Source organism: Pinus tabuliformis, chromosome 1_2 (assembly GCF_031772625.1).
Source record: "Pinus tabuliformis cultivar Carrire ecotype Pingquan chromosome 1_2, CPIR1, whole genome shotgun sequence".
Taxonomy (NCBI): Eukaryota; Viridiplantae; Streptophyta; class Pinopsida; order Pinales; family Pinaceae; genus Pinus; species Pinus tabuliformis.
This window is the reverse complement of record NC_142298.1, coordinates 91154779-91226867: the sequence shown is the minus strand read 5'-3', so window position 1 is coordinate 91226867 and position 72089 is coordinate 91154779.

Sequence of the window (72089 nt, the reverse complement as noted above, 5' to 3'; positions counted from 1 at the left end):
CCATGCTCCCCCTGAGCACATGAAAGGTCTGCAAAAGCATAACATGACTCTATACATACATCAATCTCGCAACCAAATGGGAATACACCCTTTTAAACTCATCCACCCATCTAAGTGGGGATATAAAAATTGTTTACACATGAAAACCAAGTACATATACATGACTCAACAACAAGAACCATTACATCATCCATCCCATGCATAGTGGGGTAACCAATACATCATATGACTCACAAAGACCAAGGACCATAACACAACCATGATAGTTATCAGCAACTATCATACACCATATGATCTGCACTCTGTCATTAGCATCCGACCTATAACCTCCAATACCATTCTTTTGACCAACCAACAATAAGTAGCAAGATGTATCATTTAGCTACATAAGCATCATCACCAAAGACTTCTCATCAAAATGCCAACAATGCATTATTTAAGTATATGCTCCCCCTGAGCCTGTGCCATGTCATCATCAGACACTGACTAAACCATATCAGACTTCTGTACTGCTACTTTTCTTCAGAACATCATATATGCGACTGTGCAGCATCTAACTCACATATATACGTGACTTGTCTTCATCAAATAGGTGTATGAGATTTAGAACACAGAGGTTCCACATTTTCAGCTTCCTCTGAGTTTGTCATGTCTGTGTACTCTGTTATGCCACCTCTTTCTGGCTGTACTTCCTTTTTCCTCCATATCTTCAACTGTGATGATGTTTTCTCCTTTTGGTATGGTGTCCAAAATCTTTTCCTGCATTCCTTTGATATGTGTCCAAGATTGTTACATGCATAACATCTTACATGTTTCATATTCCTTCTGTAGCAATCAACAGCTTTGTGACCAAACATATTGCAAGAAAAACAATATCCCTTCAAGTACTTGGAACGTGATGATCTTTCTGTGTGATGGTCTTGAACCATTCTACTTCTGCATCTGGCTGCAACATGTCCACGATTATGACATACATAACATTCAACATTATTCATTGGAGGAGATAATTGTCTATCACTTCCAAAGTTAGGAGCAAAAGATTTTTTTGAGGAATTTCTTTCCTTGGTTGTTGATGGGATTATCCTTTCATCTCCTTGTTGAGCATTTCAGATTTTGCATTAGAGTTTCTTGTCTTACTTTGTGAACTAGATTCACCTTCAATAGATTCATGAAAACCAAGATCAGTTTTGATAGCAGCAGACCTTTGACTACTAAGAATACCATCCAAGATCTTAGTACTATCTTGAAATCGTAATAGTTTACCCTTTTCTTCTAATTTACCTTTCAAGATATTTACCTCAACCTGATGTTGTTCTTCCTTTTCCAGAGATTGTTTCTTCAAGGTTTCTTTAGAATTTCTTCCTTCTTCCATTTGTTGCCTTAGTTTGAGAATCTCCTTTTGTTGTTCTTCATTCAGCACCTGCAGCATTTGACGAACTCTAGAGGCACATTCCAGCTGAGCTTTTAAGCTCATAATTTCTTCTTTGAGGGCACTCTCCCTTTTGCTAGATAGATCTTGTTGATCTATGATTTTATCTGATGCTTCATTCGATTGTCCATATTCAATCTGAGGTGATTTAGGATCTAAATACTTGCTTCCACTCAACGGCAGGTTGTCATTGTTCCTTTGAGCTATCTTCTTCTTTTGCCGCGCTTTCTTTCCCATTGTTCTACGGATCTCCTTCAAGCGATCAAGCTTTTACCAAAGGACCTGCTCTAAAACCAATTGTTGGAAATAATACTGAGAGGGGGGGGTGAATCAGTATTAGCAGATCAGACACTTTTTCATTTTCATACTCAGATTCAGATACGCTACTTCAGTTAAGGATATCCATGTATATACGTGACTGTGTTAAATGCAACTAGCGTACATCCAGTAACTTATGATTCAGTTAATTGATCTTCAATGAGTGCATCAGAACATTATTAATCATATGAACAATAAACAGGTGCAGTAAAACAGAACAAATCATCACACATAAGAAGCACACATGAACACCATGATATAAGGTGGAAACCCAATGTGGGTGAAAACCACCTACTGCAATTCATCTCTATCTTTCTTTAATAAGAAACTTCTTTTACAATGTACTGGTGTAGTCTTATACCAGTACGCAGGCTTCTACCTACTGAAGGCTAAAACCTTCTCTCGTTTTACAGTTTCTCCTGGAAGGGAGCTACAACCCCCTTAGCTCTTGTACTAGCCGATCCATTTACTAGTATGTAGGCGCCAGCCTACAATCTTCTCTCATCCTCCAGGGACCACATTTCATACATTTTCAGACTGGATACTCCTGAAGCACAACACCATAATATGAAGGCCAAGTTTCATCCAATTTTCATACTGGACCCATCAACAACATTGAAGCACAAATTAATCATCACTGCAATACACCCATCAACTACACTTGCATCATCATTCTCTGAATCACCCTGTCAACAATACAGTTACCAAAACATAGAACCGACAACAGAACTCTGCAACAATGACCAGATCCAAATGCAACTTCAAATATCATATCTCATCCTGTATATGCTACTTTGATGAACCAAACCTACGTACATACGTGCTTTCACCAAAGACAACCCGCGTGCAAACATTCACTCATAACATTGCAGCTGTTCCAGACATCAGTCATACCCAGATCATAACATTCATACAATAAACATGCGTCAATAGAGCTAGTCTATCCATAATCAAACCATATAATGATAAACATTCCAAGCCTTAAGATCCCGATCCATCGTTCAACCTCCTCCACATGAGTGCATCCTTGGTTCAGATCAAGCAAAGCATCACCAACCCATGTCCAACATCTATATCTTACTCTTCATCATATATTCATCACTTGCACACACACTCTCTTAGCCTAATGATCTTCTCCTTATATAGGTTTAGGCTTCTCTCAATACCATGGTCCAAAACCACGTAGAACCAAAACCTTGGACCCAATACCTGGGGTCATCACTTCAGACCAAATACCATGGACCAAATACCACGGACCAAAACCATGGTTTCAAACATGTACGCGCCTCTACTTCTGTGAACCTGTGTGTGTACGTATACGCATCTTCTGTTCTGCTCATCCACGTGTATATGCACTTTCATCAAGGCTAACCTGTGTATATCTCTCTCTTGACCTGCTATACTAAGATTTGTCCTCTGATTGAGTTGCCACCAAGGACAACACCTGTATAATACCTCTGAGTGGGTTGCCATCAAAGAAAACACCTGTATCATAATGCCAACAAAGTTATGTTTAATTTAGGGTTTTTTTCCCTAGAAGGCAACCCCTCGCTATATATGAGGGAATTGTATTATGTATATGCATATCTATATTCTGAATGAGGAAGAGAGAGGAGATTGAGAGCGAAGAGGGAATTACAGCAGATTTGTTGTAGGTTGTATCTCTTCAATTTGCTGGATAATACAAAAAGAAGGACTGGCTATTTCTCCGTGGACGTAGCCCAAACTGAGTGAACCATGTATATCTGTGTCTGTCTTGTTTTATGCATTTTCTATGTTTATATTTCTGCAATATTTTATGTGTTCCATTGCTCTATAATATATAACTCTCTAACAAATGATATCATAGCCGAAGGTCTATTTCGCTGATAAACTCACGGGAGAGAAGGGTTCTTGGTTCAAGTGGGAGCAATGGCGGAAGATGGTAGGTTTAGGGTCGAAAAATTTAACGGCCAAAACTACCAGCTGTGGAAGATGCGGATGGAATATTATCCATATCGGAGAGATTTGTACCAACCATTGAGCGAAAAGACAAAGAAGCTGATGAGTATGACAGACACAGAATGGGATATTCTCGAGAGAAAGGCACTTGGAACAATACATCTGTGCCTAGCAGCGTCGGTAGCATTTAATATTTCAAAGGAAACGACAATAGAGAGTCTAATGTCAACATTGGAAAAACTATATGAAAAACCCTCGGCCTAAAATAAGGTATTTCTTATGAAGCATTTATTTAATATGAAGATGTCAGAAGGTGGATCCGTTGCTGATTATTTAAATGAGTTTAATACAGTTACCACTCAATTAAGTTCTGTAGGGGTAACTTTTGATGATGAAGTTATGGCTCTGTTATTTCTATGCTCATTTCCAGAAAGTTGGAATGGTTTAGTTATGGCCATTAGTAACTCTGTCTCTGGATCTAATACTTTAGAGTTTGATGATGTTGTCGATGCAATCCTTAGCGAGGAAATGCGATGGAAAAGATCCGATGAGACATTAGGGAATGCTTTGACTACAGAGACTAGGGGAAGAAAAATGGAAAGAGGAAAGAGCCTTGGATATCGCAGTAAGTCAAGAAAAGGTAGATCCAGGTCTAGATCAGGGATAGTGTGCTGGAAATGCTGGAAGAAAGGACACCTGAAGAAAGACTGCAAGTCTTGAAAGGGAAAAGAAGGAGATGCGCAACAAGAAACTAATCATGAAGCGAATGTAACAGGCGATGTGTTGCAAGATGATTTGATTCTTTCATTAGAAAATATTATTGATGCATGGGTGGTAGATTCAAGGGCCTCATTCCATGCCACACCTGATAGGAAACATTTTTATGATTATGTTCAAGGAGATTTTGGACAGGTTCGATTGGGTGATGATAAACCCTGTAAAATCATTGGAATGGGTACAGTTTTCGTAAAACAACAAAATGGAAATAAGTGGCTATTGAAGGAGGTAAGGCATGTTCCAGATCTGAAGAAAAATACGATTTCAACAAGGCAGTTGGGAGGTGAAGGTTGTGTAACTATTTTCACAGATAAAACCTAGAAGGTCACTAAAGGATCCCTGGTAATAGCGAAAGGAGGAAAGGTTGGTACATTGTATTTATGCAATGGTATTTCTAATTTTGTTAATGCTTTAACCTCTATAGGAGAAGATACAAAATTGTGGCATCATAGGCTCAGGCACATGAGTGAGAAGGGGATGTAGATTCTTCACTCAAGAAATTTGTTGCCAGGTTTGAAGCATGTTGATTTAAAATTCTGTGAGAATTGTGTTTATGGAAAATAGAAGAGAGTCAGATTCTTTCGAGTTGGGAAAGAAAAGAAGAGCAAAAAATTAGATCTTGTGCATAGAGATGTATGGGCACCTGCTTAGGTATCATCTCTTGTTAGCCCTAATTATTATATTACTTTTATTGATGATGCAACCAAAAAAACCTGGATTTATTGTATTCGAAATAAATCTGATGTATTTGATACTTTCAAGAAATGGAAATCTTTGGTTGAAAATGAGACAGGAAAAAGGTTGAAGTGTCTCAGATTAGACAATGGAGGTTAATATTGCAGAAAATAGTTTGATAGGTACTACTCAGAGAATGGAATTCATAGAGAGAAGACAGTTCTAGGAACACCACAAGAAAATGGTGTGTCAAAAAGGATGAACAGGACAATCATGGAGCATGCAAGGCGCATGAGATTGCATGCAAAATTGCCTTTACAATTTTGGACAGATGCTGTAGATACTATTGTTTATCTAATAAACAGAGGGCCTTCAAGTTCCTTGGATGGTGGTATTCCAGAGGAGGCATGGATAGGTAAAAGGGTAAACTACTCTTTTTTAAAAACTTTTAGTTGTGAAGCCTTTGTCCACATTAATAAAGAAAATAGAACAAAGCTTGAGGCAAAATCAAAGAAATATACCTTTATTGGATATGGTGTTAATGATTTTGGTTATTGCTTTTATGATTATGAAAAACACAAAATCATTAGGAGCAAAGATGTCATATTCAATGAAAAGGTTTTGTATAAGGATCAGCTGCAGGAAAAGAAGTAGGAAAAAGAAAACAGAGAATACACAGTGCTTGACGAGATCACAGGAAAAGTGATGGTGCCTAAAAATCATAATGATCAATAGCCAGAGCAGCAACCAGAACAGTAACAAGCACATCAAACACGTTAAAGTGGTGTTAGAAGATCTACTAGGATAAGTAGACCCCCTGAACGATACTCTCCTTCATTATATTATGTATTGTTGATTGAATTTGGTGAACCAGAATGTTATGAAGAAGCAGTGTAGGTAGAAACTAGGAAGAAGTGGGAGCAAGCCATGAAAGAAGAGATGGACTCCTGAGCATATAACCAGTCTTGGGACTTAGTCAGGTTGCTTGTAGGTAGAACAACATTACAGAATAAATGGGTTTACAAGTTGAAGGAAGAAGATGGAGGTAGAAAAAGGTATAAAGCTAGACTTGTGGTGAAAGGGTTTGCACAGAAAAAGGGTATAGACTTTGATGAGATATTTTCTCCTGTTGTTAAAATGAATTTAATCAAAACTATTTGAAGTCTAGTAGCAGCTAAAGATTTGCATCTTGAGGAGTTAGATGTAAAGATAGCCTTTCTCCATGAGGATTTGGAGGAAGAGATATATATGCAGTAGCCACAAGGATATGAGGTAAAAGGGAAGGAGAAACTAGTGTGCAGGTTGAAGAAGAGCTTGTATGGCTTAAAACAGGCTCCAAGGCAGTGGTATCTAAAATTTGACAAGTTTATGTCTGAACAAGGTTATACTAGATGTCACTCTGATCATTGTGTTTATCTCAAAAGGCAAAATGATGGCAGCTATATTATATTGTTATGGTATGTATATGACATGCTTGTTGCAGGTTCTAACATGCAGGAAATGAATGTGATCAAAAGAAAATTGGAAAACTCATTTGCAATGAAGGATTTGGGTGCTGCAAAACAAATCCTTGGTATGAGAATAACTAGAGACGGGAAAAATTGCAAACTAACATTGTCTCAAAGTCAGTACATAGAAAAGGTGTTGAAAAGGTTTAATATGCAGAATGAAAAACTAGTTAGTATAACTTTGGCTAGCCATTTAAAATTAAGTAAAGAGGAGTGTCCCAAGACTCAGGAAGAAATGACTCATATGTCTAAAGTTCCATATGCATCAGTAGTTGGAAGCTTATGTTGGAAATAATACTGAGAGGGGGGGTGAATCAGTATTATCAAGTCAATTATTTTTCATTTGACACCCAGATCATATACGCTACTTCAGTTAGTAAAAATGGCGTATATACGCAACTACAGGTAATAAAACTAGCGTATACCATGCAGACTTGTAATTTAATACATTCTATAGATGTTGATCATTAATCTGTGCATCAGAACCATATAAACAGTAACCAGGAACAGTAAAACAGAGCATAAGACAACCACACACAAGAACACAAGATATAAGGTGGAAACCCAATGTGGGTGAAAACCACCTACTGCAATTCGTCTCTATCTTCTTTTAATTAGAAACTTCCTTTTACAATGTTTCTGTACTGGAGCAGACTTATACCAGTACACAGGCTTCTACCTGCAGAAGGCTACAACCTTCTCTCGTTCTCCAGTTTCTCCTGGAAGGTAGCTACAAACCCCTTAGCTCTTGTACTAGCTGAGGTACTAGTACGTAGGTGTTGACCTACAGAAGGCTACAACCTTCTCTTTCTTCCAGGGACCTCATTTCATAAATCTTCAAACTGGATCCATGAATAACATCAATCAAACATGAAGAATTTCTGCATCCAACAATCTCCATTTCACCAATCAAAACTGAATCAAATAGACACTTCTATGACAGCTGTACCCAGAACACAATAACAGTAACCACACACCAATTCTGAACCCAGAACATAGTAGCAATAAACAGAAGCAGCTAGAACATAATTCAAGAGATGTACGCTACTTCAATATTCAGAAACCTGCATGCATACGCTTTTGTTTTAAGACCAACCTGCGTATATGCACTTTTCAGTTACAAAAAGAGCATGTATACGCGCCTTTGCTTCACTGAACCTGCGTATAGATCTATAAAAGATAATTCACTCTTTCAAATATTCAGATATTAGTTAACCCAGATTATCAGATTTATAGATCAAGCGTATGCCACATATAACAGATCAAAATCATACAAAGATACTATTATTCAAGCCTTAAGATTTTGATCCATCAATAGAACTTATCCTTCTCCTTGCGCTTAGGTTCCTCCTTCATTCAGATTCAGCTCTGCACCATAACCCAATCACCAGTATTCTAGATCTCGCACTTTATCAGATATTTCATTATTCAGATGATCCCTTGCCTAATGGTCTCCTTCCTCTTTTATAGTCTTAGGCCTTTCACAATACCACGGTCCAAAACCATAACAAATCAATACCAAGGACCCAATACTTGGGATCAACACTTCGGACATGATACCATGGTCCAAAACCATAGGTTCAAATACCAAGGACTAAATATCACGGACCAAAAATAAGTTCTCCCACATGTACACACTTTTCCTTGCATGAAAGTGCGTGTATACGTATACGTGTCTTTTCCTCATCTAACCCACGTGTATACGTGACTTGGTCAAAGGGATCCTGTGTATATATCTTTTTCTTTCATTTTGAGAGCCTGAACTGTGATCTGTCACGAGAGTGAGTTGGCATCAAGGATAACACATGTGCCATAGCGCAAAACCTGTGTCATAATGCCAACAATCTCCCCCTTTGGACTTGATGGCAAACCCAAGATCCTCAAAGTCATTCTCCCCCTTTGTCATCAAGGGCAAAGGGTTATGCTCCCCCTGAGTACATGGTGAAATCTCTTCTCTGTTGTGCTAACCATGCTCCCCCTGACTGTAGGCAAGATCTGCAGAAAGATGTTCTTCAAGAAAAACCATGACTTATACATCATAAATGACCTTCCTATCACCAAAAGACTCTAGACATACATTCATCACCCAACCAAGTGGGGATACATAAAAGATTTACATATGACAACCAAGTACATTACATCATCCATCCGAGGCATAGTGGGGAAACCAAAATAGGCTGTTATAGGACCTTGATAATAAAAGATATACATGACATAGAGACGAAATATCTAGAGAAAGACTATGAAAGTCACCAATAACTAATATCAGTAGCATCTGTCAATCACTATTCAGATCAGTAACCATGTTCTCCTTCTGTTCTCCTTCTGCAAGTGATCCATCTGAAACCAAAAACAGCTTGTGTACTCGAACCAAGAGCTTCTAAGGTAATGCCAACAATGCATTATTTAGAAGTTTATCTGCTCCCCCTGAACCTGTGCCAGATGGTCTTTGTTAGACCCATATCAGACTCTCTTCAATCAGAGTCTGTCCCCACTGATTTCCTTCAAACCAACATATATGCGACTGTATCCACATAAACCGGTGTATGTACATGGATCCTCCTTATGGAACGCGCGTACAACCACTTTTCTCTGAAACAGATAGGTATCAACAGCAAGATGATGCATCAACTACTCCCAGCTTCTGTCTGGGGTATTCAAATGTTTCTTTGGGCAGTGGTTTGGTGAGTATATCAGCAACTTGTTCCTTAGAGGGAACATACTCCAACTTGACCTTTTGTTCAAGCACTTGTTCCCGAAGAAAATGATATTTGATAAGTATGTGCTTGGTCTTTGAATGCATGACTGGATTCTTTGAAATGTTGATTGCACTTGTATTGTCACATAAGATGGAGATAGGTGGAGTACAAGTGATTTGAAAATCCTACAAAGTTTGCATCATCCAAAGGAGTTGAGTGCAGCAAGATGTAGTAGCCACATATTCTACTTCAGCAGTAGATAATGCAATTGAACTTTGTTTCTTGCTGAACCAAGATACTAATCTAGAACCCATAAAGAATGCACCACCACTAGTGTTTTTTCTGTCATCCACGCTTCCAGCCCAATCTACATTTGTATAACCATGAAGTGTGAGATCTGTATCTCTAGGATACCATAAGCCATAGTTTTGAGTTCCTTGAAGATACTTGAAAATTCTCTTCACTGCCTGAAGATGAGTTTCCTTTGGATTTGCCTAAAATCTTCCAACCATTCCCACTGCATGCATGATGTCTGGTCGGGTACCTGTTAAATAGAGCAGACTTCCAATCATGGATCTATAGGTTGGTTGATGCACTGCTGTTGATTCATCATTTGCACTAAGGCTGCATCCTGTAACCATAGGGGTACATACTGGTTTCGAATCTTCCATGCCATATTTATTCAAGATCTGCTTGAGGTACTTGGTTTGAGATAAAAATATACCGTCTTCATTTTGTTGGATTTGTAAACCAAGAAAATATGTCAGCTCACCAAGCAAGGACATTTCAAATTCTTTCTGCATCACCAAAGCAAATTTTTGACTCATGGGTTCTTCATTGCTTCCAAAGATGATATCATCAACATACACAACAAGTATTAGCAATTTGTCATTTTCAATTTTTATATAAAGATTGCTATCTGCCGATCCTTTTGAAAAACCTTGTTAATGAAGGTATTTGTCCAGACGATAATACCAAGCCCTTGGAGCCAGTTTAAGACCATAGAGAGCCTTCTCAAGTTTGCATACAAGTTTTGGATCATTTCCAAGGATGAATCCATCTAGTTGCTCAATATACACTTCTTCTTCTAAGTCTCCATTCAGAAAGGCAGATTTCATGTCCATTTGAAATACTTTGAACTTCTGAAAGCTAGAGAGAGCAAGGAACATTCTGATGGCCTCAAGTCTAGCAACGGCAACAAAATTTTCTTCAAAGTCTATTCCTTCTTGTTGAGCATACCCTTTACAAACAAGTCTGGCCTTGTTTCTAATAACTTCCCCATTTTCATTCAACTTGTTTTTGAATATCCATTTTGTCCCTATGACATTCTTATATTTTGGTCTAGGAACCAACTCCCAAGTGTTATTCTTTTCGATCTACTCAAGTTCTTCATCCATTGCCTTGACCCAGAATTCATCTTTGCATGCCTCTCTTACATTTTGTGGTTCAGTGGAGGAGACTAATGCCAAATAGCTTGAAGCTTCTGAAATTGTTCTTCTTGTTTGTATACCTGCCTCTTTCTGCCCCAGAATTTGAGTTTCTGGATGATTCTTTTGAACGTACTTGGATGGAGTCTTCTCTTCTATCCTTATCTTTTCTTCTGGTGCCTCTTGAGCTTCTTCTTCATCACAAGTCTGATTTGATGTTGAAGGATAGTCCTCATCAACTTCAAAAATTTCGAAATTTACTTGCCTAGGAATGTTTCCTTCTTCATCAACCACTACATCAATTATGTCAACAATTCTTCCAAGTATTTTATTGTAACACTTGTATGCTTTGCTGTGGGGAGAGTACCCAAGGAGAATGCCTTCATCTGCTCTAGGTTCAAACTTGCCAAAATTTTCATCATTCTTTTTTATATAGCATTTGCTTCCAAAAATTTTGAAATATTTTACCGTAGGAGTCTTACCATACCAAAGCTCATGAGGAGTTTGAGTGTTGTTCACCCAGACGTTTGTCTTGTTGAGAATAGTAACTACAGCAAATGCAGCTTCACCCCAGAAAGTTGCAGGAGTTCCAGACTCATCCATCATAGCGCGAGCCATTTGTTGAACCGTTCTGTTCATCCTTTCCACTACTCCATTTTGTTGAGGAGTCCTTGCATTAGAGAATTCTCTTCTTATTCCATGTTCTTCACAAAAATTGAAAAATTCATTTGAGGTAAACTCCCCACCTCTATCAGACCTGAGACATTTGATTTTGTGATTTGATTCGTTTTCAACCAACGCTTTGAAAGATTTGAATTTTTCGAAGGCTTCGTCTTTGTGCTTCATAAGTCCTATCCAACACATCCTAGAAAAATCGTCAATGAATAATATAAAGTATTCTTCTCCTCGAGGTGAGCTTTTCCTAGATGGACCACATACATCAGTATGGACAAGTTCAAGTGGCCTACTAGCTAATCCTTCCTTTTCAGGGAAGTTAGTTTTGGTTTGCTTACCAAACTGACATGATTTGCATATTGTATTGTCTGGGATTCTAATGTCTAGAAGACCACGAACTGCCTGGTATTTGCATGCCTTCCTTATCTGAGAGAAGCTTAGATGCCCCAATCTTTTGTGCCATAGCCAGTGTTCATGATTCTTGCTCAGGTAGCATTGTTGTTGTCCTCCCTTGAGAATGTATAGATTATTTGGAGTCCTTATGCCTTTGATCACTGTTTCTCTTGTATCAAGCTCACGAACAATACATCCATTTGATCGAAATATCACCTCATTTCCTTGATCACACATTTGACTGACACTCAATAGATTATGCTTTAAGCCATCAACATACATAACATTTCCCGCTTTGACTTTTTCTTTTAAAAGAACAGAACCTTTACCTTTTATGAGTGCAGGGGTGTCATTTCGAAATGAGACCTTCTTCTCCTTTTCTAAGGCACTGTATGACTGAAGTTTTTCTTTATCACCTGTCATATGTTTCAAACATCCACTATCGATGTACCATTGATTTTCTTGCCTTTCCGCATATAAGGCTATACCACACCTTTCTGGTTGTGGTTCTTTCATTCTCCATGTTTTGGCACTTGAGGCTTGCTTCTTCTGAGTTGTCTGCTGAAACCTGCTCCTGCATTCAGAATCTTCATGACTGAAGTTGTTACAAATAGAACACTCTATTTCATTTTCAAGAGAAGAAAAGTTATTGTAGGTCCCTTTCATGATCCCAGTCATACTACTCTGTTTTTGAGCTTCTCTAGTCATGATAGTTTTGTAGGCAACACATTGAGCTGCTTTATGTCCAAAGTTATGACAAGAGAAACATTGGCCATTGAAGAAATTCCTACGATTATCAACCCTATGAACCAAATGATTGTAGTTTTCATTGACATCCATTCTTGAGACAGATTGAGAATGATTTACCTGCAGTTTGTTGTAGCTTCTATTTATCCTTGAAGTAGATTTCTCCTGATTTACTTGGTGATCTTTTTTCATTCTTGAAGTTAAATGTCCCTGATTTACCTGGTGAGCAGCATTGTGCCTTTGCTGTCGATTGTCAACCTGTTCACTTCTCCTTGCTGCATCAAGATAACTTTTGGAGGTGGATGGCTTCTGCACTTGAGATGCTTCTTCATTATATCCCAGACCTATCTTGATTAGTGGAGAACGCTGCACTTTGATAATCTCATCTAAAGTTTTAGATCCTTTAACAAATCTAAGATTAAGAGCTTTTGTTTTCTCAATCTCTTTTCTAAGTCCCACAATTTCACATTCTAGCTTTTCATGATGTTTTTCCCTTTCATCAAGTTGGAATTGTAGGGTATCTATAATCATATTCTTTTCTTCTAAACAAACCTTGAGTTTATAAATCTCTTCATAAATACCTTCTTCATCTATAGCATCCAAGAAATCATCATCTTCAAAAGCCATTAAAAGTCTATAATTATTACCTTGTTCATCTTCATCACTATTTGAAAGTCCATCACTGTCTTCATGAGTGTAATAGCTTTTCTTATTTACATTCTGTTTTCTGTTCCATCTAACTGGTTCCTTACCTTTGTCAATCGTATCTTTATGAGGACACTTGGCAGCATAGTGACCGACTCTTCCACAAGCAAAACATTTGAAAGGTAACTTACCTCTTAATCTTCCAGAACCCCGTTGAAGATTCTTGACGAAATTTGATTCTTCCTCTTCTTTTAACATATGTCCTGAGTCATTGGAATCTCCTTTTCTTGAGGCCTTGAATGTGGCTTCTCTCCTGTCTAATGGTCCCCCTTTCCTCATTTCGTAAGCGGTTAGAATTCCATGTAGCTGTGACATGGTAATGCTCTATAGATCTTGTTTTTCTTCTATGGCAGAAACTTTTGATTCAAACTTAGAAGACAAAGATCTTAGAACCTTTTCAACCAAAACCACCTCTTTTATTTCTTCACCCAAGTTTTTCATACAATTGACAATCTCATCTATACGTAGAAAATAGTTAGCCACACTTTCATCACTGTGCATTCTGAGATTTTCATATTGAATTATGAGAGTTTGAAGTTTTTCTTGTTTTACCTATTCATCTCCTTCATAGCTCAGAACGATCTTGTCCCATATTCCTTTTGCAGTTTTGAGCTGCATAACCTTGACGAATTCTGATTGAGATAAACTCCCTAATAGAGTATTGACAGCCTTTGCATTTGTTTCACACTGCTTCTTGCCAGCCGGATCTGTAGGTGTTGCTGCTGGAAATGTGTACCCTATTTCTATGATATCCCAGACTTCTGTACCAAGAGATTGAAGATAAGTTGTGATTCTTACCTTCCAATAGACGAAATTTGTCCCATCAAAAATTGGTGGCCTGATCGATGCTTCTCTCTCGTAGTTGCTCATGATGATAGATCTTCCTTCAAGCGATCAAGCTTCTTTTGAAGGACCTGCTCTGATACCAAATGTTGGAAAGAATACTGAGAGGGGGGTGAATCAGTATTATCAAGTCAATTATTTTTCATTTCACACCCAGAACATATACGCTACTTCAATTAGTAAAAACCATGTATATATGCAACTATAGATAAGCAAACCAGTGTATACCATACAGACTTGTAATTTAATTCATTCTACAGATGTTGATCATTAATCTGTGCATCAGAACCATATAAATAGTAACCAGGAATAGTAAAACAGAGCAGAAGACAATCACACACGAGAACACAAGATATAAGGTGGAAACCCAATGTGGGTGAAAACCACCTGTTGCAATTCGTCTCTATCTTCTTTTAATTAGAAACTTCTTTTTACAATGTTTCTGCACTAGAGCAGACTTATACCAGTACGCAGGCTTCTACCTGCAGAAGGCTACAACCTTCTCTCGTTCTCCAGTTTCTCCTGGAAGGGAGCTACAACCCCCTTAGCTCTTGTACTAGCTGAGGTACTAGTACATAGGTGTTGACCTACAGAAGGCTACAACCTTCTCTTTCTTCCAGGGACCTCGTTTCATAAATTTTCAAACTGGATCCATGAATAAGATCAACCAAACATCAAGAATTTCTGCATCCAACAATCTCCTTTTCACCAATCAAAACTGAATCAAATAGACACTTCTCTGACAGCTATACCCAGAACACAGTAATAGTAACCACACACCAATTCTGAACCCAGAACACAGCAGCAATAAACAGAAGTAGCTAGAACATAATTCAAGAGACGTATGCTACTTCAATATTCAAAAACCTGCGTGCATACGCTTTTGCTTTAAGATGAACCTGCGTATTCGCACTTTTCAGTTACAGAAACAACGTGTATATGCGCCTTCGCTTCACTGAACCTGCATACAGATCTATAAAAGATAATTCACTCTTTCAAATATTCAGACATTAGTTAACCTAGATTATCAGATTTATAGATCAAGCGTGCGCCACATATAACAGATCAAAATCATACAAAGATAACTATTATTCAAGCCTTAAGATTTTGATCCATCAATAGAACTTATCCTTCTCCTTGCGCTTAGGTTCCTCCTTCATTCAGATCCAACTCTGCACCATAACGCAATCACCAGTATTCCAGATCTAGCACTTTAATAGATATTTCATTATTCAGATGATCCCTTGCCTAATGATCTCCTTCCTTTTTTATAGTCTTAGGCCTTTCATAATACCACGGTCCAAAACCATAACAAATCAATACCAAGGACCCAATACTTAGGGTCAACACTTCGGACGTGATACCATGGTCCAAAACCATAGGTTCAAATACCAAGGACTAAATACCACGGACCAAAAATAAGTTCTCCCACATGTACACGATTTTCCTTGCATGAAAGTGTGTGTATACGTATACGCGTCTTTGCCTCGTCTAACCCACGTGTATACGCTACTTGGTCAAAGGGATCCTGCGTATATATATTTTTCTTTGATTTTGAGAGCCTGAACTGTGATCTGTCACCAAAGTGAGTTGCCATCAAGGATAACACCTGTGCCATAGCGCAAAACCTGTGTCATAATGCCAACAGCTTAATGTATGTAATGGTCTGCACAAGGTCTGATATTTCACATGTAGTGGGAGTTGTAAGTAGGTACATGAACAATCCGGGAAAAAAAAATTGGATGGCGGTGAAGTGGATTATCAAGTATTTGAGAGTTACCACAAATCAAGCATTATGCTTTGGTGGTTCAAACATTGCTCTACAGGGATATGTTGGTGCAGATATGGCAGGAGATAGAGATAACAGGAGGAGCACAGTAGGGTATGTGTTTACTGTGGGTGAAACAGCTGTCAGCTGGGTCTCAAAACTGCAAAGTGTTGTTGCACTCTCAACAACAAAAGTAGAGTATGTTGCTGCTATAGAGGCTAGTCAAGAAATGATTTGGTTACGAAGGTTTCTAGATGAATTGGTTAAGAAGTAGGAGTTGGGAAAGTTATACAGTGACAACCAGAGTGCCATAAATCTTGCAAAGAACTCTGCATTTCATTCTAAGACTCAGCATATACAACTCAAGTACCATTTCATACGGTCAGCGTTGGAAGATGGACAATTGAAGCTGGAAAAGATACACACTAGCCAGAATCCTGCAGATATGTTAACAAAAGTTGTAACCAGGGAGAAACTAAGAATCTTCTCAGTTCAATTGGTCTTCAAGTATGATGAAGAATATGAGAAACAACCAAGTCTAAAGTGGAGTCACTGTCCAGCAAATGAAGCAGCGGTGGAGTTGCTATAATCAGTCTCCAAGTGGGAGATTGTTGGGTGTGGAGCCTGATTGTCTTCTGTATTCAAAGGTATCGTTGCATTGGACCCTAGTTCGTAATGTGGCGACAACGCCACCCATAAAATATTCACTACAGGGGGGTCCAGGGGGGGCGGCTGCAATCTTTTGGAGCCCCCGCCTGGCGGGGGGATCGGGGGCAGTGCCCTTGAAGCTAAGGATAGATGTAAATTTTCCTTGTAAAATGTTGTAATTTCATAGTCAATCTAGGCCATTCATTAGGCCGAGATCTGATGGTAGAAGTTATATTTAATTTAGGGTTTTTTTCCCTAGAAGGAAACCCCTCGCTATATATGAGGGAATTGTATTGTGTCTATGCATATTTGTATTCTGAGTGAGGAAGAGAGAGGAGATTTAGAGCGAAGAGGGAATTACAACAGATTTGTTGTAGGTTGCATCTCTTCAGTTTGATAGATAATACAAAAATAAGGACTGGCTGTTTCTCCGTGGACGTAGCCCAAATTGGGTGAACCACGTATATCTGTGTCTCTCTTGTTTATGCATTTTTTTGTTTATATTTCTGTAATATTTTATGTGTTCCATTGCTCTATAATATATAATTCTCTAACAAGTGCTTCTTCAAATATAATGCCATATTTAGTTTGTCTCAAACTAAACATAACACCTGAAAATTATGTTGTGCAAATTGTGCAATTATATAGTACCAAAGTTAAGGTATTAGGAAAATTAAATTTTTTTTTAATAATATTATCTTCAAATCAAAGGTTTGTCAGATTATTGATATTCCTGAATCTTACGGTCTTATCTTAAGCAGGGACTGGTCTGATAAATTACATGGTTATTTCGCCACAAATTGATCGCATATATGGCTTCCTTATAACGAAAAACCAAATCGGATTCAGGTAGACAGAGAAAAGCATATGAAATATTTGGAAACTAATTTTGAGGAAGAGAAAGATCATATAGTTTTTACAAATAACATCCTTGGCAATTATTCTTTAGAATCTTTCTTTGGAAGCTTTACAACTCAGGAATCTCCCTTTTTAGCAAACTTTGTTTCTTCTCAAATTCAAAATTATTCACAAACAGATTTGACTCGATGTATTAATGTTGTAGATACTATTGCAAAAAAATATGACTCTTTATTTTGATGGTTCTAAATCTAGTGAAGGCGCATGAGATGGATGTATATTAATAAGCCCTGCTAGTGAAAAAAAAATGCTAGCATGTAGACTAGAATTTGAATGTTCTAATAATATAGTAGATTATGAAGCATTAGTACAAGTATTGTATAAAGTGATAGTGTTGAATATCTTCAAGTCTTTGGTGATTCTGAAATTGTTATAAAACAAGTCAAAAAAAATATTCATTGTGTTTCAAACCACCTTAGACATTATCAATCCTTAATTCAAAAACTTACCTCACATTTTATAGCATTCGATATTTATCCAATACCAAGAATACAGAGTGCCAGTGCTGATGTTTTGGCCAACATTGCATCCAAATTAATCCCATCTAAAGATTTTAGTCCAAACAGATTTTCTATAGAATTGATTGCCCATCCATTCGTGATAATGTCACCAATTGGTGAGTATTCAATGATGATAGAGATATCCTAGATTTTTTAACATCCGAAAAATCTATCTTGACCAAGTAATTGATGAGGATGAACATGATTCTCAGTTGAATAAATCGAAAGACAAAACTTCTCTACCGAAACCTGTAGTTAAGCTTGAGGATCTTTATGATCTTAAAGGCATATTTAAAAAGGTCAACAACTGCAAACTTCAAATCTCAACTTTGAGATTTAAATTAGTTAACCTAGGGTCTGATACAAAATCCCAAAATATTAACTTTGGTCTTGGCCTCTTATCTGAAGAAAGAAATGCATTTATTCATGTGTTAAATAAAAAAAAGATATCTTTGCTTGGAATTATCAAGATTTGAAAACATATGATGCCTCCATCATTCAACATATCATCCCAATGGTACTAGATGTTAAACCCATTCAGCAAAAAGTTAGGAAGATACATCCGAATTTGGAAACTCAGATTTAGAGCGAGTTGAATAAATTTTTAAAAGCTAAAATCATCTTTCTAGTAAGACATTCTAAATGGTGATATTCGCATTTGTATTGATTTAAGGAATCTAAATAAGGCATGTCAAAAGGATAATTTTCCTCTCCCATCAATGGAACAAGTTTTGCAATCAGTTGTTGGTTCTGAATTAATGTCCTTTTTAGATGGATTTTCAGGATACAATCAAATCCTTGTTCATCCAGAAGACTCATTAAGAACTACATTCAGAACGAAGTGGGGAACATATGCATATTACAAAATGCATTTTGGATTAATGAATGCAAGAGCTACATTTCAGAGAGTTATGGACATTGGCTTCAAAAGGGTTGATTAATAAAACTATTGTGGTATATCTTGATGATATTACCATATATTCAAAGAAGAGAAATAATTATTTGCATGATTTAAGGCAGATATTTGAAAGGTGCAGAAGGTATGGAATTTCTCTAAACCCCAAGAAATCATTTTTGGCTCTGAGTGAAGGTAAACTCCTTGGTTTTATTGTATCCAAACATGGAATTTATATTCATCCAGAAATAATTAAAACCATTTCTTATATTCCATTACCACATACCAAAAAATTGATACAATATTTTCCTGGCCAAAACAATTTTGTTAAGAGATTTGTCCCCAAATTTTCTCAAATTTTCCTACCATTGCAAACAATGATAAAAAAAGATTTAGTGTTTAAATGGGGTGATCATGAAAGAGTTGCATTTAAAGCAATCAAACAAGTTGTTATTGATGCTCCTTCTCTTTCAACCCCAAATTTTTCTGATCAATTTATTTTGTATACTTTTTCCTCTGAGTTATCATATGCAGCAGTCTTAGCGCGACCAAATGAACAGAAACTTGAAGCTCCCATAGCGTTTTTTAGCTCAAATTTTCAAGGAACTAAATTAAATTATTTAGGAGTAGAAAAGAAAGCCCTTGTAGTTTACAAAGCTATAAAATATTTTAGAAATTTTATTCTAAAAACTCATGTTAAATTTATTGTTCCTTTCTCAGGAGTCAGCAAATTACATATTCAAATGGAGTTAGGAGAAAATAGAGACAACTGGGTCACTGCATTACAAGAATATGATCTAGAAATCAACCCCGCTAAAATTGTAAAAGGTCAACAATTTTCTAGGTTAGTCATAGGAATTAATGATACATCAATAGATGAGTTAACAAGTAATATTGAACAAATCACAAAGGTACTCCCTATTAATACTCAGTCTCAATATGCTGACTTAATATTTTATTTGAAAAATGTTTATGCTCCACTTGAAATGGATGTTAAGAAAAAGAGAGACTTCAGATTAAGAGCCAATCAATATCAACTCATCAACGATGTATTGTTTAGAAAAAGGTTATGATTCTGTTTTATTAATATGCTTGGAAAAAACTGATGTAGAAAAGGTCTTACAGGAAATGCCTGATGGACTAGCAGGTGGACATTATAGTGGAGATACAATGGCTCACAAAATTCTGCATGTTGGATATTACTGGCCAACTTTATTCAAAGATACCCACATGTATGTAAGAAGATGATAAATTTGGAAAACCGCTTCAGGTAGACAGAGGAAACATTCCATGCCATTTCAACCAGTCAACATCAAACAACTTATTGAGGAATGGGGTTTGGATATAATAGGTGAGATCATTCCTCGCTCTTCCAAACAACATAGGTACATTTTGACTGCAATAGATTATTTTACGAAATTGCTAGAGGAAATACCCCTGAAGATAGCCAATTTTGAGAACATCATTGAATTCATTGATCAATTTATTATTACCAAGTTTGGTATCCCTCATGCTCTTATTTTTTATAATGCTTCTTACTTTTTTGGAAATGCAATGACTAAATTTTCTTTAAATAGAGGATTTAAACTTAAGTATTCTGCAAATTATTACCCTCAAGGAAATGGCTTAGCAGAATCCACTAATAAAAATATTATAAAGATCATCAAATGAACTATTGACCAAAATTGAAAGAACTGGAACAAAGCCTTAATATTTGCTTTATGGGCTGATAGAATAACTGATAAAAACTCAATAGGTACTTCTCCTTTTCATTTGGTATATGGGAAATAAGTTATTCTACCTCCAAATCTGGTTATCCCCTCATTAGCTCTAGTTTAATTTATTGAAGAACAACCTTCTTCCACTTTGCAATTACGAATGTCTCAAATCCTAAAGCTAGAAGAAGAAAGAAATAAATCTAAGCTAGTCCATGCTCACCATCAACAATTGGTCAATTATTCATTTGATGTCAATTCAGTCGAAGATAAAAATTTTGAAATCAGAGACTTAGTTTTTAAATGGGATAAAATGCATGAAGACAAAGGAAAACATACAAAATTTCAAAAAATATGGCTTGGTCCCTTTCATATTTTTGAGAAGATAGGTCCATCCACCTTCATTTTGCAAGATTTACAAGGGAAGAAGGAAATTGTTCCTGTTAACGGACTTATACTCAAAAAATATTTTTCTTGAAGGAACACAAGTTCTTTTGTACACTATGTAAATATTTTTATATATCATTTCCTTTTTTTATTAAAAGTACTATACTTTTGAAAAACACATTGGAAGTTTCTCTTTATTTTTGAATTGTTAAACTTATTTAAGGGACAATTTAGAAAGAAAAACTTTAAATTGGAATCTATTGTAAATCTTTGAAATAATATAATCATTTAGTTATGAAATCTTTTGGTTTGAAACTCTTTAAAAAAAAATATTTTTTGTGAATTGGTTTTGAAAAGTAATCTTTATAAAAGTAGAAATTACTATGAAGTCATTATCATCTTTTACTTAAAGAGTTCATCCAAGACTCATAAAGTGTAAATGAAACCTCCCATCCATTTATTTTAATTTTTTTTAGAGTGTAATTCAAAAATATAAAAAACTTAAAAGTTGATAGGTCTCATCACGAGCCTACTTGCCATGATCATAGGAAACTAATAAAATTGACATTATCGCTATTGAAAACCAAACCAAGAGTCACCAAACTTTGAGACAAGAGATCTCATCACGAGTCGGCTTGTTCAACTTTATTACAACTTGTGAATGGCATTATCATTTTTTGACTACCAAACAAGGATAATGACTTGAAAGCAAAAAATAATAAAAAATAAAAATAAAAAATGATCTTCATTGCCTCTAAAGAATGTTATTATAACATGGATGGGATACTGGTTCATTTTGGTTAAATGGTAAGCCTATCGAGGCTATGAATGCCTACTAGCAACAGTGGCTCTACCAATGACTTATTAGTTTATTCAATACGCTAAGCTTCTAATATTTTTTACTTTATCTTTTCAACCTCTTAGCTACTCATTTACACAAAAAATATTTTCATCTATCACAAACCTTGAGAAGCTTTACGATGAGACAAATTATTTCATTTCAAAGTTATCTATATCAATCTAGATTTCAATCATTTTTAAACTTTCTAAAGAAATTTCTTCATTGTTTAGATAATCTTCGGCGAAATCACATAACCAATATTTTGTTGACGCGTTTCGAACCAACCAATGTGGTTCATCGTCAGGACAAGTTGAAGAACCAATCCGGCTTAGCTTGTTTAAATAGAGTGTGCAGAGACTCCAACGGCTATATTGCCAACGGCTAATTTTGACCTAATGACCCTAGTCAAACCACTAATATTCTTGTTATATTAAATTATTATTATTCTTAGAAAATAGCTAAATCAGGTAAATATATTAAAAGAATTCAATTGCTAATTTAAATAAATGTATATGTATATCTAAAAGAAAATAATATATAATATATTATTTTTAGAAATTAGCTAAATCGGGTAACTTATATATTAAAAGAATTCATTAGTTAATTTAACTAAATGTATTCGTTTAATAATAAAGGTATATGTATATCTAAAAATGAATAATATATAATATCTATATAATCCATATTTATTATTTAAATATAATGGTCATTGAAATTAAATCAATAAATTATAATAATTCATATTTATTGAATAATCGCTATTTATTATTATTCCAATCCTAAGGAGAGGGAAGACAGAAACCCTAAGACCTAACAAAAGGGGAATGAGGAGGCTAGGAAGACAAGGCTGGGACCCAGCAACTGCTAATCTTCCAGCCATCATCCCTATTAAGATTGTTCGGCCTTTTCTCAATCTCCAGGGCCTCTCTAAATTTGCGATGGTGAAACTGCGCAACTTTGGCAATGACTTGAGCCTCTTCTATACATACATGATGCATAGTCTTCCCCGCATGCTCAGCCAGGGCTAAGGACTTGGTCCTACCATGTCTTAAGTCAGCCGAATGCTCGCTAATCTGTTGATTGATAGAGCGACCAGTCTCACCAATATAAGGGGTCCCACAGGAACAAGGAATGATATAGATGCCCTTCATGTCCTTAGGGTCAATAGGGTCTTTCACAGACCTGAGGGATCCACGGATAGTGTTGAGAGGTCTAAAAGTTGCGGGCACATCGTACTTCCTCAGAATCCTCGCAATCCTATCCGTGGTCCCTTGGATGTGAGGAAGGTTCACACCCAAGATATGATCTTTAGGAACCCTTCGGATTGAAGGCTTCTTCTTGGCCTTGAGGAAGGCTTTTTGACCGAGGTGCCTATTGTAACCATTCTTCTCAAAGACATCAAGGAGATGAGCTTTCTCCGTTTCCAGGCTCTCCTCATCAGAAATTCTTACAGCACGGGTGGCAAGCGTGCTAAGAACCCCTACTGTAAGAATTTCTGATGAGGAGAGCCTCGAAACAGAGAAAGCTCATCTCCTTGATGTCTTTGAGAAGAATGGTTACAATAGGCACCTCGGTCAAAAAGCCTTCCTCAAGGCCAAGAAGGAACCTTCAATCCGAAGGGTTCCTAAAGATCATATCTTGGGTGTGAACCTTCCTTACATCCAAGGGACCACGGATAGGATTGTGAGGATTCTGAGGAAGTACGATGTGCCCGCAACTTTTAGACCTCTCAACACTATCCGTGGATCCCTCAGGTCTGTGAAAGACCCTATTGACCCTAAGGACATGAAGGGCGTCTATATCATTCCTTGTTCCTATGGGACCCCTTATATTGGTGAGACTGGTCGCTCTATCAATCAACGGATTAGCGAGCATTCAGCTGACTTAAGACATGGTAGGACCAAGTCCTCAGCCCTGGCTGAGCATGCGGGGAAGACTATGCATCATGTATGTATAGAAGAGGCTCAAGTCATTGCCAAAGTTGCGCAGTTTCACCATCGCAAATTTAGAGAGGCCCTGGAGATTGAGAAAAGGCCGAACAATCTTAATAGGGATGATGGCTAGAAGATTAGCAGTTGCTGGGTCCCAGCCTTGTCTTCCTAGCCTCCTCATTCCCCTTTTGTTAGGTCTTAGGGTTTCTGTCTTCCCTCTCCTTAGGATTGGAATAATAATAAATAGCGATTATTCAATAAATATGAATTATTATAATTTATTGATTTAATTTCAATGACCATTATATTTAAATAATAAATATGGATTATATAGATATTATATATTATTCATTTTTAGATATACATATACCTTTATTATTAAATGAATACATTTAGTTAAATTAACTAATGAATTCTTTTAATATATAAGTTACCCGATTTAGCTAATTTCTAAAAATAATATATTATATATTATTTGTTTTTAGATATACATATACATTTATTTAAATTAGAAATTGAATTCTTTTAATATATTTACCTGATTTAGCTATTTTCTAAGAATAATAATAATTTAATATAACAAGAATATTAGTGGTTTGACTAGGGTCATTAGGTCAAAATTAGCCGTTGGCAATATAGCCGTTGGAGTCTCTGCACACTCTATTTAAACAAGCTAAGCCGGATTGGTTCTTCAACTTGTCCTGACGATGAACCACACTGGTTGGTTCGAAACATGTCGACAAAAGATTGGTTATGTGATTTCGCCGAAGATTATCTAAACAATGTTATGGATCACAGAAGTCTAAATTCCTTAAAAATTTCTTCATAATGATTAACATTTTACTTAGATTAACTATTTCTTCCAGTGTGTTGCCAATTGTTGTGGTACTCAACAATTCCCCATTATCTTTAGACTTAGGAAAAATATTAATGGGGAACCTTTCAAATTTTTAGGATAAAATCCTTCTTTGTTTAAATAAAATAGGATACATTTTATTTTTACTCTTTGATTTTTGAATAAAACAAAAATGTTTATGAATAATGTCATAAAACCTTTAAGAATCCTTTTGTAGTTATAAAAGATGAATTAGAAGACTAAATGAATCCCGAAATTAATGAAAAAGCTATAAAAGAGTGTGTCTTATTAAATAAGATGCATAGCATATGCAATTTCAAAGGACAACCGCAAAGCTAAAACTGTGAAAATCCGAAATGCGAACTTGCAAAATTGTGATAAGCCGATAAGCCAAATACAAATGTGAAATGCGAAATTGCGAAATGCGAAATTGTGAAATTGTGAAATTGTGAAATTGTGAAATTGTGAAATATGAAATTACGATAAGTTGAATTGCGAAATGCTAAGATAATATCACATTCCTTCAAGAGCTGATATCACATTCCATCAATTGACGGATGCAGGTCATATCATGTTCTGTTAAATTCCAGCCTTTCACTAATATGGATTTCACACCTATATACTTTTCAGAAATCACAAAATTGCTAAGTTATGTAATGTCACCTGATAGAACACGCCGATAAAACCTTTTCCAGTATAATGACAAGTTTCAGTATCACGTGAAGAAACATTTAGAAATTTAATGAACACTCTATGTAGTTCTGATTTTGAGGTTTTTATTGATTGGTAATAATTTTTAGTTAATGTGAAGGGATTTCCATATAACTCTCATTGAATTCATATGGTCATTTGCATCCTTCGAAGCTCTTGATCCTATCTTGGTTTGTTTCTTTATATGTAAATTCTAATAAAGAGCAGTTCATGGAAATGTCAAGAATAATCAATGCAAGGAGGAAGTTTGTAACACAACAGAACCAATATTGCCACTTGAAGAAGTGTCTCAAATGTCTCCATTGTTTACAGATACTATTCTGCCTCCTAAGAGGTGATATACAAACCATTCGAGGATGAAAATCTGAGGGTAATTGTGAAACATACTGCTACTGTTGATGATTCTCCTCCAAGTAAAGGTGATGCATGGAATGATGTGGTGAATTCATTACTTCACAGAATTGTTTCTCGCCCTAAAATCCTAGCATATAGAGATATGGTGAGATGGGTTGTCGACTAGTTGGAAATTATAGACATAACATTTATAAGGCTGAGGAAGCCATTTATTGGGTCTTTTAAAGCTGAGGATTTAAGGAAAATGTATCATCTACCTCCACCTCAGAAGATGTATGATACACAATTCATCCAGAAATTCATGTAAGAGAATCTGAACCCTATGGACATGATAAGAGAATAGATAAGGGACCCAAGCAAACATAAGGGAGAGGACAGGGGTATGTGTTCATTAGCCTCCATTGTTGGCCCTTTCTATCATATTCTTGCTATGTTATGTCGCCTCTATGGTTATCTAAATACGCAAAAATGCTCTAAAGAATGGGTGCCATTGATATAGGCCTGTGTTGGTTGCTATATCATGTGTTGGGTGACTATATTATCCAAGAATTTGACCACCCAAATCCAAAATTACAGACAAAAGTGCAATGTTCTTGAAAGAACCACTCCTCCTTTATTTATGATTGCCTATGTCATGGACACAATTTATTTTTCTTATGATTTTCCATCTCTTGGATGGAAATGGACAGACCAATTTCCTAGCCCTATTTATGTTTATCTTGATATCCTTTGGGAATTGAAATACTATGCTTACTTCTACAAAATATGTCATGAATTCATGCTCCCCATCCACCAAGAAGCCTTTGGCATAAAATCCTCTAGACTTACTTAATAAGCCAATAAATACCTAAAGCCTATAGGAAACTAGTTTGGGAATAATCATTACCTACATTTGTGTTTTTGTTAGCCTTTCCCATCCTCATGTTTTTCCCCTTTTTGTCCCAGATAAGTTCCTGGCCAAAGAAGTCACTTATCAAATAGTTGGTAAGGGCTTAACTTAAGTAATTGAAGATTCATAGAAATTCGCCTAGCCAGGTTTTCCTATTTCTTGTGGTACCTATGCCTTAGAAAATTTCAAGCATTCCTCAATTGAGTTTGACCAATTAAGAGCCTTTAATTTTCCAATGATATTAAATATACCATATGACCTACATGGTGCAGCGAAAGATATTACAATATAGGCTAAGCTCAAACCATTTTTAAATGAGCCTAACAAATTTGATGATTTGTTTGAAATGGTTCTGAAATATTATATGGTAGAGAAATTAGAAGTAGATCATTCAAGTCCTGACGAATTGATTAGAGTAATTCAACATCATCAGTGAAGAATAACCCATTTGGTTGAATCCCTGCTAACGAAATGCTAGGAGAGTTCAAAAACTTCAGATGCATCAACCTCCTCCTCAAAAGCTCCAATCACTTCCGAAGTCTCTGAAAAAACTACTAGAGTTGTTGAGCACACAAGAGAAATCAAACAGGATAACAAATTACATGAAGTATGGGAGTTGTTCAACCACATTTTGAGAATAGAGAAGCTTTGGTTACAGATGTCTCAGCCAATATACCAGTAGAACAAGTTGCAGCTAGCAGAGAGACAAAGCAGTTTCTAGAGACTACAGGGATAACCTCGTTTACTGTTGAGGCTTCCCAAGAGGATACTATTCCTAAAAATCTTGAGAATAATATTAATGTTGAGATTTTTAATCAATCAAATGTTGTTGATGATATGGAGATAATTCATGCATTTCCTGCAACCGAGATAGTCCTCAAAATTTAAGAAATCTCGCCTTTGGATGTATTTTAGAATCCAAAGCATAAAGAATTAATGAGAATGTCAAGGAAGAAAAGAAAGCTATAACATTTGCAAGCACTAGTTACAAATGAGACTCCTTTTCAAGTTCTTTGGAAAGGAACTCAAACAACCCTATATGAATAATTGAACAGATTATCTTAGTTTGCAAGAGCTTACGCTAGTGCTACCATCGAAAAAGCTATAGAAATACAATTGCCAATGAAGGAAAAGGATCACAGGATTGTCCAGTTGGAACAAACGTTTCAAATAGAAAAGAAAGAAGTTGAGAAAAAAATAGAAAAATATATTACCGAGCTACAAAAGAGATTTAATGATTTACTAATACAATTTTAAGTTGAAGTAAATGACAAGGATGAACACATATTGCAGTTGCAACAAAGAATAGACTAGCTGAGAGAAAATCCAGATATAAATGAAGTCCACAAGGGAGCATCAGAATTGGATATACTCTTAATAAAGAAGGAGGTCATTTTCTATCACAAATTGGCCTTAATTCATGAATTATCAAACACCAGTCATTCTTTAGTAAATCAATTGTCCAACTTGAGGACATTATATGAAGATGTCAACAAGAAAATATCTTTGTATATAGATTGGAAAGACAGTGCTCATGGAAGATCATCTAATCTTCCTTGAATTGAAGAATCACAAAAGGATATCGTATTTGGTGACCAGTATATCAAAATGAAATAGGTAGAGATGGCTATTATTAGAGCCAGAAATCTTGCCTCAAATTTCACTGAATACACCACAAATACCTTATTGTAAGCCAATCTAATTCAGGAATGCCCAAAGGACACCTTCCCAGATGTCACAGCTTTGAAACAATCTTGGAAAGAAACATCTAAAAATAAGGTTCAAGACATTTAGAGTTTATCGCAAGCGAACCTTGAAGGTTATTTGCATTTTCTGGTGAAGCCCCATAGTCAGTGGCTCATGCTGAGTTGTCTCTCAAATGCAACAATACAGTTTCTTCCAACACTTAATGATGCGATGTTTTAGGATAAATGTGCATGCAACTGATACATCCCCCTAGCAGAAGCCACTCACAGACATATATAATCTCAAAGAGCAGATGAAGAATTAATCTAGAGCACAGTCATGAGTTCTTTTTTCAATAGATCACAAACTAGTTGTCATTTATCTTAGCTTTGTTTGTTAAAGCTTTTTTGAAGACTTTTATTTTAAATTCACTATTTTTGTAATATTAATAGGTTATTTAAACCCCTTTCATGCATTTAGAAAGGGGTCCAGAATTTTGAGAAGACAACTTTTGAACTTGCACTGTTGTTTGATTAAGAGTTATCTAATTAAGAAGTTGAGCCTAAAAGCTTTACTTTTCATAAGTAGAGCAATAATGCATCAAGTACTATTATCTTTGTGATATCATTATGTAGGGTTGATTTAGATCGTGAATCTATCATGCGTTATTTCATTATATAAATGCTTTGAAAATGATCATTCATTATCATTATTGATGTTCAAGATTGGATGATTTGTGATTATGTATGAGATAACGAGATCTTTTTATGTGATTGAGTTTTATTCAACTAAATTAATTAACTATTTAATTAATTTAGTTTATCATATATGCTTTCTATTCATTAAAGTATTGAATTATCTATATCGTTATTTACTTTGTGAAATCTTTCTTTGAATCACATGTGAAGATGTATTATCCCTAGAAATAAGTAGAATAAGTTTATTAAGTAATTTTACCATTAGATATAAAATAATTTCATTAGTTTTTCATTCTGTTACTATATTAAATCTCCTTAAACTGGGAAACTTGTCCCCTATATCTAGTCGGACCCTCAAATTTCAACAGAAATGGAGTTGCTTTAAGCTCCCAACTGGGTGGTGTTCCCTGATGTTGAGGCAGTCAAGTTCCAGCCTTCAACGTAACCTTATTACATGAAATTTTGACTAAGGGCTATTACAAGCTTTGGATAAATATGGGCTATTTTTCAAATTAGAAAAAAATACATGTCTTTATTAGGGCTCTTCGGGTCATTAGGTTCAATGATCTAGCATGGGCTCACTTTGAAAAATTGTACCTAAAGTAAGGCAAAAGGGATTTAGTCAGGAAGGCTTTTGATAACGCTAGAAGTGTAGATCCTATTTTTACAATATCATGGGCTAAAATTTCATTTCATGATGAGCGTGAAGGGAATAAGGTTCTTCTAGAGGAATTTGTTCATTACCTATATGTTATCTAGTTGATTTCAATTGCAGAATTCTAGTTTGGTCTGGGAAATCTTTCTATATCGATAGGTCAATTGCATTCATAAAAGGTATTGGTGACTCTAGAGTAGGCTTTACAACATGCCTCACACTTCCTAGAGTCACATAACCTTAGTGGTATGGTGTGGAGATAAAGGAATTACTTTCTATATGTGATTATCTCAAATGAGCATGCTATGAAATGCAACATTTTCGAGGAAAGTCCAAAATTTTATCTTCCATGATGCGTCACTTAATCGAGCTCAAGTCATTTTCTAGGTAGGCAAAGTAAAATATGTTTTTGATGAGTGTTAAAACTTAGAAAAGTTGGTATGTTGGGCAGTGAGGGTCTAAAAATATATGCAGTAGCACTATGGAAAGTTGACAAGAATGATTTATCCCTTTAGATGGTTCAAAAAGTACTGACCATTTCAAAGGAGAATACAAAGGCTTCCATTCTTGGGTTGGTGTATAACTTAGTTTATTAAATTTTGGGGTGTATCCTTAAAGACTCAAATTTTAGTTTAAATACTATTTTCCATTTCCATTATTGATTCCAATGCTAGAAAACAATTTTGAGAGAATGCAAATATAAGATCTAGTGTTCAAAATGGAGAGGTTGTCCTGCAAAAAGCTTTACGTATGCACACACAAAGTACTCTTATCCAGAACCAAGCTAGATTTCATATTATTTTTATGAGGGAGAAGAGCTCCCATATTATTCCAAGGTGCTCCTGTAGAGATTTAGATATATCTCCTAGTGTAAAAGGATCAACTTCAACACCTACAATGCTTGGGGCTATAACCATTGCTTGTAGTAATTGTTGAACTTGCAACATTAGGATTACATTTCCACATGTACAAATGAAGTTGTTGATGGATTTCATGTGATACTACAACTGCAAAGGTGATTCCATCTAGAACCATGGGATGATGCTACAAGGTATCAAATTATTCTTAACATATTCTAAAAATATCACAAAGAAAAATATCCAAAACACTATTGTTGTGTCATAAAAAAAAATGGTTTCTTCTACTCATTGGAATTTGTTCTTCAATAAATGAGGGAATATTATTCCTTACAAAGACTTGTTGGAAATAATACTTGGGGGGGGGGGGGGGGGGGGGGGGGGGTTGAATCAGTATTCTTTTCAATATACCTTCTAGATTTATACTTTAATTTATTCTTCAGATATTGATCATTAATTTGTATGTTAGTGTCATATAATAATGAACAAGAACAAGAAAAATAGATAGGCACACCAAAGAACACCAGATATAAGGTGGAAACCCAATGTGGGTCAAAATCACCTGCTCCAATATGTCTCTATCTTCTTTCAATTAGAAACTTCTTTTACAAGGATTTTGTACTGGTGTAGTCCTTTACCAGTATGCAAGCTGCAACCTGCAGAGAGCTACAACTCTCCCTCGTTTTCCAGTCTCTCCTGGAAGGGAGCTACAACCCCCTTTGCTCTTCTACTTCTTTAAGGACCACGTTTCATTAATTTTCAAACTGGATCCAAGAAGATCAAATAATCATCAAGTACATGCAAATCACCCAATCTCCTTATACAATCAACCAATGAATCACCCAACTTCTCAGAATGTGTAAACAAAAAAGTAATACCAGAAATCTAAACCCAGAACTCTGGAACAATAGATAAAAGACAGCCAACAAATGTTTCAAGATAGGTCCGCAACTTCACCAATAGTGGCCTGCGAATACCCGCAGCTCTTCTGTGTCTAAACTGTGTAGATCCACACCTGGTCAGTCTACTGCTCTATATATCTCCACACCACTCGTTCTGCTGCCCTGCGTACCTCTGCTCAGATCCGCACCTACACTGTCCACCTGACAACGTACCTCCGCAACTTGTTCTTCTGTTTCCCTACGTACCTCCCCACTGTGCCTTCTTCTGCACTGTGTACCTCGCACTGCGCCTTCTGCTGCACTGCGTACCCCCGCACTCACGCCGTGGATCGCCTGTGAACCTCTGATTAGGGCCAAATTAATAGTCTTCCAATGTGCTACAGACAGTCAGATCCACAGATCTGATCATGCGCCCGAGACATCACGACTTATCAATAGATTCGCCTTAAGTTTTCTCCTTGATTTAGATCTAGCTTTTAAAACCAATCACCCAAAATTTCAGATCTTAAGATATTCAAATTTCACAAGTGTCTAGCCAAGTGATCTCTTTTCCTTTTTATAGGCAAGCCCTTATTCAAACCATGGGACAAAACCATCGAAAACCAATACAAGGGTTCAAATAATTTAGATCCTATACTATGGGCCAAAACCATAGGATCATGAACGACGGGCTAAATACCAAGGGCCAAACATAAGAAACCCCACGTGAGTGCACTTCTCTGCATTGGAGTGAGTGAACTGGGGGACCGCACCTTATGAACAGATAACCTGCGGGTATGTCCGCACTTCCTGGACGGAAAACCTGCGGGTCCACACCTTTTGAATGATGCACCTGCGAACCTCTTATTCTCCATCATTTTGAGAGCCTGAAACAGAGTTTTGCCACTTGAGTGAGTTGCCATCAAGTACAACACCTGTACCATAGAGCCAAACCAGAATCATAATGCCAATAATCTCCCCCTTTGGACTTGATGGCAACCTCAAGATCCTCAACGTCATTCTCCCCATTTGACATCAAGGGCAAAGGGTTATGCTCCCCCTGAGAACATGCTTAGGCCTTTGCTTTGCTGATCATGCTCCCCCTGACTATAGATCAGATCTGCAAAAGAAAAATTTCTTCAAGAAGAACCATAATCCACCATACACCATAAATGACCGTGAAAGAGATAGAGACATATTGCAGCAATATTCAGATCAACATCCATGTTCTCCTTCTGTACTTCCTCCAAGATCTTCTACCATAATGCTAACAATGCATTATTAGAAGAATATATGCTCCCCCTGAACCTGTGCCATTCGATCTTCGACCAATCCGCAACCCAGCAAATGTACACGTATACCCCATATGAAACTTGCGTACAACCAAAAATCTTTGAAACATATGAGATTCAACAACAAGATGATGCATCAACAACCCCCAGCTTTTTCCTGAGGTATTCAAAGGTCTCCCTCGGCAATGGTTTGGTGAGTATATCAGCAAATTGTCCCTTAGAAGGAACATACTCCAACTTGACCTTTTGTTCAAGCACTTGTTCCCTGAGAAAGTGATACTTGACCGGTATGTGCTTGGTCTTTGAATGCATGACTGGGTTCTTTGAAATGCTTATTGCACTTGTATTATCACATAAGATGGAGATAGGTGGTGTACAAGTGATTTGAAAATCCTGCAAGGTCTGCATCATCCAAAGGAGTTGAGTGTAGCAAGATGTAGCAGCCACATATTCCGCTTCAGTGGTAGATAAAGCAATCGAACTCTGTTTCTTGCTGAACCAAGATACTAATCTGAAACCCATAAAGAATGCACCACCACTTGTGCTCTTCCTGTCATCCACGCTTCCGGCCCAATCTGCATCTGTATAAGCATGAAGTGTGAGATCTGTATCTCTAGGATACCATAAGCCATAGTTTTGAGTTCCTTGAAGGTACTTGAAAATTCTCTTCACTGCCTGAAGATGAGTTTCCTTTGGATTTGCCTGAAATCTTCCAACTATTCCCACTGCATGCACAATGTGTGGTCAGGTACCTGTCAAATAAAGTAGACTTCCAATCATAGATCTGTAGGTTGGTTTATGCACTGCTGCTGATTCATCATTTGCACTGAGGCTACATCCTGTGACCATGGGGGTACATACTGGTTTTGCATCTTCCATGCGATATTTCTTCAAAATCTGCTTGAGATACTTGGTTTGAGACAAGAAGATCCCGCCTTCATTTTTTTGGATTTGCAATCCAAGAAAATATGTCAGTTCTCCAAGCAAAGACATTTAGAATTCTTTCTGCATCACCAAGGCAAAGCTTTGACTCATAGCTTCTTCATTGCTGCCAAAGATAATATCATCTACATACACAACAAGCATTAGCAATTTGTCATTTTCAATTTTTATATAAAGATTGCTATCTGCTGATCCCTTTGAAAAACCTTGTTGATGAAGATATTTGTCCAAACGGTAGTACCAAGCCCTTGGAGCCTGTTTAAGACCATAGAGAGCCTTTTTTAGTCTGCATACAAGATATGGATCATTCCCAAGGATGAACCCATCTGGTTGCTCATTGTACACTTCTTCTTCTAAGTCTCCATTCAGAAAGGCTGATTTTACATCCATTTGAAATACTTTGAACTTCTGAAAGCTTGAGAGAGCAAGGAACATTCGGATGGCCTCAAGTCTAGCAACAGGAGCAAAAGTTTCTTCAAAGTCTATTCCTTTTTGTTGAGCATACCCTTTACAAACAAGTCTGGCCTTGTTTCTAATTACTTCCCCATTTTCATTCAACTTATTTTTGAAGATCCATTTTGTCCCTATGACATTCTTATCTTTTGGTCTAGGAACCAACTCCCAAGTGTTGTTCTTTTCAATCTACTCAAGTTCTTCATCCATCGCCTTGACCTAGCATTCATCTTTGCATGCCTCTCTTACATTTTGTGGTTCAGTGGAGGAGAGTAATGCCAAATAGCTTGAGGCTTCTGCAATTGTTCTTCTTGTTTGTACACCTGCCTCTTTCTGCCCCAAAATCTGAGATTCTGGATGATTCTTCTGAATGTACCTAGATGGAGTCTTCTCTTCTATCCTTATCTGTTCCTCTGGTGCCTCTTGAGGTTCTTCTTCATCATCAATCTGATTTGGAGAGTAGTCTTCATCTTCTTCGATATTTTCATAATTTACTTGCCTAGGAATGTATCCTTTTTCATCAACCACTACATCAATGCTGTCAACAATTCTTCCAAGTCTTTTATTGTAACACTTATATGCTTTGTTGTGGGGAGAATAACCAAGGAGAATGCCTTCATCTGCTCTAGGTTCAAGTTTTCCAAGCTGTTCATCATTATTCTTAATATAGCATTTGCTTCCAAAATTTTTGAAATGCTTTACCGAAGGAGTCTCACCATACCAGAGCTCATGAGGAGTTTGAGTGTTGTTCACTCGGACATTTGTTTTGTTGAGAATAACTACCGCATCAAAAGCAGCTTCACCCTAGAAGGTTGTGGGAGTCCCAGACTCATCAAGCATAGCACGAGCCATTTGTTGGACCGTTATGTTCATCCTTTCCACCACTCCATTTTGTTGAGGAGTCCTAGCTGTAGAGAATTCCCTTCTTATTCCATGTTCTTCACAGAAATCGAAAAATTCATTTGAGGTAAACTCCCCACCTCTATCGGACCTAAGACACTTAATTTTGTGATCTGATTCATTTTCAGCCAAGGCTTTGAAAGATTTGAATTTTTCGAATGCTTCGTCCTTGTGTTTCATAAGTCTCAACCAAACCATCCTGGAGAAGTCGTCAATGAATAATATAAAGTATTCTTCTCCTCGAGGTGACCTTGTCCTAAATGGACCACATACATCTCTATGGACTAGTTCAAGAGGCCTGTTGGCTGATCCTTCCTTCTCAGGGAAGTCAGTTCTGGTTTGCTTACCAAACTGACATGATTTGCATATGGTGTTGTCTGGAATTTTGATATCTTGAAGACCACGAACTGCCTGGTATTTGCATGCTTTCCTTATTTGTGAAAAGCTTAGATGCCCCAACCTCTGGTGCCATAACCAATGTTCATCGTCTTTGCTCAAATAGCATTGTTGTTGTCCTTCTTCAGATATGTATAGATTATTTGGAGTTCTTCTGCCTTTGATCACTTTTTTTCCTGTATCAAGATCACAAACACTACATCCATTTGATCGAAATATTACCTCTGTTCCTTGATCGCACATCTGACTGACACTTAGTAGATTATGCTTCAAGCCATCAACATACAAAACATTTCCAGCTTTGACCTTTTCTTTCAACTGAGCAGTGCCTTTTCCTTTTATGGCTGCAGGGGTATCATTTCCAAAAGAAACTTTCTTTCCCTTTTCTAAAGCAGTATATGATTCAAGTTTTTCTTTATCACCTGTCATATGCTTCGAACATCCGCTGTCGATGTACCATAGATTTTCTTGTCCTTCTGCATAAAATGCTATCCCACATCTTTCTGTTTGTGGTTCCTTTATTCTCCATGTTCTGGTGCTTGAGGCTTGTTCCTTTGTCTGCCGAAACCTGCTCCTGCATTCAGAATCTTCATGACCGAAGTTATTACAAATAGAACATTCAATTTCATTTTCAAGGGCAGAAAAGTTGTTATAGGTCCTTTTCGTAATCCCAGTCATACTTCTTTGTTTTTGAGCTTCTCTAGTCATGATTGTCTTATAAGCAACACATTGAGCTGCTTTGTGACCAAAGTTATGGCAAGAGAAACATTGGCCATTGAAGAAACTTCTGCGATTATCAAATCTACCAGCCAAATGATTGTAATTTCTATTGTCATCCATTCTTGAAGCAAATTGAGAAGTTTTTACCTATGGCTAGTTGTAGCTTTTGTTCACACTTAAGATGGATTGCCCCTGGTTTACCTGGTAGTCTTTGTTTGTTCTTGATGTAATTCGTCCCTGCCTTACCTGGTGATCTCCATTGGGCTTTTGCTCATTCCTCCTTGCTGCATCAAGATAACTCTTTGAGGTGGATGCTTGAGATGTTTCTCCATTATAACCCAGACCTGTCTTGATTAGTGGAGAACACTGTACATTGATAATCTCATCCAGAGTTTCAGATCCTTTAACAAATTTAAGATTAAGAGCCTTTGTTTTCTCAATTTCTTTTCTAATGCCAACAATTTCACATTCTAACTTCTCAAGGGATTTTTCTTTTTCATCAAGTTGGAATTGCAGAGTATCAATGATCATATCTTTTTCTTCTAAACATATTTTGAGTCGATAAATCTCTTCATAAAAACCATCTACATCTATAGCGTCCATGTAATCATCATCTTCAAAGGCCATTAAAAGTTTATAATCATTACCTCGTTCATCTTCGTCACTATTTGATAGGCCATCACTGTCTTCATGAGTGTAGTAACTTTTCTTAGTTGCATTCTGTTTCTTGTTCCATCTAACAGGTTCCTTCCCTTTGTCAATCTTATCCTTGTGAGGACATTTGGCAGCATAGTGACCGACTCTTCCACAAGCAAAATATTTGAAAGGTAACTTACCTCGGAAATGACCAGTACCCCGTTGAAGATTTCTGACGAAATTTGATTCTTCTTCTTCTTCTGACACGTGTCCTGACTCATAGTACTCTCCTTTGCCTGAAGCCTTGAAGGCAGCTTCTCTCCTGTCTGATGGACCTCCTTTCCTCATTTCATAAGTAGTTAGAATTTCATGCAGCTGTGACATTTTAAGGCTTTGTAGATTCTCTTTTTCTTCTATTGCAGAAACTTTAGATTCAAACCTAGGGGACAAAGATCTCAGAACTTTTTCAACCACAACAGCCTCTTTTATTTCTTCACCCAAATTTTTCATACAATTAACAATCTCATCTACACGAAGAAAATAGTTAGCCACACTTTAATCATTATACATCCTGAGATTTTCATACTGAATCCTGAGGGTTTGAATTTTTGCTCGTTTTACCTAATCATCTCCTTCATAGCTCAAACAATCTTGTCCCATATCTCTTTTGCGGATTTAGACTGCATTACCTTGACAAATTCTGATTGAGATAGGCATCCTAATAGAGTATTGACCGTCTTTGCATTTGTATATATTTCTTCTTCTTAGCCGGATCTGTAGGAGTTGCTGATGGAAAAGTATACCATGTATCTATGATATCCCAGAATTCTGTACCAAGAGATTTAAGATAGGCAGTAACTCTTACCTTTCAATAAACGAAGTTTGTCCCATCAAAAATCGGTGGCCTGATTGATGCTTCCCTCTCGTAGTTGATCATGATGAAAGATATTTCTTCAAGCGATCAAGATTCTTCTGAAGAACCTGCTCTGATACCAATTGTTGGAAATAATACTGAGAGGGGGGGTGAATCAGTATTCTTTTCAATATACCTTCCAGATTTATACTTTAATTTATTCTTCAGATATTGATCATTAATTTGTATGTCAGTGCCATATAATAGTGAACAAGAACAAGAAAAATAGATAGGCACACCAAAGAACACCAGATATAAGGTGGAAACACAATGTGGGTCAAAACCACCTGTTGCAATATGTCTCTATCTTCTTTCAATTAGAAACTTATTTTACAAGGATTTTTTACTGGTGCAGTCTTTTACCAGTACGCAGGCTGCAACCTACAGAGAGATACAACTCTCTCTTGTTTTCTAGTCTCTCTTGGAAGGGAGCTACAACCCCCTTTGCTCTTTTACTTCTTTAAGGACCACGTTTCATTAATTTTCAAACTGGATCCAAGAAGATCAAATAATCATCAAGTACATGCAAATCACCCAATCTCCTTATACAATCAACCAATGAATCACCCAACTTCTCAGAATGCTGTAAACAGAAAAGTAATGCTAGAAATCTAAACCCAGAACTCTGCAGCAATAGATAAAAGATAGCCAACAAATGTTTTAAGATAGGTCCGCAACTTCACCAATAGTGGCTCGTGAATACTCGTAGCTCTTATGTGTCTAAACTGCGCAGATCCGCACCTGGTCAGTCTACTGCTCTGCGTATATCCACACCACTCGTTCTGCTGCCCTGCGTACCTCTGCTCAGATCCGCACCTGCACTATCCACCTGACAGCGTACCTCCGCAACTTGTTCTTCTGTTTCCCTGCGTACCTCCGCACTGTGCCTTCTTCTGCATTGCATACCTCACACTGTGCCTTCTGCTATGCTGCGTACCCCCGCACTTCGCCTTCTCTTGCGCTACGTACCCCCGCACTCACGCTGTGGATCGCCTGTGAACCTCTAATTAGGGCCAAATTAACAGTCTTCCAATGTGCCACAGACAGTCAGATCCACATATCTGATCATGCGCCCGAGAGATCACGACTTATCAATAGATTCGCCTTAAGTTTTCTCCTTGATTTAGATCTAGCTTTTAAAACCAATCACCCAAAATTTCAGATCTTAAGATATTCAAATTTCACAAGATATTCAAATTTTATAGGAAAGCCCTTATTCAAACCATGGGACAAAACCATCGAAAACCAATACAAGGGATCCAAACAGGGGTTCAAATAATTTAGATCCTATACCACGGGCCAAAACCATAGGATCATGAATGACGGGCTAAATACCAAGGGCCAAACATAAGAAACCCCGCGTGAGCGTGCTTCTCTGCATTAGAGTGAGTGAACTAGGACCGCACCTTATGAATGGATAACCTGCAGGTATGTCCGCACTTCCTGGACGGCGAACCTGCGGGTCCGCACCTTTTGAACGATGCACCTGCGATCCTCTTATTTTCCATAATTTTGAGAGCCTGAAACAGATTTTTGCCACTTGAGTGAGTTGCCATCAAGTACAACACCTGTACCATAGAGCCAAACCAGAATCATAATGCCAACAAGACTTTCAAATTCTGTTATGTATTTCAGAACTTTGTCTTCAAAGTGGTGACTATTTTGGTTCTTTAAAGCATGCCATAATTTCCTCACAACTCCATTTTCCTTATAGTATGATCTTCTTTTCCCACCTTCAATTGGCATAGTGTTATGCATTTCAATAGGATTTGGCATCTCTTCATAATGAATATATAAAGTATTTTGAATTGAGGATAGTTTCTTATTCAGTGCGAATATGGGAACATGGAATTTTTAGGATGATGCAATAGCTATATGTTGGAGCATTCTATAAGTGAATTTTGGATCTTGGTATTAATACAAGGGTTCTAGATTGCATGAGGGAAAGAAGTCACAGCAAGGGAGGACTATAATGTCCCTTTCTAAGAAGAACAATCAAAGTATTCAGTTTGACTTGGAAATAAAAAGCCCCATAGAAAGGTGAAATGAATAATTGAATTAAAAGGTGATATAAAGAAAAATCCATGATATTTTAATGACCCATGGTATTATTATTCCATCCATGGTATTTTGAGGTGGGGAAGTTACAAAAATGAAGATGGGAATTCATTTGGGATATGATTGAGTATTTGATATTTTTTATAATTGTTCTAAGATCCCTAGTAGCTCATAGTGTGAGGAAGGAACCCTCGATATATTTACTAGTTTCGACGTCAAATATACACCATAGCTAGTGGAAATTGGTCTTAGTGGTTGTAAATATACCCTATATAACCATTGATCTTACATGGAGTTCAAATTAGTCTAATGGGGAGTCAATTTATCCATCCAAACAGAGAACCAAGTTATTGTTTTTTTCAGAGGGTTGAATTAATATATTTTAGAAAAGGTCAAGTTAGTGAACATTGTCGTTGAGGATCAAATTGTAGAAGTATGAGAGCTAGGAACCCAGTGTATCTTTCAGGGTTTTTTTTGTAATCTCCTCCAAGAAATTATTGGTAAAAATTAGGGTTCTTGCATTAATTATTATCTACAATTTTGTGTTGCATTTTCATTTGAAATATCAGCAAGAAAAATATGGTGTACCTTCTAAAGTTAATTTTTGGGAATTTTTAGTTAAATAAATAAAAGGAATATTACAAGTGTACTTTGGTATAAGAAATTTGGAGATAGTTTGTGTTAATATCACTTGGATAATTAAGCAGATAAAGTCCTTTTCCATTGATTTCAACGGGGGGGGTAGTGGGGTATTAGACATTGAAACCTCAAAGAAAGAGGGAGAGTAAGCATATAGTGGAACTTTAGAGTAATTGGGAGCTTTAACAGCCTGATATGGGGAGTCAAGCCCAAATCCATCAATGACCAACAATGTCTAGTGGTGTTTCCATAAATTCCAAAGGGGTTGATTGTTAAGTACATTTGTATTTATTTTCATTGATTCAAAATTCTAGTCATTGATGTCAAGTGATGTCAAGTTCAGGGAGAGCTTATTGGTTTTATTAGAAATTTGTTTATAGTGTGATGTCATTGATGTCTTGGTTTATTACTAAGTGTTGGTAGTCTAGTTTGTTTTTTGATGGTTGGATGTGTATCCTAGTAGCTTCTGTTTGAAGGAAATTTTTCTATAGATAACTTGCTCAAAAGACCATGAAAATTGCTTGATTAGATAAACCTCTTAGATATATTTCCTATGGTATATGACACTTTGTCAAACTCATAATGAATGAGAAGAAAAATCTTTTGGTAGTAAAGCTAGTGTTAGTAACTACGGATGGCCTCAATGCATCTAGTCATCCAACATCTGGGATGGGAAACACCTTCTTATTCAAGTGAAAGGCCAAATGGGTGGATTTACTAGATTAGTATGGGATTTCATGAAACACAACCTCCTTGAGGTTATCTAGGAATTCAAGGTGTTGGAGGTACTACATGTAATGGACAGAAAACACATACAAATCTCATATTTCCTAGCATTCAACACCAAGCGGACCCTAACACCATGTGGAAGCACATGTGGTACAAAATGGTAGAGACAAGTGGAATATTGATGATGTCGCACTTTGAGAGCGGGACACATGGCATTATGCTGACATGACAAGATGATATGACATACAAGGGGTAGTGATGTGGAAAGAAGTTCAATGAAATTGAAATAGGAGGATAGGACACGTGGTATCTAGATGGTAGAACAAGTAGCATCTAAGTGGCACTTGGTGGGAGTGATGTGGCATGGATGATGATGTGGCACTTTGAGTTCATGACATGTGGAAGGTGGATTTTCCATTTTTGGGTTGCTAAGTGGATGCTTTTCAAGTGACACATGGCAGTGACATGGCGGTGGAATGTCATGTCAAGTGGCAGAGAGTGGCATGGTAGTGACATGGTATGATAGGTGGAAGAGAGTGATGTGGTATATGATGTGTTAATGACATGACATATGACATGATAGTTCCTTGGGATTCACACCAGGAGGGTGTTTTTTGAAACGCCTCACATTGTCAAGAAATTTGGTGTTTTTTCTATGTTTTGGGAGTGAGATGCATCAGACCATCTGTGCCTTTAGAGTTCGGACTGAACATGTTAGAAGTTAGCTAGGAAAAGTGTTTTCCACATAGGCTTGGAGCTAGAATTTGAGACATTTTCCTAAAGTGATTTGGGATTTAATTTAACTTTATGAGATATATAGTTCATGAGAAAAGTGCACTTCATTAATGTCAATGAAAGATTAAAACACAACCATTAGATCAAGAGGGCCAATATTAAATATCAGCCCTTCATGTTGGAGGCTAGGTGGAAGGCGAAAGGACACCTCTCTTGGCTTTATAGTGGCATGAATCCCAAGGAGAACCACTATTCTAATCATTGAGTGAGAGACTCATGAGAAGGGAGAAAGGTCAAGTTGAAGGAAGGAGGATGAATCCTTGAGTATAGCAATCAAGTTGTACAATTTCCAAGACAAGATTTCTAGCACAAATCCCAAGGTAGTGTGAGAATTGATTGAAAACCATATTGTCGCATGGAATGAGTCGATCTTGCGGACAAGATAGACCTTCCTAGAATCTAAAGAAGACCTAACGACAAGCAAACCAACCAGACACTATCTTTCTCTAAATATGCTTCAATAAACAATAGCAAACGAGTGTTTTTAGGGCCTACCTTTGGTCCAACGCAAGCTTGTGGATGCCCTCGCTCCTTTGATCCAAATGAGCTCCTTTTCGTGAATCTGCAAACACAAACAAGGCAAACAAATTAAATAGCACCTGAAAAACCAATTGCATAAAACATATTTAACATGAAAGTCAAGGAGTCCATGAAACAAATAACATAAGATACTTGTTGAGAAAAATGAGTTTGATTGTATTAATTCAAAAGAAGAAGAACCTTACAACCTTTGCCTTGACGCTGTACAAGCTCCTCCCAGGGTCCAACAAGATGTCTTCTCTACTTTGACAAGTTTCACTCACTCTCCAATAGAACCAAGAGGTATGTGATCTCTCCTCTCAAGCTCAACCAAAGAGTCTTAATTTCACCAGCATTTACCCTCAAAATGTTCAGCTTCTAACCTCTCTAGTCCTCACCCCAATGCCTGTATTTATAGTGCAATGGAGGGAAGTTACTAGGTCCTCCTTCAAAGGGATAAAGTCCTCCTTCAAAGGGATAGCTCCTTTAGTCAAGGGATTAGCTCCTTCTCTTTTGGGATGCATGAACCACCTCAGAGCGAACAATCCACGTCAAAATTTCTTCTAGAAAACTCTAGAATTAACCCAAAGTGAGTTTTTTAAGATAAAACTTGCGCCTTTTGACTTTCACAGGGGTCCGCACCTACACCGTTAGGAACAGAGCGGGTAGGTACGTAGCTTTTATACACAGAAGGTGCGGGACCGCAGGTGACCATGAGAGAAAGTGTGGAACCAGAGTTACATTGATATTTAATGTCTTTCTCCCACTTCTAAAGCTTGATTTGAAGAGCTGAGGTCTTAGACTTGCTTAGGAGGACAGTACAAGTGATGATAGACCCATACTGACTGCAAATAATCATGGTGATGATATTTTTGTGTAACAGATTGCCCCCTAAAGTGCGAAGTCTGTAGTAGATGAGGATTTCATTTATCATATAGGAAGAGTGAAGTACTTTATCATTTCGAGGATCATCTTGTGGAGAGCCCGGTCGGAACCTGTAAAAACATTCAATGCAAGATATATATATGAGATCATATCATCGCTGAGGTAGGCATTCCCATACTCAGATCAAAACTAACTAGAAAACTATCTACTGCTCTGATATAGGAATGATCTTGTAACATCATAAGTATAGACTCGTGTGAACACAGTATGGACACAGCCATCTGTTTATGAATAGTCCACAACATAATGAATACAAAATTCCTCGCAGCCTGGATGGTGGAAACTAGATCCAGGGTCATCATTTCTACTTCCCAAAATAGTACGATTCTATCCATGTGAATAAATGTGTTGATGTCGAACATGGTAGGAACCAGTTGATTACCAGTCAATGATGTAAACTGTTAACAAGTGTGAGAGAAACCACCAGCGATGTCAATGGCTCTCAAAGTACCCAGTACAATCCATGAGATGTGAGTAAATGTGTTGATGTCGAACATATCACTGAATCCTTCGATCGAAAGTCAATGATGTAAACTGTCGTCGAAGGCGAGAAACCTGCCATTGAGGCATGCAGATCTCAAGGTACTGACGATTTCTAGATCATCTTTCTAGATAATGAGCTGATGTCGATAGAAAGCGATCCGTCGTAGGCAAGCCCACAACACGAAATCATAGATCAAGTTGAAGAAATTTAGTTGCAAGGACTGACTCAGGGATGGTCAAGATGGATGACAGATGTTTTGCAGATGAATGGCTTATTGGCAGTGACCTCTTGAACACATAACGACACGACAGATGGCTTGGTGACAATTGACCCAAAGTTAATACCCAGAAACCGGTTGAAGACTTTCAATGTGGTTTGATCAACTGTTAGGCAAAGGATTTCCCAACCCAGGTGAATAAAAGTGTCGTGTTCAAGAGTGGTTACAAAGTATCACAAACAGACTTATTTTTCTCTCTTTTCCCCCACCATTTATGGTAAGTACCTCTTTATTTTTGACAAGCTTGAGGAGGATAACGTTTTCTTGATTATAAGCTCATCCTTCGGATGAGTCCAACTTAGTTTAGATTCGAACCCTAAGAAGGAGTGGTTCGTTCCTGTTTGTAATTGAACAGGTCCTTTACTGTGAAATTTTAACGAGTCCAGTATAGGAGAAACTCGGCGTTTTTCAATTTTAGAGAGTCTGAAAAAACTTAAGAAGACTCCAGGGTTGACCTTTTTCATAAATTTGTGTCTCCCAAGCCCGAAAAAGTATAAAATAATACTTGAGAGAACCGCTTGATCTTTTACGACCAAGGAGTACTTTTCGTTATTAGTGTCACTGATCCGAAAAAGTAAAAAAGCGATCAACGACACGTCGTTTTATAACCAATATCGAATTTGAAACGACAAAAATCCGACAATCTTTTCGTATTTTTACGGTCGGAAAAGAGCTATAAGTAGACCATCTTTTAATTTCGTTTTAACGAGTGTAAAAGAAATGCTTGGCAATCTTTTCATATTTTAGGAGTCAGAAAAGGGCTTAAAGATGACTCTACTTGTTTTTTTCGTTGAAAATGATAGATTTCACCTGAATAATCCTTTATTTTGCACAGAAACACAAACATTACTCATACCTGTTTGAAATGGATAAAAGCATTGCAAAATACCTTTTCAAAGTGAAACATAAACAAATTTGCGATTTATTTACTCAAAAAACTTATAAAAAGGGCCTTTGTCAATTCATTTTTACCGTTCGAGTTTGGGTGAGAAAATAGTGCTTTTGCTTAGAAAACTTCCCGTGAAGATTGTGGAAAATACAACCGTCGGAATCGAGCGCCGTCTTCTCCAGGTAACCCACATCATCCTACTCTTCATTTTCAACCGTTTAGTTTTTTGATTTAGTCCTTCATTTCATTTTTTGGGAGGGTTTTTAGGCGCAAAACCCGCGCGCGGGGGTCCGCAGGTTTACCATTGCAGACCTGCGGACCCCGACTTTTTCTCCATTGGGAAAAAGCTCGGGGTCCACACCTTCCGTGTCGACAAAGTGCGTACCCGCGCACTGTGTCTAACTCGGAGGGTGCGTACCCCACCGCAAGGGTTTTGAACCCAAAATTTCTCAAAAATGGACCAATCAAAATGTTTTCTAGCAATTTAATTAATCTTTATACTTGATGTAGAGAGTATATCATGCTAGATTGGCGTGAACGAGAGCATGAGGACGTGGATACTGCCGCATGGAATCATCAGCCTTCACTTGATGCTTTGAGGGCATGCGGACTGTACAAATTCTGGACCATTCCTGGCATGAGGGCTCAGGTGGATTTCTCACAGTGGCTGGTTGATAGATGGAGCATACAGGACCAGTGTTTCTTCATTGGCTGGCATCGGCTCGAAATCAAGCCGGAGGACATTTATTTCTTGACTGGTTTGCCTAAGAGAGGTGAAGACTTGACTCTATTCGGGACTAGGCCAGGTGGCCAGTCTGTCGATAGCCTCCGGTTAGAGTACTGCAACAGCCAGGCTAAAGACAAAGGGATAGACATAAAGACCATATCCCGTCCTGAGCTCATGGTGATTGCGTTTACCATCACCAGACTTTGCGGAGCTGCTGCATTACATGTTGCCACTGGATCCCAGATGCGTATGGCAGTTGATTGCTTTCGAGGCACCATCTTCAACTGGTGCAATGCTGTGCTGGCCAATGTGAAAGGCCAACTGACCAGGGCCAAGAGCGGACGACTAAAGACCTTTGGTTATGGGGCTTTGGTCGTGAGTTTTGGCCTGGAGAGGGTTCCTATGCTGATCCCACAACACCTTACTGTTGGAGCTGGGCTTCCTCGAGAGCCCAAACTGATGCGATGGGTCGCAGTCATGGCCCGTCACCCGGACGAGAGGACAGAAGTTGCTCGGTTCAAACCTGAGTATTTCCAATGGTTGGAAAACCAGGTCTTTTCCATTCAGGATTTCCCTTACGCTGGGATAGATTTCCGTGGTGACCCAGACATGGCTCTTCCACCAGGAGAGCAGTGGGACGAGTCAGGTAAAATCCTTTTCAACTTTTCCTATTTTAATTTTTTTTTTTTTTTTTTTCATCGTCTCAAAACTGATAGTAAAAATTTCAAATGCAGATGTGGGTCCACAGCGACCAGCTGCTCTCCGGCCTTTCGAGAGGAGGCAACCAGTTGCACCCGCGCCAGCCCCACAGGATGAATCAGCAGAGGTTTTGGCCGAGTTGGAGGGTCATCTTGAGCGCTTGACAGGGGATATTCCTGAGACCACTATAGACGACATTCCTCGTCGACTTCAGTGCTATGTGATTGGAGTCCCGGGACCTTTTAGGAGGTTCCTTTGCAAGGTGGCCCGGGCAGTGGTTTCTTATAGAGATCATCACCAGTGATAGGATGATCGCCTTTTGTGGTCACATGTGACATTTTTGTTTTTTGTACTTATCATTTTTGCCGATCATAAGGTGTTTTTCAACCTATGATCGAAGACGATGTATTTTTTGACACACTCCTACATATATATATCACTATTACTGGCTTATCTTGTAAATCATGTTATGGAATGGTTTTAAATTTACATGTATGATTATTGCAAATGTCTATTTAACATTCGAGAAGCAATTGCATCTGCTAATGTATTTAAAGACCTTGGAATATGCTGATATTCAATGTAATCAAACTCACGTTCCAAGAGACGCACTCTCAAAAATAATCTTAATAACACTGGATTTCTAATGGCATACACTCTATTAAGCTGTAATACAACGAGTTCAGAATCCAACCTCACTATCAAACTCTGAATCCCAAATGAAATAGATTCAGATAATAACTCAATCACTGCACTATACTCTACAATGTTGTTTTTTGTTTGACCGAGGCTTACCCCATGCATAGAAACTAACTCGTCAGAGGGCGAATAGATAACCCAAGCTGCGGAAGAGATGTTCCGTGTATTACGACAAGCACCATCAGCAAATCCAATGTATGTTTGGAGAGGCATCGACATCTGCAATATCAAGAGTAAAACCAAGATAAGCAGGAATAATGACGAAAAAAACACTCTCTAAGCTAAGCACACTTTTTTTTTTAAACTAAAACACACCAGCTAGAAAGAAAAAACTATCCTAACTAAAAATCTCCATACCCCATTCTTTTAAGCATAGTAGCTCTTCAAGTAAAGGCCATTTCTGGGTTTACCCAAAGAGTCCCCATCAAAGTCTACCAATTCATAGGCCCCTTTTGCTAGCTTTCGCTTAACAATATAGGGACCATGCCACATAGGAACGAATTTCCCATCGCCTAATTTATCATTAGCTTGATCATACAATAACACTAGGTCTCCTTCCGAAAAATTTCGAGGGGTCACATTCCGATCATACTGAGCTTTCATACGTTTCGCGTGAGTCTCGATTGCCAATGCAGCATCACGTCGATTCTCATCTAATTGAGCTAAGTATAACAAACGCTTTTCCTCTTCAGAAGTAGCTGGAAGTAACTCGATGGCCATTTGCAGTGACGGGATTTCGCACTCAATGGGTAACACAGCTTCCAAACCATAGACTAGTTGGAAAGGAGTGAACCCTGTTGATGTTTTTACTGAAGTTCGGTACGACCAAAGCGCTGAAAATAGCATGTTGTGCCAATTCGACCGATGAATCCCAATGATTCGTCGGATCATGATAACTAAAACTTTGTTGATGGACTCAACCAGACCATTCGCTTGTGGATAATAAGGAGTTGAACTATCGTGACATAAACCAAGCTGGCCTGTAAGTTCGGTCATCATAACGTTTCGAAAATGACGCCCATGATCAGTGATTATCACTTGTGGGACACCAAACATAGCAATTATATGATTGAACACAAAAATTGCAGCTGTCTTGCCGTCTGCCTCGAATGTAGGCATCGCCTCGGCCCACTTAGTAAAATAATCTACCGCAAGGATGATATACGCATGCCCCCCGGCCGAGTGAGGGTTACATGTAATAAAATCGATACCCCATTTGGAAAAAGGACCAACGGCAATTATAGGGTGGAGAGGAGCAGGTGGAGCGCACATCTTACGATCAAAAATCTGGCAGTTGTGGCATTTTCGGACCGCCGTAATACAATCTTTAAACAAGGACGGCCAGAAATAGCCAGTGCGCAATATCTTTTGGGCTGTGGCATACCCATACATATGACCGCCACATGCTCCAGAGTGACAGTCATTTAGAACCCTTTCAGCTTCTTCGTGAGTTAAGCAACGTCGAAAAAGAGAGTCCGCCCCACGGCGATAAAGAGTATCTCCAATAATTTTGAATTGTTGGGACTGGAAGCGAATTTTCCGACGTTCCGACCTTGAAATTTCTGGCCGAAAGGATTGGGTCTAGAGATAGACGATGATATCCCCATACCACGGATCTAAAGTGCTGATTAGAAACAAAGATTCGTCCGCAATGGGCTCCTCTGCCACATTTTTTGTGTCAGCACGCGGGAAGTCACACATTAACTCTGCAAAAACTAAAGATTTCTTAGACTTAGATTTCTCAAACTCCAAGTCGAACTCCTGCAGGATAACGATCCATTTAGAGTACTTGCCCCCTAGCAATTGTTTGGTCAAAATGTAGATCATAGGGTTGCAATCCGAAATTACTGTAGTTTTATGTAGTAAAATGTAGTGACGAAAACATTGGACAGCTTGAACGGCTACCAATGCCAATTTCTCCACATGTGAGTATTTTAGCTCAGTTGGATTTAATGTTCGACTAAGGTAATATATCACATGTTCCGTTCTGAATTCATCTTCCTGAACTAAGACCATTCCAATAGTGGAATGGGAGGCGGCGAGATACAAGAAGTAATCCTGGTTGTAGTTGGGAGGATGCAACAACGGTGCATGGGTCAACGCGTGTTTGAGTGCATCAAAAAGTTTCTGAGCTATCTCGTCCCAAGAGAATTGAGTGTTCTGTTTCAACAACCGTGTAAAACCCTTTGTAACCTCGGCATAGTTAGGAATGAATCATCGTAAAAAGTTTGCTTTCCCCTGCAAACTTTGGAGTTGGCGAAGACTCGAAGGAGGAGGCAAATTGATGATAGCTTCGACCTTCGAGGGATCAACGCGAATGCCGGCTTTCAAAACTACGAATCCCATCAATCGACCCGTTTCTATACAGAAGACACATTTGTGTGGGTTCAACCGAATACGATAATGCCTACACCTCATAAACATTGCTCGTAAATGGATGAGGTGATCAGCTCGATGTAATGAATGAGCAGGCAAGTCATCGAGATAGGGTTGCACAATGTGCTTGATGTCATGAAACGCATAAGACATCGCCCTCTGAAAAGTTGCTCCAGCATTCTTAAACCCAAAAGGTAATTTGCAATAAGCAAACGTCCCCCATGGACAAATGAAAGCCGTTTTTGGTTGATCGGCAGGTAGAATGTTGATTTGATTGTATCCGGAAAAACCGTCCATAAAGGAAAATATTTCACTGCCGGCACAATCATCAATGATTTGATCGATATAGGGAGTTGGGTAATTGTCCTTTGGACAGGCTCGATTAATGTCCCTATAATCGATGCATATTCTTATTGTCCCCTGTTTTTTGTTAACCAGAACAATATTCGATACCCAATCCGTTAACGGGATCGGATAGATGAAACCTGCTTTCAACAGTTTTTCAACTTCTGCTTTAATTGCAGCAGCTTTTCGTGGGTGAATCTGACGCAAACGTTGCCGGACGGGTTTAGTGTCTGGGTAAGTCTTGATCTCATGAACAACAATCGCGGGATCAATTCCTGGCATTTCCTCATAGGACCAGGAAAACACGTCGCGGAATTCTTGAAATAGGGCCTTATATAATTGAATTTCGTCATCTGTACACGAGGCACCTATATGAATGTTCTCAACAATTCCGGGTTTAACCGAAATGTCAATGGGAATAGTTCGAGAGATGTTTCCCTAATTTAACTCTGAATCGGGATGTTTCATTGGATTCTAAGGTTCCTTGACATATTCAGTCGTAAAGATTGATGAGAAATCATTTTCAAAATGATCATCCTCAGGTAAAAATGAAGATCTGTGATGGAGATCTTCCCATGGTAAATCATCTACACATAGGATTTCACGAATTTGCTCATCAGAGTGAACAAGTTCAGAAAACGTAGTTAAATCCGAGGTTGATGCGAAAAGTGATTCCTCACGGACCACATTCATCAAGTCATTTTCGATTGAACACGGGTCGGCAAAAGACTGCACGGCTTCATAGGCAATTTCATATGGACTCAAAGGCATGGAATTACCAAATGAGTCTATTTCAGATTCAGAAGGAACGATCCAAAGATCGTCATAAAAAATAGTGTCTAATGTAATCATATGAATGGTTGCAAATGAAGATGATGCGTTGATTGGAGGAAAAGGAAAAGTTCCCAGTAAACCGGCATCTTTAACTAATCCTACTCCAACATCCTTATATGGGATAGTCGTTTTACCGACATGCTGAATACTCTCCAAAGAGGCTGGGTCGGATGAAAAGTAAGCCAGCTGGTCTATTGTTACGATCTTTCCATTATGTGGAAACTTTATGACTCTAAAGACCGATGAAACGACCGCTGTCATAGCGTAAGACCAACTTCGACCCAAGAGAAGGTTGTAGTCTAGAGGGGCATCAACCACCTCCACATCTAGACTAACGGTTTTTCCTTCAACCCCTATAGGCAAATCCTGTAGAAAGCCAAAAGGATGAAAACCACGGCCATCAAAGGCCTTAAGAATTGTCGGGGATTGATTTAGTGAAGGAGAACCAAGCGATCTCCAACACTGTATCGACATAATACACGTTGAGGCTCCCTCATCAATTACAGTCCAATGAATAGGCCTGTTTTTGACTATCACTGGGATCTGGAAAGCCATTTGATGAGGCAAACGCGGTGTACTATTTTCTAGATCAAAGATTATTAGGTTCGGGTCCTGAACATCAATAGCTCCTATAGCCGACAAAAGTAATTTACGCTGTGCTGGGCATGATTGCAGCACTTCCAAAGCCGACATTGCTGAGGGTGAAATAGCTAAATCCTCAACAATGTTATAATTCTGAGCCGCTCTCGCATGTGGATTGAAAGCTGACTTTCAAAGTATACCCTTGGCGGGCAGTTTGATTACTAAGTCTGGATTAGGTTTCTCGATCTATAGTGGATCGGAACCGGGAGCTGAGGTTGATGGATTAGAATGAGAAGATTCTGCTTCTTTGCCATCAACAGGACTTTTACTACCATAATCTTGCGATCGAGTCGCAATCCTTACATGGGACATCATCAATATGGGTTCTTCATTGGCACTCGAGGAAGAACCTATCATCTTACTGTCTTGACTTGGAAATGGATCCTTCAAGAAAGCAGGAGTTTGGGAACCTTTGACGATCTTTGCAACCTCTGCTCGATGAGGGCAGTCTCTTGTAAAATGTTCTTCATCACAAATGAGACATGGATAACGAGGTTTGCGCTTTTCATCATTGGATTCCGCCTTTTCAGGTTTCTCCTTTGAACTTTTGTCCGTTTTATTCTTCTTCTTTCCTTTCTTCTTCCCGCCGGATTTTGATTTAGTCGTAGATGATCTTACAACGTGAATATCGGCGGAAACCTCTGCAGAAGAATCTCCTGTCGGGGAATCAGGCAAGGTTATGATAGGAGAAGAATTCTTGGAAGACTTCTTCTTACTTTTAGTGTTAACCGTACCAATCATACCGTCAGCGGCATGAGATCCCGAAGGAGCTGCAGTGATTTGATTTGACTTGGGAAGATCGGGGATCTTTTCGTGTAACGTACCTGACTGAGTATAGACCAAGTCAAGGTACTGTGCTTGAGCAATCACTTGCTCCTCAGTAACAACTCTGGCTTTAGCAACATCTTCAGTGATCCTTGGCAACAAAGATTTTACAAACCACTCAGCCAAGATTTGATCCGGAATAAATACCTTCACTAAATGTTGTCGACGTCTCCACTCATGAATATGATCTGAAATATATGTGGATGTCGATTGTTTTAGCGAAGTTAACAATTCCGTGCCATTTTCATATCGGACTGGCAACTAGAAATGAGTTAAAAACGAGGTAGCTAACTGACTAAAATTATAAAAAGTGCCTCGCGGTAACTCAATGTACCACTTGGCCGCGAGACCAATTAGAGTGCGCTGGAAAAGTCTAAGATGGATCGAATCATCTGTGATGGAGTTAGACGCACACCAGAGGTGGTAAGTCATCACATGGTTCGACGGGTCCTCTCCAGATTTACCTTCGAACTTGGGAATGTCACTGGGCAACTTATTCGGCATTGGTGGCCAAAACGGAAGATAATTAATCGGATCGTTCGTTAGGCGCGACAAGTCTGGTAAGTCCAAAGTTGCGATAAACGGTAACTGTCAATTAGGATCCCTAAAACTCTGGGTCATGAGACCAGCCCCAGGAGGAGGATATCCAGGATAACTAGGAATAGGAATCGCGTTCGGGATATTGTATCCTCCCGGAAAACCAGGATTAACCGAACCGTACTGGGGTTGTTGAGGTTGTTGATAAGTGTACCCAGGATACGGTTGATACTGATAAACTGGCTGTTGGACAGCAGGACCGAATTGGTACTGTCCCTGGTACGGTTGATAGGTGAATTGTGGTTGACTTGTGATAGCCGTACTTAAACCAGGTTGTCCTACAGGCATCTGAACCATAGTTTGAATCGTGGATCCAAACAGTGGTAAAGATGTCTGAGGAGTAGATACAGGAACAGTAGAAACCGGAGCTGTCGATACTCCAGAAGTAGGTGGGGTAGATTGAACAGATGTTGCGGCAGTTGCAGCAGTCGTTTGAGATGGAGTACGGGGCGCAGTAGGCCCAGACTGAGAAACTATTGAAGGTACAGAAGTTTGAATATTAGACTGGACTGGTTGCTGGGGTGAACCAGAAACTAAGGGTTGTCCAGTTTGAGATGACAACTATACATTTGGCTGCAACACCTGTTGAGTTTGCGATGGATCCCACACTATGTTCATTCCGGGGTACTGACCCATAACAGGTTGAGAATATTGAGGACCATAACCAGGTTGAGGGTAGGATTGATAATTGAAAGGTACATTTCCCATTCCTTGAACATAAGATTGACCTTGGGGTGGTTGGAAACCTTGGTTCGAGTACTGACCTTGGGGTAGATACCCCTGAGGCACGTACTAATACTGGGGTTGACCTTGAGGTATAAATTGATACTGGGGTTGACCTTGGGGTACATATTGAGTCCGGGGTTGACCTTGAGGAACGTATTGTACCGTAGGTACGTACTGTCCTTGAGGTTGCCCCCCAGATGCAAATTGTGTACCTTGAGGTTGCCCCCCAGGCGTTAATTGAGGCTGACCCCCAGGCGGTAACTGGCCACCTTGAGGTTGAGAATTGGGAATAGAACCTGACATCATAAGAATGTCCTCTACGCTCAACGGCTTTGCACCATTGCTTCCAGTGAATAACCCTTGTTCAATGGGTTGAGGAGATGCTCCCGAAAAAGTACCAGAAAGTGACTGATACCCAGAGGGAACAGAAGGACCACCGTACAAAAAAGATTCAGGCGATTGAGTAAACATGGACGACTGACGGGGAGTATAAAATCCTCTAGGATGATAAGGAGCATGAGGTGGTGAAAAACTTAACGCTGGGTTTTCCAAATAATTAGTCAAAGAAAGATACCAAGTAGTACTTCTAGGTGGACTGTAAAAAATTGATTCACGCTCCCTTAGATCAATAACCGGTTGATTTTCAGGGATAGGGATGCCTACTTCTTCTTCCGGAGCAAGTTCTTCAATAGCTATCAAACCAGAAGGAAGATTTTCGGTGATTACTCTTTCTACCCTAGGTGAATTAGGAGCACTAGAAGTTGGAGAGACAAACCCCGATGTTGGAGTAACAGGTTCAGATATCTCAGGTTCTTCACCTATATCACTAGTAGATGAAAAGCTACCAGCAAGTTCGGAAACCGAAATAGATTCAGGATTATAGCCTATTACTAGAGTTTGGTAATCAGGATGTACAACCAATGAAGACTCTCCTTCCTCAGGTGACCCAACTTTACTACCACTAGGAGTTACAAGGACTTTCAAGCCTTCAAGCTGGCTCGAGACTTCTTCAGGAGGTTGGCCCCGAAGTCTACGGGACTTCCTCAGTAAATCAGCCACGGTTACAACCTCAGGAGACTGGCCCCGAAGTCTACGGGACTGTCTTGGTAATTCAGCCACAGTTAAGAACTTTTAACTACTTCACACGCAAACAAAGTAAAATCTCAATGAAAACCACCTAAAGCCTCTAAAGAACCAAACAAATTTGAATCACACGCCTAAAGAATCTAGAGATCAAACACACACAAATAGTAACTTTCCGGACTGAAAACACTAGTTGGTGATGAAATCCAACGTCGCAGAATTCAGTACAGAAATGGCGGTTGGAACAGTTACCCCGACAACCTGCTTAATGAATAGACTGGACCAAGTTCCTCCACTTAACCGTCTCGAGTGAAGTGAACCCCCTAGAAAATCCAAGTGAGTCTAGCCGACGTCTGCTCCAGGTACAGTGGGATCTTCCCACCACTATCACCTTAGGAAGAATCCTAAAGAATATGGTCACTAAGGCTACCAACTGAGACAAATACACCTGGGGGAACAGTCTACGATCCGATACGCACGCAAGGGCAGAGTAGCAAGCTCAATCCCCTTGAAGGCTCCTTGACATAATCCAAGGTTTACCAACAAGTGACCCCAGGCTCCTCGACAATGGTTAATCCGAGGTTTACCGTTTTTAATACGTGAATATTTGGCGTCGTTCCCAATGAGGAAGGATTGATTCCCACACTGGCTCGGACACGATCTCGTGCTTCTCCTTTAAGAGGAGCTTTCCTAGAGCATAAATGCAACAATTGGATTTCTTCCTACCACAAGATACAACTACTTGTTTGTTTTTACTGTCTTGGAGAGTTAATTACTCTCCTACTCCAAGACACTAGCCTAAGCTAAGTTGGTGTATCAGAGCCCTAGAAATAAAATGTTACTAGGTGAATTTTACTTTAAGCGTTAATTTTAGTGGTTGTTGTTTAAGTCAAGAGGTGGCGGAGATGAAACTCGTGGTGTAAAGACTTGACTCGAAATCACTAAAAAGATGCACCTAAGATGATTTAAACAATCTTTTCTCTTCAATGAACTTCTATACTAAGAAAGAGTTTGAGAATGCAAATACTCTTGTAAACACAAATCTTTCTCAATTAAACAAATTAAAAGAAGAGTTTTTCCTTTCCAAAGCACTCGAAACGAGACAACTAGTTATTTCACAAAAATTTCCCTTTTCTTTTCAAAGCACTCAATCACTACAAAAACAAACTTTTCCAAAAGAGATTTTTTTTATATTTTGTAAATAAAACACTCAAAACTAATGAAAATGACTAACTTTGAGAGCTACAAACTATATAAAAAGCTACTTGAAGTCAAAGCCTACTAAAAGTCTTTTTGAGGATGTTTTACTTTGCTAAATGTGAGCTAAGGACTAATTTATGCAGAATCACAATTAGTCAAAAACAACCAATCTTTCGTTTCTTTTTCTTTTTTAAATGAAAATTCCAAACTTTCAACTACAAGCTTTTCGAAATTTTGAAATGAGAAAACTCAAAGCGGATTCCTCAACAAGGGGAGATTTCATAAATGGTCAGACTCATAAGAAGACTGGTAGACACCAAGGTAATCTGAGGTCCCTACGGCTTCTAAGCCCAGAGCCACTACACAACCAAAAATGAAAAACAAACCCAACAAGCAAAATTCCTAGGAATTCCACCTAAAACCCTAATGCTAATGAAATTAAACCAAGGAAAGTTTTAGACAGGGAACAAGCAGGTCTGGGCAATGGCTAAAACCTATAAACAAATTCTAAACTGATAAAAAATAGAAAAATTTAAAATTTTTCAAATTTTTGACAGGGTATGCAGGAAACCTGTTTACACAGGTGCGTCCACGCTCTGTGCACAAAGCAAAAGTGCGTACAGGTACACACTGTGCTTAACTCAGAGGGTGCGTACCTCTCCCAAAACTATGAAAAATGAAAACTAACTCAAAATTAACTAAATTCACCCAATCCCACAATCATCAAGTCAAAAACAGAAACAGAAAATATAGTTTCTTAGGTCAAAGTATAGACAAAGAAAACAATCAATTCCCCAGTGGAGTCGCCATTTTGTCGCACGGAATGAGTCGATCTTGCAGACAAGATAGACCTTCCTAGAATCTAAAGAAGACCTAATGACAAGCAAACCAACCAGACACTATCTTTCTCTAAATATGCTTCAATAAACAATAGCAAACGAGTGTTTTTAGGGCCTACCTTTGGTCCAATGCAAGCTTGTGGATGCCCTCGCTCCTTTGATCCAAATGAGCTCCTTTTCACGAATATGCAAACACAAACAAGGCAAACAAATTAAATAGCACCTGAAAAACCAATTGCATAAAACATATTTAACATGAAAGTCAAGGAGTCCATGAAACAAATAACATAAGATACTTGTTGAGAAAAATGAGTTTGATTGTATTAATTCAAAAGAAGAAGAACCTTACAACCTTTGCCTTGACGCTGTACAAGCTCCTCCCAGGGTCCAACAAGATGTCTTCTCTACTTTGACAAGTTTCAATCACTCTCCAATAGAACCAAGAGGTATGTGATCTCTCCTCTCAAGATCAACCAAAGAGTCTTAATTTCACCAGCATTTAGCCTCAAAATGTTCAGCTTCTAACCTCTCTAGTCCTCACCCCAATGCCTGTATTTATAGTGCAATGGAGGGAAGTTACTAGGTCCTCCTTCAAAGGGATAAAGTCCTCCTTCAAAGGGATATCTCCTTTAGTCAAGGGATTAGCTCCTTCTCTTTTGGGATGCATGAACCACCTCAGAGCGAACAATCCACGTCAAAATTTCTTCTAGAAAACTCTAGAATTAACCCAAAGTGAGTTTTTTAAGATAAAACTTGCGCCTTTTGACTTTCACAGGGGTCCGCACCTACACCGTTAGGAACAGAGCGGGTAGGTACGCAGCTTTTGTACACAGAAGGTGCGGGACCGCAGGTGACCGTGAGAGAAAGTGCGGAACCAGAGTTACATTGATATTTAATGTCTTTCTCCCACTTCTAAAGCTTGATTTGAAGAGCTGAGGTCTTAGACTTGCTTAGGAGGACAGTACAAGTGATGATAGACCCATACTGACTGCAAATAATCATGGTGACGATAGTTTTGTGTAACACATATAGATGAGAATAAGTAGTTTGTACAACACTCAAGGGGCACAAAAATCAAGGAAAATAAGGGGCATGAATTTATAAGCAAGTGTTGTATTATACAACAATTATTTACACACACTTCAAACTAGTTTTGGTTTTGATTTTAAAATCTTTACAAGATGTACAATTTGGACAACAAAGGGCACATGCTTCGAGGCAATTCATACAACTTATTCGGGGGTTGATTTGGGGCTCAAAAATCGATATAAATCTATAATTTCATTGTTGGGTTAATTTTGCTATGTAAACTTTGATTGTTAAATCATAATAATAAAATCTGCTCTCTACCAAACTGGTTTTCCCTCCAATCCTTTTCCAGGGACATTTGCGCAAACAATTTTATGTACAATTTCATGGTTTTATACATGAAAATACCTCCTCATCAACTAATAGGAGAATACTATATTGTTGATCGAAATACCCCTTTTTTCTAGCCTATATAAGACTATAATACAAGCTATGTACCATGAGGACAATGTTATCCTAGTCTATAACATGTTGTCCCCTTCATCTAACTTGTGTTACTAAATTCTCACTTAGTCACGAGGAAAAAAGCTTGAGTTAACTAAACTATGACACTCTTGTTCACTTTCAGAAACTCATATGGTGTAATTTGAACTATTTATCCTCAACTTTAGATTCTTCCTAGACAAGAAAAGCACACAAAAGCAGAAAAGATCCATAAAGCATGGGGAAGCTTTTTCCTAAGCATAAAAGCATCTAAAAAGCAAATAAAATCATTTTTGAATGAGGAAACATTATTCACCCAAAATATTTTTCCAAAGTTGAACTAAGGAGGAATATTGGAAATCTTCATAGCCTCCACTTCTTACACATTGGAGGCTTGGCCATTGAGAAAGGGATGGGAATTCATGTATTGTTACACTGCTAAGATCTGAATTGAGAGGGATATTTTTGGAGCTAGGAGTTGAAGGAGGTGTTGTTGCAACTACATCTGATGGTTTTATATTTCTTACAGCTCCTGTTACATAGCAATTTGTCACTGGCCTCATATCCCCTGATCTCAGATAGAGTCAGTCTCTGAGCGACATCTCCACTGTGTCACACATCAAATAAATATGTCCATATCTTCCCACTCATTCAAGAATATTAAGCAAGGGCTCTCTAATCCTGAAGATTCACCCTTTTTCCCATGTTTCTACATCGTCGCAAGTAAGCATCATTCTTCCTGCGATGATTCTCTGTGATGAACTATGAGGTCACGACGTCGTCACAGGGGTACATCTGTTTCCTGCGACAGTTGAATTTTAGCGCTCGGCACAAGTCCTCAAGATATTTATTGCAACGATAAATCTGTGTACATTGTTTCCTTGTGACGTCATTGCTGAAGCCCTAGTGTATGACTTGTGATGATCCAGATTTGCTGAATTAGTTCAAACATAATGTTTCTGGGTGATTCTGGAGCTGGTTGTTGGGTCAAGGGAGTTCGCCTTCCCCCTCTGGCATGGTGGTTCCACCTTTTGAGAAACCTCCTTTGAGGATAAGCTCCCTCTCCCTCATTTTATGGAGGCTCCTCCTCCTATAAAAACACTCCCTATTGCTATGATCAGCTAGTTTTTGGATTTGAGCAAATTAGCTAGCTTTAGAGTCTCATAAAACTTCATACATCAACACCCCTTCCAAAGACATTAATAAAGTACCTTTAATATCAATATTCTATTAAAAGTAATCAACAACTCTTTTTTAGAGTACATGCATATTAGTTTAGGCTAGAGTATTGGGATAGGCCACGTTAGTAAATTGCGCAAGACTGCGAAAGTTAAACTAGTTTCGTTAAAGAGGTAAAATCTTGTTTCACTCACATCATCCGGGACCGTTCCTCTAACAAGGGAGTTAAGAGCGAGAAAAAATTGGAGTGTAAAAGAAGCTATCACGCCTTCAATTTCATTTCGGTGGGTATTCTGTGTACTAGGGATCCTTCTGGGGTTATTGGAGCTGATTCAAGGACTCAGGTGTCCTAACCACACAGTGTACTATCTATGGCCATGACTCCCATAGTGGTGTGTGTGATTTGAGGTAACTTAGTGGCCATACATTTAGGGATGAACATAAGGTGACTGGGGTGGGATGCCCTACTACCTCAACAAATGTACCTACTATGTCTTTGGTTTGTTTGGAGGGTACTCATCTTCATGAGATTGCTTGGCCCCTTCTTACCGAGTTCAGGTGAAGCTTGGGAGTAATCGTAATAGTATATTTATCTGGATCTCTCTTATATCCCTTCGATACTGGGTTTCATCACCAGCTAGTTGTGGCTATCAGAAAAAAAATATGTTCCCAAACTCCTAGCTGATTTTGTTAAGAGTTTTTTTAATTTTTAGGTCTGTGTGCTTTTCTACTAAGACTTATACAAATTCATCGTGGCTACCCCAAGTTCTCATTATCTATCATGATATCTGCAAGGCCTTCCTCCAATTTCTATGGAGAAATTTCTTAGTGAATTATATTCCCCCACTGCTCAAGGGAGTCAATCTCTAGTTTCAAGCCCTGAATCACACCCATACTAACCCAGAGTCTATTTTGTTTGAGGACACTTCTACTAGAGGTCTAGTACCTCCTTGTAATACTCCACTCTCAAATCCTCCTGGGCCTATCTTGATTTAGATAAGACACTTACTTTCAGTGTCTTTTTTAGTTTCCTCTCTGAACATCCAAATGATTGTAGGTGAGTCATGGTATTTTGTGGATACCTTTGCTCCACTGCCTCTCAACCTACCTATCTATAGTTCCACACCTGTTGTGGGTTATCCTATTGCACAACTTATAGTTCATCAAGGAACCTCAATTACACTCACTTTGGGTGGTTCTAAACATTTTGTTTCCTCCACCACTCGTATTGATTTCGTGTTGGCACCTAGTGTTCCATGCCTGATGACCTTCAACAACCCATTTGGTTGGAATCCATTGCTTAGTTCAACGCCCCCACAAATACAATGTGGGGGAAATGTCTTTGGTACATATCCAACCGCTGGGGGAATTCGTTGACCCATGAAATCTGTGGATCAATAGGGCCCATCTTTTATTGATTATTTTCCTATCGGTGGTTACATCATTGGTGGTGGTCCCGTACCAAACCCATCTTATGTGGCCAGTGGTGTTTCATTCCTTAGACCCACTACATCTCCTTGGGGCCTCCCAACTCAACCATCTACATTCTTGGGGGAATGCTATATCATGGGGGAAACCAGTTAGTTGATAGCCTTCCTCAGGATGGGGCCATGCCTTATAGCCTATCACTCTACACAACCCCACCACCACCTCATGGAAACTACTATCCATCGCAACCTATGTGCCCTAACAGAAATGACTTGATAGGAGGACCTCTTGGTCCCTCTAGCCATCCTGTTCTTCCTTGATTTGATTTGGTTGTAACTACTCCATTGCCTTTCTTGGATACATTGGATATCCTAGATCTATACAATTCGACAAATGATCCCATCAACCATAACATGCTATGGCCTCCAACCACACACATATATTTTTCAGACATTCCTAAGTTTGAAGGAAATTAGGAAGTTTGAGCATTATTTTTACGACATTTTTCTTTCTCGGTAATCTGAGAAACCTCGAGTTTACTTATTTAGGTTTGTTAAAATCCTACGAAGTAAACTGAGACTTCTTTTTAGGGACTTTTTCTCACTTGTAAAACTGAAAATACCTCGAGTTACCTATTTCGTGCTCGTAAAATGTCTACAAAATAGATTTGAGTAATTATTTTTCTCTCTCTTTCCTCGCTCCTTAAACTAAAAAAGATACTACGAATTTTATTTGTTTTCTCGATTAAAAAAATATACAAATATTATTGATCTTACTTTTACCCATTTTACTTGTATCAAAATGAGGAATATGTTTATTGAGCATAGGTTTCTCACTTTATTCAGACTCGGTGGACTAACTTACGGAAAAGGAAGAGTTTCAGGTATATTATTATCCCTTTGTCACACCTAGTCATCAACAATAAAAAAGGTACCCCCTTGGACTCTTATTTAAACTCTTTTCAGACTCTCTAAATGTGAAAAGATTGTCAAGTTTACCCACTCTAGACTTGTTAAACCTAAAGAGATTGGGAAAATTTGGAAAAAATAATAGTCATCACTATCTATATTGGTCGGAAGTGTTATGGAAACAATCTATTGTCCATCCCCTGAACATGGAGCTTATCTAGAACATTCCTTTCCAACTTCTCTTTGAACCCTACCATCTTATGGGTTTAGCATTGATACCAAAATTTCCATGCATCCTTGTATCCTAACACTCTTCCGTGTTCTTGAGTCTAAGCTGCCTGGTCCCTTTGGTGTCATGCCTTCTATTGTTCAAGGGATTATCTACTATCTGTTGACCTTATCAACCACTATATTATGTTTCCATTTGAGATGATTCAGTTCACCTTGTTGTTCCATATTACTACAAAATCAATCACTTTATTACCGTTTTGTGTCGATTTTTGTGGGACTCCTTATTTCCCACCTTCAACAGATCCCTTCCTATCGACTTTAACAAATTACCTGGGAAGTGGGTTGAGAAACACCATAGTACCCTGTAGATTGCAATCCTTAGTGGCACGTTTCCATGCGTTTGATCGAGAGGATTTTAATTATTGCCTCCCAATTGAATGGTTGTACGAGTGTTTGACTTCAACTAATTTATTCACACTTGCTAGATTGTATCAAGCATCTTGGAGACCATCATCGTTATTGGTGTCCATCCTTGCATTTGTTAACGATTTTCATTATTGACCAGTAATCAAATAAATTCTTGCATGTTTGACATCAACTCATTTATTCATATGTTCAGAATTATGATATTCCTTGACAATGAAGAAATACCTAGGGAAGAGGCTTACTTCAATCAACCTTGGTTCCTCTCCCAAGCTGCATATTTTGTTTCTAGAGACAATGTATCTCAGTCTGACTACACTGTGACAAAATTCCAAATTGTATTTACTCTTGGACATGATATATCATCTCCTATATGGATCCATATTGGATTGTTTTAGCTACTGAGCATGGGAATGCCCGACTCACGAAAATGATTTATATGTGACATATGTTTGACATTGTTTGCAAGCCTCCTTCCAGTCTGACACTCTAAAATTCTCTCTCCTTGGTTTCTTAAAAATTATTTTATCCATTGTCTTCTTCTTTGACCTCACATTTTAGGGGGCATATGTTATCAATGAAAATACCTCCTCATCATCTAAGAGGAGAATACTATATTTTTGGTTGAAATACATCATTTTCCTAACCTATATAATATTATAATACAAGATATGTACCATGAGGACAACGTTATCTTAGCCTATAACACTTTATCCCCTTCATCTAACTTGTGTTACCAACTTCTCTCTTAGTCACAAGGAACAAATATCGAGTTAACTAAACTATGAAACTCTTGTTCACTTTCAGAAACTCATATGGTGGAATGTGATCTCTTTATCCTCATCTTTAACTTTTTTTCTAAAACAAGAAAAACATACAAAATAGGGAAAGAGCCATAATGCATGGGGAAGATTTTTTCCTAAGCATAAAATCATCTAAAAAGAAAATAAAAATATTTTTAAATGAGGAAACATTATTCACCCAAACTCTTTTTCCCAAAATGAACTAAGGAGGAATATTGGAAATATGCATAGCCTCCACTTCTTATATATTGGAGGCTTAGCTATTGAGAAAGGGATGGGAATTCTCGTATTGTTACGCTGTTGAGATATAAATTGAGAGGGAGAGTTTTGGAGCTAGGAGTTGGAGGAGGTGTCGCTGCAACTACATATGATTGTTGTAATTTTCCTTTAGCTCCTCAATTAATATAGATTGGTTGTTCGTGCTTCAAGATATTGTTGTTAATTGTTCACTTATTATGTATAACTAATGAATGTTTGGAAGTTGGATTAATTTATTGATTCAATAATGTTTAGATTTTTATTATAGTTTTTATTATCAAGATATTACGTTGTGACGGTTTCTTTATTCTCTTTCTTATGTGCAGGAACCAAGCTTTGGAGCTAGATAGGAGTGCTTCCCAGCTACACTGAAAACTCGAACAAGACTAAATGTGAGGACTCACAAGTACTCCTTCTCATATTCTTAATATCTACTCTACATCTTGTATTTCTAAAAGTGTGGGCCTTAAAAAAACATTTCCCTTATTTGGTGTGCCCTAGGTTTCTTGGAGAACCTAAGAGGGTTTTCTGTTCATCTAACCAAGCATAAAATGAATTTTTATATGGTTTACTGAGTTATTTGTTTATTTAAAAGTTCAAAATTTATCATCTATGTTTCTATTCATAAAAATAAGACTTGAATTTGTTTAGTGAAAGAAATTTTCTGAGTGTAATTTTTATTGGAATTGAAACCAAAGTGTGACAAAGTGTTTGACGAAAGTTCAACAAGAGAAATTTGAATTCTAGTGAATTTTCTAAGTAGTCTTATTACATGGTATCAGAGCAAGGTTTCTCAGATTGAATCAACAATTGGGACACCACCTTGTACTTGGTTTTTTTCTCATTAATTGAAGGGGTTTTCTTACTATGATGATGCCTACCAATTTAAGGTTTGAGGGTAGCTTGGAAGGAGCTTCAAATTTAAATGCATGGAAGGATAGTATTGTATTGATATTGGATGAAAATGAGGTGTGGGATATCACGCAGAATGTGTGTGTTGTTCCTTAAGATCCAGTTTAGTTGGCATCGTACAATAAGAAAAAGGTGGAGGAAAAGATGAGTCTTCTTGATGCAATCAAAGACCATGTGATTCCTCATATCATAGGTAAGACCCATACTTTTGAAAATTGGGAAGAACTTTGCAAATTATATTAGATTTCAAATAAGAATAGGAAATTGGTGCTTAGGGAGAGGCTAAGGAGTACCAAGATGAAAAAAATGAAATAGTCCCTTAGTGATGAGTTTCTACCTTATATAGTGAGTTGGGGGCTATTAGAGATGGAGTGGTCGACACGTAGATGATTATATTTTCCTTAAATGGCTTTTATAAACCATGGGAAAACTTTGTGCATGGGATTGTTGATAAGGCGAATTTGCTTGATTGGGAAAGATTATGGGATGATTTCATGCAATAGGAGCTAAGGGTTGGGGGTTTCTCTTCTAGCCAGTAGCTTGGAGGTGAGAAGGAGAGTATGGACCCTGTAAGTAAGGGAAATATTAAATTGAAGAAGGGGCCTAAGGATGGGGCCAAGAAGAAGGGTGAGTGGAAGTAAGATATGAGCAAAGTTAGATGCTTTTCTTTCCATAAGATGGGACATTATACACTGCTTGCCCAAATAAGTAGAAGAGGTGGGTTTCACCTCCACTAGGGGTGGATGAGTTTTCCACACGATTTGAGAAGGAGTTTTCATTGATTTCTTGTCTTGCTTCTAGTGCATGTTCCTCATATACTTTGAATATTGATAGTGGAGCATCATGCCATATAAATGGTGTGAAAGAGTTCTTTACTGATCTTAGAGAGGATGGAGTTTTTCATGAGGTGATACTTATAGATGACACCAAGGTCAAGGAAATTGGGCATGGGTTTTTTTATTTTAAGTGGGAGTCTCTATTGCATCTGACGATGAGGGATGTTTTTTATGTCCTTGGATTGAAGAAGAACCAAATTTCAATTTCTACCATAAACAATAGGGGATTGGAGGTGTTGTTTTGATATTAGTAGGTAATCATCTACCCTAAAGGGTATAGCATCACTTTGGCCAAAGTGAATGGTTTTAGACAGGGGAAGTTGTATAGGCTCATGTTTCAACCTAGCCATGCCTTGATTCACAATAGCAGTAGTGGGAGAGATATATGTCATCTATGGAATGATACTACATATCAATTACATCATGGAGCTCTCAGGATTCTAGAGGATATTGCCACAATATTTCTTCAACCTCTCTTAGTGTTCATAAGTATAATGTTATATTCATAGATGAAGTCTCTAGGAAGACTTGGATCTACTTCATGAAGACCAAGGGGGAGGCCTTCAAGTGGTTCCCAAAATTCAAAGTCTTATGGAGAAGTAGATGAGGAGGAAGATTCAGGTGTTGAGGTTGGATAATGGGGATGAGTATACCTCCATTTCCTTCAAGGAGTTATGTGAGAAGGAAGGCATCAAGATATATTTGATATTACCATACAACCCTTAGTAGAATGGGGTTGTCAAGTAGAAGAACAAGGCCATTGTAGGAGTAGCTAGAGCTATGTTGTATTATCATAGTTTACCATTCTTTCTTTGAGTTGAGGCTCATAATACTACACTATATGTTCAGAATAGTAGTCATCATCATGCATTGGGGAGGGAAAATTCTAAGGAGGCTTTCTCTAGGAAGAAGCATAAGGTTGGTCACGTTTGGATGTTTTGGTGCCTAACATGGTCACATGTCCATTTAAAGAAGGGGAAGAAGCTACTACCCACTACAGAAAAGGGTATCCATGTTTGCTATGGAAATACTTCAAAGGATTACCAAATATGCATCCCTTCCTTAAGAAAGGTTGTTTTGAGGAGGGATGTGAGATTTGATGAGATTAAAGCCCTTAAAATATATTTAAAGGGAAATTTAATCACATGTTCCTCATATGACAAGACCAAAAACTTAAGGAGGTGCAATTTCATCTAGCATAGATTTTACACTAGTTTCAATTGTCATTAGATCACAGATTGTTAGTTCACAAGGTGTTAGCACACCTAGTTCAGTGTCTTAGAGCACTGGTGGACAATCTTTGAGTATATAGTATTTTTCTACACCTTTGGTAGATAAGGAAGATGAGCAGGAATATGCCACTCCACTGAGGAAGAAGTTAAAGAATTTGTAGGAGTTCTTGAAAGAAGTAAAGGAGTTAGTGGGTAGTCCCAACAATGTTATCAAGGAGAATAAAACAATATAGAGGTTCTACAATTATTTGTCTATGGTGAGCAACATCTAAGAAGAAGATCCCTCTTCATATGAGGAGGTAGCGGACTAGTAGGTCCGGCGGGATTCAATGGTCCAAGAGTGTGCTTCCATCGTGAAGAATGATGTTTCGGAGGTGGTATCAAGACTAGAGGGGAAGTCAATTGTGACATCCAGGTGGTTGTATAAGATCAATTATGTTGCATATGGTAGCAGAGAGAGGTAAAAATAATGATTTATGGTGAGAGGATTTTCAAAGGTGGAGGGAGTTTGTTATGATGAGATATCCATACTTGTTGCTAGATAAACTTTGATTAGGGCAATGATATCCACCGCAATAGTGATGGGGTGGAAGATCCACTAGATGGATGTGAAAATCCATTACATTTGTATTAGATGAGAGCCCCTCATTCTTGTATTCTATGTAGATGAATTATTCATGAGAGGAGATAATATACTAATTTCATCTTGCAAACATGTTTTTTCTTGAGAGTATGAGATCAATGACCTTGGCTTGATGCAATCTTTTATAGGTATGGAGGTGTGGAAAGAGGATGGGAATATATTTCTTTTTATGGAAAGTATGAAACTAATATTTTGAGGAGATTCAAGATGGAGGGTTGTAAGCCTATGGCTATATTGATGATCACCAACTTGTAGAAGCTTATCAATTTTAAAGGAGAGTTGGTGGATCCCACTTTGTATCATTGGCTCAATGGGTCATTGATCTATCTAAACAACACCAAGCGAGACTTGTGCTTTCGTATCAACACTCTTGATCAGTATCAAGTGGAGCTTAGGACAGTGCATTGGATTGCCACATACTTACAGGGGACAATGGACTATGGATTGGAGTATGTGGAAGGGGATGACATCCACCTGGTTGGATACATATATTTAGATTGGGAAAGTAGTGTAGTGGATTGGAGGATCACTTTTGTATGTTTCTTCAATTTGGGATCAACAGTGGTTTCATGGATTGGCCAAAAACAACAGTCAATGGCATTGAATTCTATAGAGGCATAATATATGGTAGCTATTCAAGCAAGTTGTGAGCCATATGGCTTTGCAAGTTGTTGGTGAGTTTGTTTGGACATGAGTTGGATCCCACTATGATATACTATGATAACGAAAGTTTCTTCAAACTCTCAGATAATCCATTATTTCATGTCATTGATCTAAAGATATTGACATCATATATCATTTCATCTAAGATGATGTCTAGAGAGGAGTAGTGAAAATAAGATACATTTTTACTTATGATCAAGTTGCATACATTCTCATGAAGTCCCTTATGAAGGGAAAATTTGTATTTTTAAGGGACAAAATGGGAGTGGTAAAGAACAATTTCCTATCTAAGAACGAGTGTTAAAAGTTAGCTAGGAAAATTGTTTTCCACATAAGCTTGGAGTTAGCATGTGAGAAATTTTCCTAAAGTGATTTGGGGTTTAATTTAACATTATGAAATATAAATTTAATGACAAAAGTGCACTTTATAAATGTAAATGAGATTAAAACACAACCATTGGATAAACAGGGCCTAAGATTAAATTGTATCCCTTAGTCTTGGATGCTAGGTGGAATGTGAAAGGACACCCTCACATGGCTTTATAGTGGCATGAATCCCAAGAGAAGCTCGATTATAATTGTTGAGTGAGAGAATCATGGGAAGGAAGGAAGGTTGAGCTAAAGGAAGGAGGATGAATTACTAAGTATAGCATTCAAGTGGTCAATTTTCAAGACAAGAGTGTTGGAATGATTCTGATGGTAATGTGAGAATAAATGATAGACCATACAATTGAGAATAAGTAGTACATACAATAGTCAAGGGGAAAAAATGAGGCAAGGAAGGGGCACAAATTTCTAAAGGTGTTGTATTGTACAACAACTATTTGCACTCATTTCAAGAGAGGTTTGGGGGTGATTTAGTGGATGTATAGTTTGTACAAGTGTTGACGGTGCTGGACCCACCAACATGTCAGGGGATCTCCCTGGTAAGAAGTCCCAACTAGACCTCAGGCCATTTGGTGTAGGAGTCCCAGCAGTGGGTCATATGGGCCTTGACCAAGGTTGTGCGCAGAGGGAAGTAAGATGTCCTTGTTGGTAGAAAGGGCGTGACATATGCAGGAAGTCAAGGAAGGTGCATGAGTAGTTCTAACACATGGAGGGTGATGTGAGTGCACCCCTTGGGAATTTGTCAAAGAATGGAGTTAAGAAGGGAACACACGAGCAAAGATGCATCAAAAAATGGAAGGAAAGTGAGCTAGCAATCCAAAGTGATGGTTAAACCAACAACACATTTAAGTAAATTCATACATACTTATATAGGAAAGCTATACATCCATGCATAAGAAAACATATACATATATCATTTAGAGTAAACAAGATAACCAAAATAAAATATGACATATGCATGAAACATGTTGGCTCTATTATATTAATAAGTGAAAGTTCTAGTCAAACAATACAACCATGACCAACCACTAGTTCTGACAGCGGAACGTTACAGTCACTGCCACCTACTCCTCTAAAGAGATATACTAGCTCTGCATAGTGGGTAAGCCAAGGATCATTTCTCCAATCTTTCTCTAATATACTCCTATTAGAAGCTTGGCTAACCAAAAGCCTCTACAATGAGTTATGAGGGACTATATATAGCAAAGGGTGGGGTGGCCCTTGACATTCCCCTTTGTGATTGTTCATCTATCCTCACGAATTTTCATCTACTCTATGACTGTTACATCCAACTATGGACACTTGAACTTCCACTTGACAAGATGTTCCATACAATCTGCACATGTACCCATGTGAGACAAAATAGTCTTGATCAAGCCGTACAAGACATCACTATGACTCAGAAAATTGTGGGAAGACCAACTCTTCGACATCTTCATGATGGTCGACTGTGGTGAAGTGATGCCAAGCTTGGTAGTCAGTGATGGTGTCCTTGTACTATGTGGTGACATCTTTATGGAAACGAACTCATGCCTCCATCGCATCCGGGTACACTTCTCGATCTCATCTATCCAAATGTTTGATAATATGCACATCATCATCTTGATTATAGTCGGACCAGTGACATACTAATGCATGGTGTCTACACTGATCACCAAGTTTGCGCTAGTGGTTATGGACATCAACTCGTCAAAGTACGAGTCAAGCTCCAGTTAGACTTGTGCCTTTATCTTTGCCTCAGTGAGCATCCCAATAGCTGGGATTGTAGGTGGCACATAACAACATCCAGACTCTTGAATACCCATGCATGGGAAGCCTTTAGACTAGTGACGAGCTACGAGAGATCTTCATAGTTCTGGATCTAACTCTGGATACGTGCCTTCAACTCAACCACTCTAGGATTCATTATCTTGGGCAAGTGTAACTGGGCTCCCTTATATCTCATTGTCCATGTTTTCATGCAGTCAAAAATAGTATACATGTTTGACAAGATACATGCTCTCCTAGCACATCGTTGCTGGCAACCGTTGAGATGGACAACTGCTTTATGCACGGTACCAAACATAGAATACAACACCCACATGACTATCTCAAGGGATAATACTTCATCTAGTATTTTCTTGTTCAAATCTTCTCAGGTAGATGTTGTAACCAATTCTCCTTCCTTCTTGGTTGTCTACAACTCCTTAGCCATTCACATCTTCTATGCTATCAGGAAGCGAACACTCGAGCTAGTGGCTTTGGCATATGCTCTGGTAGCATTGACCAATGCTGTTGGATTCTTGCACACATCAGACACTATCACTCATTCCTCAAACTGTGTAGGAGATGTGTTTTCATCTAGAGTATACACTCTGCAAGATTGCACAACTCTATGACACGACTCGTCAAATGATATGTTGTGCATCTCTCCTTCCAGAATGTCTCCAAGGATCTCAGTATCTCCTTGGTCGCTTGGGACTTGCTCCGCTGCCGGATCTGCTGAAGCTGGAGGGTTGACCTCTTGGTGGTAAGGCATGAGGTCAATGTATTCTTCTAACTCTTGCTACTCCATATTTGTATCCATCTGCTCAAGTGATTTTTCAATCTCTTGAGCAAAGTCCTGCTCCTGTGACTGCTCACCCTCTCTACTTGGTGCCAGCTATTCGGATGAGTCGACTATCGGTACCAGCACAACTTCATCTGTCTGTGCATGTTGCACCCCCTTTTGTACCTATTCTTTCTGCACTTCCTTCTCTTTTCTTTGCAGATCTTATTCCTTTTGGAGTTGCTCCTTCAACTCATGTAACTCCTTCACTGTTTCCTCCATCCTCTATTTTTCTCTCTGCATTTGTGCATTCCTCCTATCACGTTGTTGCCTTTTTGCTACTATTACCAAAGCTACTTTCTAAACAAGTGGGTCTAATATGAACTAGAAACTTTTTTCTGCCTCCACGTTGTCGGCAATCTTCCTCTTGCCTTTTTCACGCGTTGGTATGTTTACCTCTGTTGTTGCTACTGCTACTTCTCTCCTAGATGCTGCTTTGCTAACCATTCCACAACGATTTCGACTAGTTCATTGGGCATGGAGAAGCTATGATAATATCTCCATGGGTATTCCTCCACCCAATGACATGCCCCATGGATCCACTGAAACTGTACTCTTGTGCAGTGATCTTTTACAAAACAACGTGAGTCATACTGATTGAAGCTTTGGATGTCGAAAGGATATTTCTTGACCTCCTTTGCTTTGACGTCCGCGTGCTTGAAATTTCATATCTCGTATAACCTGATCCGCAACAGAAGAGCGAGCCAAGGTGCCTTCTTCTTCCGATGCAACCTAGCTGATAGTCCTGTCGAGATGTGGTATGATACTTCTGGCATGAATAGCTTGTCCATGGAAAACTTCGGCAAAACATGTGGAGGCTTCTTCACATTGTACATTCATATGAAGGTGCCAGACGGTGAGGCTTACTAACCCACTATGTCGATCAGTGCCTCCATTGCTACCTTCGACATGCAAGTTTAATCCTTCACAAATACCATCTTGTACACGAGGTGACAAAATTATCTCACATTTGTGTTATAACAACTTTGAAGCTACATTCAAACAACATTCTACAATACGTATTCACAAAGGTTTCCACCAATGTCCATGCCCACTTCAAGCCTGGGAACTCCTGATGGGCACAGATTTCATCCAAGATGTAAGAGTACATGTATATTTATGTTTGATAACCTTTGGGTGGTTGTCGAGCTCTTGTTACCTGTTCTTTTAGACTGTGAGCCAACATGTCAGACTAGTTGCATGCTTTGCCTTCACTAGCCAGTTGGTCCAACACGATCACCCAACTCTGTGGAAAGGTCTCTGTTCTCTCTTGGCCATACAAGCAACATAAAAATATGGCCAAGTATTGATACGCCTTCCACAGTATCTTCATCTTGCAAATCTGGTTGGGTTTCATCCTGAATTTGGCTGGCTCCTTCACCCAATTCTTCAAGATATCCCTGAAGTTGGCATTGCTACTGGGAATGCTAAAGGGTGTCTCCATGGTGATCATTAGCTTCTACACATGGTACATCTGCTGATAATCCTATGCCCTAAAGGTATCAATATATGTCCCACTGACACTGCTCAATGTCATCATCTTGGGATCAGTGTGCGAGACGATCCAATGTATCATGTCCA